We start from the raw sequence: 72,089 nt of genomic DNA on the forward strand, positions 1-72,089 counted from the left end.
CCATCAAACATCATCAAGACATGTTCTGTTTTTACACAGACTCGACTTCAAACTTTAACACGTTCTGACTCCGACATCCCCTGGATTCCAGACTCATACCAAAAGAAAGGTATTTGAGTCTAGTTTCATTTAAAAAAAAGTAGAGTCAGAAACTCCAAGTGGTTTGGGAGATATGACTGTTTTACTACAGTCTACCATATTCGGCAGTTTTGAGCAATCGAAAAGTTTGATTTTTCAAAAATAGTAAACGTTGTCAAACTGCGCTCAAATTTGGTGGATATCTAGCCCATACAGTAAGGTTGATACCATAAAAATTTGGAAATCTAATTCACACAGGAAGTCACTGAAATGAATGACTTTGTCCCCTGTTCTCTGAAATTCCCGGCAGAAATGTGCAGATTTGGTTTTGCATTTTATAAAAATAGTAAATCAAGTCCAAATGACTTGAAATTTTACAGAGGTGCTCAAGACTCATGTAGGGACATTCTGTAAAATTTTCAAAGCTTTTTGACATCGAAAAACCGTCGATCACAGTAGGTCAGTAGCCTACGAAAAATCACCAAAAATTCATTCCCAACTCTTAAATGCTCAAATTAACATTTATACAAAGCAACCACATCAAAACTCATTTTAAGCACTTAAAGCACTTAAAAACATTCAAATACATCAAAATACTCATCATACTCAAATTAACTCTCCTCTTTTACATCTTAACTCAAATCTCAAGGGAAACGTTTCAACAACGTATCAATCAAATTCTCTTTTCAATCTCATGCTCAAAAACACTCAATCATTCATTATTGACTCCATACATCATGTAACTCATTTTACACATATATTTCCCTTTTTATCATGTAAACTAACTCTAGTGAAAAACTCATATATCAACATAAAATTCTCAACAAAAGCATGACATCTTTCACATAATGGTCATAAATCAAAATAGACCACATTTAAACATTCGATGACTTCTCAAATATGAAGACTCAAAAATTCTCATAAACTAACTCAAGTCAAAATTTTACTTAGTTAACAATAGACTTAATCATACATAATAAAACCCTAACATCATGTTCAATTTCATATATCTTAAGCCAAAACACTTATTAAACACATAGACAAGAAAGTCCTAATTTTTATTAAACTAAACCCTTTGAAATTTTATAAACTCACATGGATCTTTAATCTCATCATATATCTATCAATTTTTGTCATTTAATCTCACATCAAAACCATCAATTCACAAATAAGGGCATATATACACATATCCCTAATTCTAGTAAACTAACTCACATCAAAACTCCAATTGACATCATATACTCAAATTACTCCATCAATCATCATCATATACACCTCATAAACTCATTTTCATCATCAATTCATCACCTTGATCATCAACCAAAATTCCCAATTTGGGGTAAACTAAACTCATCGAATCTTTACATCTCAAAACATAGTTTTTCAAAACACACCTCAATCATCACCAAACATCACATAGTTCATTTTTCTCACCTCAATTCAAGGAAAGAAGAAGAAAAATTTTTGAAGGGTAAGATACCCATTTTTTCGAAAATTTGAAGGAAAAAGGGAGGGGGTGATTTCTTGCTCCAATCCTTCAAATAAGCTCATATACACACTCATACAAATTATATCTATGAATATGGAGATCACTTACCCAAGTTTTCACCAATTATCCAAATTTTCTCTCACTATTCTTGAAACCAATCTTCAAGGATTCTCTTGGATTTAAGTTGATAAGAGGTGTTTATGGAGGATTTAAGTAGTGATTTATGTGTTTGGCATACTTGGGTGAAGCTTCGAAGGTTTCATCAATGGCTAACAATGGAGGAAAGTAGAGAGATGAGGGAGGGAGGGAGAGAGAGCTCGAAAATTAGGGAAGAAGGAGAGAGAGGAATTCTTGCAAGATATGAAATGGATTTGGAAATCTTATAAAAGATTTGTGAATCTTTAGAGAATATTTGGCATTAATGCATCTTCTCACTCTAATCTCTTCTTTCTCTCTCAAATCTCTACACTTTCTTAATCTCTACTCTCTAATCTCTACTCTCTCAATTCTATACTTAGCAAAATTTAGGCATATGACATATGGTATGGGTAATTAAATAAAGTGTGTGAAAGGTGATCAAATAAAATCACAAAACTATGGTAATGTCACTCATTAATAAAATACCACATCATAAATATTCATGTGACCAAAATAATAATTATAGCACTCATATTAGTGCACTCATATATATAATATTCCTCTTCGTAGGAAGAAAAATAATTTAAAAAAATATTATGCTCGGAAAAATTTTCATAAACCGGCATCATTCGATTTCTCGATAAAAATAAACTGCACTTGCTTTGTAAACTTAATAAAAATTCCAAGTGCTAAGGTTCAAATAAAAATCAGAATCGTCAAGTGAACAACTAAAATACTTCATCAGTCATGTAAACACAAAATACATCAAAAAGTGGCAGCTTCAATAAGCTAGACTGGATAGCGACCTTATTCGAAGGTTTCTCATCTTTCGTCTCGACTCTATTCCAATCAGTATCTATTTTTTAATAGGACAGTCAGTTTGATACAAAGTATCCGGAGACTCTATTCCGGTAGTGAAGATGGAAATAAAGGGCTCAGCAGTATAGTAATAGCTTGTTTCGGTCTTAATAATCTCTGTCTTTGAGTCAATTTGTACAGCGGTTCACTTATTTAAAAGACAATTTCTTGTTAGACCATATAAAAAGAAGGTGGTTTGAAGGTTTCAGACAAGGAAGTCTCTACGTCGTTCATGGGAGAAGCCCACAGAACATGCTATAGAAAGTAGTCAGAGCTCAACTGGCTGTGGCACATGAGACTCAATCATCTCAACTTCAAGATGATCAACAAGCTTGTTAAACATCATCTGGTAGAAGGTCTGCCTTCTATTGTGTTCCAGAATAAGCAAGAATGTAAAGCATGTCAACGAGGAAAGCAGACGCGAATGTCATTCAAGTCAAAGTCAGGACACTCCTCTGGAAGAATCCTTCAACTACTTCACATGGATCTGTTTGGCCCAATCTCTCCAAAAAGCTACAACGGTAGAAAGTACACCTTAGTAGTTGTGGATGATTATTCACGATATACTTGGGTTATCTTTCTCTTCAAGAAGAAAGAGACACTGGAGGAACTGCCAAAGCTGCTGAAGAGACTGAGCGTGGAAAAGGAAGTCAACATCATCAGCATCAGATCAGATCGTGGGACTGAGTTCCTCAATACTGTCATTCGTGAGTATTGCGATGAACAAGGAATCAGTCATCAAACTTCTGCAGTACGAACTCCTCAACAGAATGGAGTTGCAGAAAGAAGAAACCGGTCTTTAAAGGAAGCAGCAAGGACAATGCTAGCCGAATAAAAACTCCCCTTGAAGTTTTGGGCCGAAGCAGTCAACAACGCATGCTACATGCAGAATCGCTCCTTCCTCACTCAAAGACATGGAAAAACTCCTTACGAGTTATGGAAGAACAGAAAGCCCTCAATTGCCTATTTTCATGATTTTGTGAAAATAGCCCATAGCTGTATTCCCCCCCCATAAACCTATTCGAGATCCCCCGGGATCTAACAATTGGTATCAGAGCAGGTTGTTCGCAAGAACACTCTGTGTCTGATTAGGTTCTAATTGAACTAGATTCTTTTTCTCAAGGGTCTCGAAAAAGTTTTCTCTTTCCTCTTCTGCTTGCTATCTGTTCTATCTGTTGTTATCTGTTCTCTCTTTTTTGATGGAGACTAACCACATCAGATTATCTTCTCTACCTATGTTTAGTATTGAAAAATACGACATATGGAAATTTCGGCTTGAAAGCTTCCTCACCGCCCAACATTGCCGAAAACTGTCAAACGGATTCCTGTTGATCCACATCAGGATCCTTACGATGAGGTCCGACTAAAGCAAAAGGCAGACTTCACCACCGAAGAAAGGAAGCAAGATGAGCTAGACAACCTCGCCAAAAGTATCATCTCCGGCACCGTTCCCGACAAGCATGTCAAGAAGATCATCAAGTGCGGGACAACAAAGGAGATGTGGGACATTCTTGAAAGAATGTGCGTAGGTTCCGAGGAAATCAAGGAGAATAAGCTATCCATAGCTTGCCAGAAGTTCGACTCCTTCCTCGTGCTCAAGAATGAATCTGTCGAAGAAATGGAACTAAGATTCAATCAAATCTTGAATGAAGTTCAATCCATTTCTAAAGACGAATACACTCAACGAGAAATCAACCTGAAGATTCTTCGAGCACTGCCACGAGGAGAATGGCAGATCTACTCAGTCGCTCATCAACATAAGCCAGGATTCAGTCAGCTCCCGATAAACATGCTTTTCTCTGACCTCATGGCAAATGAGTTCGACCTTCAGAGAAATCTTGGAATCAAGAAGGCTGGAGGATCAGACGAAGATGGTCCATCAACCTTAAGAGGAGCAGCACTGAAAGCTTCAGCAAGAGAAGGCAAGAAGCAAATCAAGGAACTAGCGGAACTCAACCCTGAGGACTTCTTCAGTCAATATGCTTTGTTGACTGAAAGATTCAACAAAATGTAGTCCAAGTTCTGGAAGTACAGAAGGTTCCACAAGCAGCACTTCAAAGGAAAAGAAAGAGAAAGCAACTCCAGACATTCCACTGATCGAAGCGGAGAAAGGAAGTCAGCCGCTTACGACATCAAAGATATGGAATACTTTGGATGCAGAAAGAAAGGGCACTTTCGAAATGAATGCCCTAAACTGACTCAAGCTGAGCGCAAAGAGCTGAAAGCTAAGAAAGATCGTAGCTTTTCAAAGAAGAAAGCGATGGTTGCTGACGATGATGATTCTTCCAAAGATACATCAGGATCATCCGACTTCGACAGCTCCAGCTCAGACGATGAGAGCCGAGCCCTGATGGCCAATGAATCTAAAAGCGTGGCTGACAACAGCTACGACAATGGAATGAATGGCTCAGAGGTAATCTCTAATTCAAAAACTCCTTATACTGATAACTTCCTGATGCTTTCAGGAGACCTCTCAGAATCAGGAGAAAGCTCATCCAATGAAACTGACGAGTTTGATCAACTCATGACTGATCACTGTCAGTTGAGGAAAATGTTCGAAGATCTCCTTAAGCTGAATCAGAAAATGGACAAGGAGATCAATGATGAACGAGCTAGGAATCAGACAATCATCTACTTTCCGGATGAAACTTGTCTTGATCAGCTAATCATGGAGAACAGTCGACTGGAAGAAAAGCTCAGAATCTCCAACTCAGAATGTGATAAAGCATCTCATGAGATCAAGAGGCTCAATCACAAGCTGGAAGAAACAGTCAAGAACTGCATGATGCAGTCTCCCTTGATGAGCAACTTTCCATCGAAAGGCCTTGTTAAAAGCATTGGAGGAAAGGTTGCAGCTGACAAAGGAAAGAAGATCATGATCACTTCAAAGGACGATACTTCTGAAGTCACAACATCAGAAGAATCAAGAGATCATGATATGGATGAAGTTCGCAAACGCAGACTGATGGCTAGATCAAATGTTCCACCTCCACGGAGCTACAAACGAGCAAAGGAGGCCCCCAACCAGATCACCCTACTTAGAAGACTGGAAAGCAGATTTCCGTCAAAGATCGGGGAAGGAACATCAAGAATCAAGAAGAATCTTCCTCACCAGTCCAGGGGGAAGAAAGGCCACATCAGTCAGAGACAGACATCGGTTCAGTTTCAGAAAGAACAACATCCATGGAGACAAAATAATGATGAGTCCAGTCGAGTCAAACGACATCCACGACGACAAGCAACTAGACATCAAACGACTCATGTTCGACGACATCAATCAAGTCTCCATCAGTCTGGAAAGACTCAAGTATCTCAAGGAAGATACTTCGCCGAGCAAAGAAGACCTCAACCACTCATCAGACAGAACTCCTACAAGAGTGAGGCCTTCAAAAGGAATTCTCAACTGAAGAATGCTCGTGTGCCAACTGAAGCGCCAACAACGTCAGTCAGACGATCAACAAAGCACAAGAGATCAGCCAGACCAATTCTGAAGCAGATAGGGGTTCTAAAGGGAACTCGAGCTAACATCGAAGGACCCAAATCTTGATTGGGTACCTGAAGTAACTCTTCCTTGCAGGTCAGTGTCACGAAACACAAAAAGAAGGAAGAAGGTAAAGCTTCAATCAGAACATGGTATCTGGATAGCGGCTGCTCGAAGCACATGACGGGCTACAAAGAATATCTATCTCAGTATGTTGAGAAAGCTGGATCCAAAGTTGCATTCGGAGACAACTCAATCGGTGAAACAAAAAGCTATGGTGTGCTCAACATGGCTAACGCCAGTATCAGTAATGTTAGCTTTGTTTCTGGTCTTAAACATAATTTGTTGTCTCTGAGTCAATTTTGTGACAGCGGTTTCACAGTGAAGATCAAAAAGGATGAATTCACTGTTAGACACAATCAAAAGAAGGTGGTTCTGAAAGGTTTCAGACAAGGAAGTCTCTACGTCGTTTCATGGGAAGACAGCCCACCAGAAACATGCCTCATCAGCAAAAGTAGCTCAGAGCTCAACTGGCTGTGGCACATGAGACTCAATCATCTCAACTTCAAGATGATCAACAAGCTTGTTAAACATCATCTGGTAGAAGGTCTGTCTTCTATTGTGTTCCAGAAGAAGCAAGAATGTAAAGCATGTCAAAGAGGAAAGCAGACGCAAATGTCATTCAAGTTATGGAAGAACAGAAAGCCCTCAATTGCCTATTTTCATGCTTTCGATTCTAAGTGTTTCATCCACAACAATGAAAAGAAGAGGTTAAACAAGTTTGATAGCAAGGCTGATCCAGGAGTCTTTCTTGGATACTCTAGAACAGAACGTTCAAGCAAAGCCTATCGAGTGTTTAACTCTCAAACTCTTTGTGTTGAAGAAACACCTCATGTGGTCTTTGATGATTCTACAGATGATTTCAGGGAACAGGAAACTGAAAGCCGTGATCAGAACACTGAAGGTTCCAAAGCTGAAATCCATAACACCGAGCCCTCTACTGTCTTGGTGTGGGGACCAGGAAAAGATGAAGATACTGAAAGGCTTCAGTATCAAAAGATCAGTCAAAGGTCTGAAGTACAGACTGAAGCCAATGAAGATGGCATCAGTCAAGGGGGAACTCCAGTTACTGAAGATCGAGTTGAACGTGCCGAAGCAGCTCCAACTCAACTCACCCCTGCTCCAGAAAGTGCTCAATACTTCAGAACCATTCAAACCGAAGAAGCCCCACCATCTCCAGAAGGGATCAAGAGGTATCGAAGATGGTTTGAACTCCATTCTAAGGAGAACATGATTGGAGAACCATCAGATGGCGTCAAGACTCGAAGATCAATGTGCAACCTCGTCTTTGACATCAATCAGAACTGCATCAACGAAGATAAGATTTTCAGCTGTTTCTTATCATCTACAGAGCCCAAGGATATTGAAGAAGCTTGGAAGTCCACTCAATGGGTCATCGCAATGCAAGAAGAACTCAATGAATTCAACAGGAATTCAGTTTGGGAGCTTGTGGATCGACCAGACGATGCAAAGGTGATTGGTTTGAAATGGATTTTCAAAAACAAGAAAGACGAAGAAGGAAACGTTGTGAGAAACAAAGCAAGGCTTGTAGCAAAAGGATACAGTCAAGAAGAAGGAATCGACTACAACGAGACGTTCGCTCCAGTTGCCAGATTTGAAGCAGTCAGACTCTTCTTAGCCTTCGCAGCTCACAAAGGTTTCAAGGTACACCAAATGGGTGTCAAGTGCGCATTTCTCAATGGAGTGCTCACAGATGAAGTCTATGTGGAACAACCTCCAGGATTTGAGGTTGCAGGTCCAGAAAAGGTGTACAAGCTGAAGAAAGTGCTCTATGGTTTGAAGCAAGCTCCAAGAGCGTGGTATGATACTCTCTCGGAGTATCTTGTTGAATAAGGTTTCAAGAAAGGATCTGTGGATAGAACTTTGTTCACTCTAAAAGAAGAAGAAGATTTTTTACTTGTTCAGATTTATGTCGATGACATAATCTTCGGATCCAAATCCGAATGCATGTGCAAAAAGTTTGTTGACATCATGACCAACAAGTTCCAAATGCCCATGATGGGAGAAATGATTTTTTTTCTCGGATTGCAAGTCAAGCAGACCAACGAAGGAATACTGATCAGTCAGTCAAAGTATGCCAAGGAACTGATAGCCAAGTTCGGTATTCAGCACATGAAATCAGTCAAGATCCCAATGAACACAAACTGGAAAGTTGATCCAGGCTCAGAAGGAAAATTTGTCTCTTCGACGAAGTACAGAGAAATCATTGGATCATTGCTGTATTTGACTGCGAGCAGACCAGACATCGCATTTGCAGTCGGAGTATGTGCAAGATATCAATCAGATCCAAAGGAAGCTCATTTGGATGCAGCAAAGCGAATTCTACGATATCTTAAAGGCACACCCAACTTAGGATTGTGGTACCCAGCAGACGATGACTTCAAGCTCACCGGATACTCAGACTCAGATTTTGCTGGATGCAAAATTGATCGCAAATCAATCTCCAGATTCTTTCAATTCCTAGGCAATAAGCTCATCTCATGGTTTTCAAATAAGCAGACTTCAGTCGCCACCTCCACAACTGAAGCTGAATATGTTGCTGCCGGAAGCTGCTGCTCACAACTCCTGTGGTTAGTCCAACAGTTGAAGGACTATGGGATAGACGAAAAGGAAGTCCCAATCTTTTGCGACAGCTCCAGTGCTATTGCAATCTCCCAGAATCCAGTTCATCACACCAGAGTCAAGCATATTTCTATTCGACATCACTTCATCCGTGATCATGTCGAAAAGAATAATATCTCTGTGGAATGGATTCCCACTGCTGTTCAGAGAGCGGACCTACTGACCAAGGCTCTTCCAGAAGAGAGGTTCAACGATCTGTGTGGAAGGATCGGCCTCATCAACCTTGAAGAGTGATGGTGTGTTTGAAGACTTTCTCAAACAGTCGTACTGACTGGTGGTCACCCTTTTGTTGTTCAACACTCGCTGACGTGGAAAGCAATGAAGTCAGAACGCTCATCTGAAGAAGAAGTCATCCTGATGATTCAACTAGAATCAAGTGGTATCGACTGACTACAATGATCAGTCGATCAGTAAGTATTTTTAATAGCTTACCTTTTAAATCAGTTATTTCAGTTGAGAGCATTGCGTTTTTAAATTCAAAATCCTTCTCTAACTGATCAATTTCTTTCAAAAACTTTAACTGATTGTTGGAAAATGGAATATCCGAGAAGGACAAGTGTTTTAAAAGGGAAAATCTATTTTGATGGAACTTGTCATAAGCTTCTCTAAAAATCTTTCCAACCTTTTGCCTCTGTGATAAAATTTCTTGAGAACCTCATTGACATGACAGAATGCAATGATGTCTCTCACCTTTTTGAAGTTTCAGTCCCCTGCAGTGACGGCGGACGTGAAAATTTCGTCAAAAACATTTTAGGCACAGTCTTCGAAAACCTTTCATCTTCTTACTTGGTACAAAGTTTGTTTATTTAATACCATGATGTCTTCACTATTTTTCCTGCATCAACTAACAACTCTCCACAGCCTTCACTGTGAGAAAATTTTCAAACCTTCAAAGTTGCAGAGAAATTTTGTTCCGACTAAAGGAGAAATCTATGACTGCAAAGTCATGGAGTGGGAGAATGACGCTCACATACTTGGTCTTTACCGGACCCTTCCACTAGATCTCAACGTCTCTCCGACATCAAAGTTTGCTCTACCCTCACTTGTATCCAGCGAACCAAGTGTCTTCCATCCTCATGCCCGGACCATATGGCTTGAAGTGCCTGTCTCAAGCAGATGGACTTCACCTGATTTTTCAGGCAAGCTTTGCACCTTTCGTAAAGCTTCCATGTGGTGCAACAACAATGAGCAGGAGCTCGTTGTCAACCGACGCAATATCGACAGTGCTAGTAGTAACGACTAACACTGATTCGATTTTTCATCCTTCACCAGTTCTTCTTTCTCCCTTCAAGGCAGCCTTCTCCCTCTTCCAAGGCAGCCTTCTCCTCTCGTCTTTCCTTCAATTCTCCGCCTCTCTCATCCCCTCACCTCTCCACTGACGTCTCCTTCCTTCTACAACTCTGGACTCACCCTATTCTCGAATCTTCTCAAGAGCTTCTGAGACTAGGAGTTGGGTACCGTCTGATCATTGTCTTCATCATCAGCTCTCTTTTTGATGTTGCCAAAAAGGGGGAAAAGTTGGAAGACAGAGAAAAACCTTCTCAAAGGTTTTTCCTCATCTTCTTTCTTGATTGAAGAAGTTGTAAGGACGACGTTCCAGTAAAGACCTCAACTCAACGGAAAACAAGTGAGAGTGGAACAAGCTTAGGAACATGAAGACAGAAGATGAAGATCAAGAAGTTCAAAGGCGCAGCCAAGCAGACTGCTGGAGTCCATGGGTTTCCCATGATGTTTTTGTTTTTATTTTGTTTACTCCAATGTAAGTCTCGTGACTTAACCCAAAACACCTAAGGGATTGACTCGCAATCGTACGAGGTCGTCCTAGTGTAATAAGCTAACCCAAGTCGTCTCTCAAGGAAGGCTAAGCAGGGCTCTGTTCATGCTATGCACAGAAAACGGGAAATAAACCTAAACACTCTAATCAGAAGTTTGGGTCTGACATTCACTCTCCGATTAACTAATGCGTAATTAAAATAAAGCATATAAAACTAGCTAGGCCAAAGATAGGAAGCAGATTAAGAACGCAGGAAAACTAATAAACCTAGGGTTCTGAACTAGCAATCTAGAAAGCAATAGTTAATTCAATCAATCATGAACAACGATTATCTAGGCGAGATAAAAGAACAAACAATTCATTAAATGAACTCGAAGAAACAATAAACTACGCAAAGAAAATAAACTAGCATTCAATCTTATAGAAAACATTAACTGAGTTCTTACAACGAGTACGATCCAAAACTTCAATCCAATGTAATGAAAACTAACATGATCTTCAATCCACAAAGCCAAAAGATGTTTGTTGATGTTTTAACTACTCTAAAACTAAGGGAAATCAAGTGAAAATCGCCTAGGAGGCTGCTGGGGTCGAGAGTACCTCCAAAAACCCTAAAAAATGACTTTAAAATGGAAAAACGTAACTGCCGCCCAGTGACGGCGCCCGCCGTGATACGGCGCCGCCTTCTATGCCTTTCGCAGACTACAATGCGCAGCGTTTTTGTTTTGGTCCGTTCTCCCTCGTTTCAAGTCGGATTTTGGATCCGTTTTCGCCTACGAACTTGTATCGAGACGAACTTCGATTCTTCTTGAGACCAATCAACTAAATTCTGACTTTATTGTTTGTCCACATATCAATCAATTAGAGCATAAAATCCTGAGACAACAAAATTAGCACAAAAGCTCAAATCAATCAACTCTTGGGTGAAAGAGACCAAAATAAAAGTCAAAATAAGTCGTAAACACCCACAAATTCATCACAAAATAGGGCTAAACAACCCCCCCACACTTAAATCCTTGCTTGTCCTCAAGCAACAATCACAACATCAAATGGAAATCCACAAGCGATTCTACTCACCAAGCCAAAACACCAACCAATCCAAGTCTTCCAAGATATCAATGTCCCCAATCAGGTGTTCAAATTTAAGGTTTATAATGCAACAACAAGGTGATACAACTCAATCCGATCAGACCCAATTCTCCGCTAGGGGTGAATTTCCTAATGCAATTTCCTTTATAATCATATCTCGTTCATTTTTCACATTCTTTCATTTTTTTTTCACATTTCACTTCTTTTTTTTGGGGTCAAGTTATTTTCGCTCTTAATAGATGGGCCGTAATTCACGAGATTGACACTTTTGGAGGTGATCCAAAATATTCTCGCGTGGTTTCCCATGCTCATAATGATGCCATTAGAGGAGCAGAGACCCAGAGCTATCAAAAACTCAACAACCAACCAAACATTTCAACTCAGAGAAAGATATTAGGAAATTGCAATGAAAACACTCCCCCTAGCCTCTATCGGACAAATCACATCAAGAGTTGCTCATCAGGGTGTTGCATCCAAACATTAAACTACTTACACCAAATTGGGAACAACTCAATCACAAAGAACAAGGACAACAAACCACTCAAAACACAAACCAGAATCGCTAGTGAACCACCATTAACATGCGAGGTGCACTAAAAAACAAACAAGAAATCAAGACAAGGGGACCATTCGCCCCACACAAGAAAGCCCAAGAACACATCAAGAAGACACCCACAGGATTCACAACTACCAACAAACACCCCCCCCCCCACACTTAAACTCTGGCACTGTCCTCAGTGCAAACAAAAAGAGGGGTGAAGGAGGAAACTTCCCTAAATACCGATCCAGTGGTGAGTCTGTAGTGTCCCACGATGTCTGCCTCTCTCTCATCCAAAGAACAAGCAGTCTCCAACGCAACAACCTGCACCAAACAACAGATGCAACAAAACACAACACAAACAAAACGACAGAAAAACGAAACCAGAAAAAACAAGAAAACATGGGTTGCCTCCCATGCAGCGCTAGTTTTTAAGTCGCCAGCTCGACTAAGAAGGTCCCTTAACCAAAATCTGATTGAAGCTCCAGCTGCCTTAACGCCCTTGTAAACTCATCTTCTTGAATTGCTGCTGCGGGTCCTCCAAATGAGTGCTCCATGCTCATATCCTGGGATGGCCCTCTATCCACACATCCAACGAAATTTAGTGACCCAACCTCATCCAGCTTCTCTTCCAGTAGCAAGGCACACAGAAGGCCTTGCTCTTTATCATCTTCCTCTTGTAGCTTATCCAGGAATTCTCTCTCAATCTCACTTTCATCTTGCAAGTTAGCAAGAAATTCTTCCACGATCTCGTCCTCTTCCTGTAGCTTATTAAGGAAGTCCTGCACAATACAATCCTCATCCAAAGCATCAAATGTTTCAACATAAGAGCAGATTTGAATTAAGGGAGTGGGGGTAGTAGGTTTTTTATCAAAAACTAAGAATGTTACCGCTCTACCTGCCCCTACCATACTTACAGTTCCCGTACCCACATCGATGCGAGTATGGGTGGTAGCCATAAAGGGTCGGCCAAGTAGCACTAGATGCCCATTCTCGCCTCTAATCCCTTTTCCCACATCCAGGACAACAAAATCAGCCAAGATCCTAATCCCCCTCACAACCACCTCAACATCCTCAACAAGACCTCGTGGGCTGCTAATGGAGCCGTCAGCTAGCTCTATCTTATCTTAATATTCGTGCATTTCAGCTCTTTATTACCCAATTTCTCAAAAATATCAAGTGGCATCAAATTGACTGCCGCGCCCAGATCAAGCATTCCAAAAACCTTTTCAACCCCACCTAAGCTAATATCAAAAATAAAGCTACCTGGATCTCCTTGCTTGGGTGGTGGTTGGTCTGGTGCAACAGTGACAGGTGGCAGTGGCTCACTGGGGCATTGGGTAGCCTTGATTGCTTCTACTGTTTTGCTTCTCCATTTCCCCATGGTTATTGGGGCATTTTCCTTGACTACCGCTACGGCATGAGCTTGATGCGGTTGTTTGCCCTGGTTTGGGAACTTCCCAGTTGGCTGTTCTTGTTGCAGCTGATTCAAGGCTCCTGTTAGTTGCCCCATTGTAGTCTCGAGGTGCTTGATGGTAGCACTCTGAGCCTCCATCGCCTGTTTGCTAGCTTGCATGAAAGCTTGCATCTGATCCTCAAATAAGGGGCCTGGAGGTTGGTGCTGCTGAGGTGGGTAGAACTGCTACTGGTTCTGATAACCCATAGGCTGCTGGAATTGACAGTATTGAGAACTCTGCCCGTGTCCTTGCATGTGACCCTGGAGTTGCCTACTCGAATACCCTTGTGCAGCAAAGACTTCTACTCCTCTTTCATAAGTACGCTCGCCCATCCTATGACACTCGTTGGCTCCATGGCCATACTCGCCACATATGCCACAACCTTCTGCTGGTGGCGCGTGAGCGGGTGGAGCCTCCACCTGGTTCATCCTAAGGTGATGTACTTGCCTCATCAAGTCCGCTACTTGCTTCTGAAGCTCATTGTTTGGATATGCTGCATTAGCTTCAACCCTCATTCCTCTTACCGACTTTTGTTGGGAACTCGCGGCAAGTGTGTTGAAGATCTCCTTGAGTTCATCAGCTGTCTTCCGGGTAATGTTGCCTCCTGCCGTGCTATCCACCATAAATTGAGAAGTCTGCAGCAACCCGTCATAAAAGAGTTGCATCAACATCACTGGGGTTAACTGATGTTGCGGGCACTGGCGGAGGAGTTCCTGGAATCTCTCCCAAGCCTCATGAAGTGGCTCGTCGGCTCCTTGAACAAAGTTCATGATTTGAGTTCTAATCTCTTGTGTCTTGTGATTTGGGTAGAACTTCAACATAAACTTCTCACAGGCCTCTTCCCAAGTGGTGATAGAACTAGGCGGTAAGGAGAGAAGCCAAGTCCTTGCCCGATCCTTAAGTGCATACTGGAAACATTTAAGCTTCAGCTGATCTTCTGTGATCTCCAACAGTGGAAAAGTTTGCACTTGGGTGCAGAAGTCTCGGATAAACTGTAGGGCATCTTCATTCGGCAGCCCATAGAAGAGGGGGAGCAGACTTGAATCATTGGGCTTCAGGTTGTAATTCCTGACTGCAGTGGGTAGCACAATAGCTGAGTTCGTGGCCTCTATGACAGGCCGGGTAAAATCCCCCATGTACTGCAAATTTCTTCCTACCATTTTCTCAACTCCAATGCTAGACAAAAGAGACTCGGTACCCTCTCCTAGGCTTCAAGCACCTCACGTGCACGGCGAGTGTTGTCAAGTAGAATGCCAAATTCCTGTTAAGACTTTAACTCCCTAGCAACACAACACTCAACAAAACAGATCAAACGCACCGGTGGGAGAAAGAAAATAACCGAGCAAAAATAAAAATAAAATAAACACAGAAAACAAAGTAGCACAACCAAACGCCTAAAGCCTTCCCCGGCAACGGCGCCAAAATTTGACTCAACCCAAAACACCTAAGGGATTGACTCGCAATCGTACGAGGTCGTCCTAGTGTAATAAGCTAACCCAAGTCGTCTCTCAAGGAAGTCTAAGCAGGGCTCTGATCATGCTACGCACAGAAAAACGGGAAATAAACCTAAACACTCTAATCAGAAGTTTGGGTCTGACATTCACTCTCCGATTAACTAATGCATAATTAAAATAAAGCATATAAAACTAGCTAGGCCAAAGATAGGAAGCAGATTAAGAACGCAGGAAAACTAATAAACCTAGGGTTCTAAACTAGCAATCTAGAAAGCAATAGTTAATTCAATCAATCATGAACAACGATTATCTAGGCGAGATAAAAGAACAAACAATTCATTAAATGAACTCGAAGAAACAATAATCTACGCAAAGGAAATAAACTAGCATTCAATCTTATAGAAAACATTAACTGAGTTCTTACAACGAGTACGATCCAAAACTTCAATCCAATGTAATGAAAACTAACATGATCTTCAATCCACAAAGCCAAAAGATGTTTGTTGATGTTTTAACTACTCTAAAACTAAGGGAAATCAAGTGAAAATCGCCTAGGAGGCTGCTGGGGTCGAGAGTACCTCCAAAAACCCTAAAAAATGACTTTAAAATGGAAATACGTAACTGCCGCCCAGTGACGGCGGCCGCCGTACGGACGGCGGCGCCGTGGACGGCGCCCGCCGTCTATGCCTTTCGCAGACTCCAATGCGCAGCGTTTTTGTTTTGGTCCGTTCTCCCTCGTTTCAAGTCGGATTTTGGATCCGTTTTCGCCTACGAACTCGTATCGAGACGAACTTCGATTCTTCTTGAGACCAATCAACTAAATTCTGACTTTAGTTTTTGTCCACATATCAATCAATTAGAGCATAAAATCCATGAGACTAACAAAATTAGCACAAAAGCTCAAATCAATCAACTCTTGAGTGAAAGAGACCAAAATAAAAGTCAAAATAAGTCGTAAACACCCACAAATTCAGCACAAAATAGGGCTAAACATCTCGCTCTGTACCCCGACTGATGGCTTATCAGTCCATTATAAATGAAAAGAACTTCTTTTTGATCTCAACCTGAAGACAATGACTTTTTGTCTAGGCTCTGATTATGTTTTTCTGTCTTCTTCCTGTTCTGTTTTAGAACTGTTTCGTTCTTAATTCTAAGTACAAGTTTTTAGGTTCTATTGTTAAGGGCGAACTGTTTTAACCCCAGTTTTAGAACTTGTGCTGTGAGTTCAGTCTTTTTGTTGTCTAGAACTGCTGTATGGTTTTGGCATCATCAAAAAGGGGGAAATTGTTGGGAACCTTGTGGAATATCCTAATCCTTGTTTTGATGATACCAAAATTCATAGGTCTTAATTGTAATACACTAGAACAGTTTTTGAACTCAAGTGTTAGAGTTCATTTCTAGTATAGTATGCGGCACTGAAGACTGAAGACTGGAGAACGAAGGACTGAAGACTGAAGACTGAAGATACCAACTGAAGTATCAGTTGAAGAATCAGTTTGGAACTGATTACTTAATGCGTGCCACAGACTGATACTAAAGTCAAGTATCAGTTGATCATTCTTCCTCGGACTGATCTTCCAACGTTCAAAGGAAGCCACGTACTCACAAGAGTACAATCGCATTAAATGCAGAGATCTCATGATCTTATCTTTGCAGAGGTCATTCCTATTTGGTGGTTACTTTATCAGAGACGTCACATCGCCTGTCCTTCAAGAGAGCCGTTTCCACCAGACAAGGAACCTCGAAGATTAAAGCCTCAGCCCAAATTCGAATTGCTCTCCAACGGAAGAAATCTTGAAGACGCTCTACGCCAACGGATCTATTCAAGAGTTCTCCTACAAATAGCGCTCGAGGATCAACTTCAATCTTCACCGATTCAACGACATAAGCTGAAGCTCTGCCGAAATTGCTACTCAGCCTAAAGCTTAACCTCCCCAAAGCTTGAATCGAAGAAGAGAATTCTAAAGCCAAAATCAGTCACTGTTGATTACATATATTCTCTTAGACCTTAGGCAAACCTCTGTTTACCCAGAAGCCAAGGTCAAACTTGCTACAAAGAACTTGTTCTTTGCAGTATAGTTGGCACTCAGTTCAAACCTCCTTTCCAAAAGAAAGATTTGAGTGTTTTGAAGTGATTCAGAGGTCAGAAGGGTTTTTTGTATCTGAGAGTCTTAGTGCGGGTTGTGCTAAGCAAGAGAAATCCAACGTGAGTGAAGCGTGGGTACTAAAGAAGGGGTTTTCTTCAGTGGTACGGTTGTGTGCACCCAGCAAGCACACAGTTTGGTTTGCAGTGCACCTGTTAAGCACTTGCGGAGTGGATTGTTGGTCTGATCAACCGACCGTGGATGTAGGAAAGGGTTTTTCCGAACCACGTAAAAGTCTCTGTGTTGTTTACTGTTTTCAGTTTTACATTCCTACTTGTGTTGTTTCAATTGATAAACTGAATACTGATTAACGGAAAAGAGAAACCTAAGACCAACAATGTGCTCTACCGAGGCTATTGCAAAACTAAGTTTAATTTTCGCTGCGTATGATATCAGTCTGACTGATCTATCTTTTGATAGTCAGGAAGAGTGTTATCATCTCTGTTTTAGCAAACTCGACTAAAGCCCATAAGTGCATCAGTTAAGTTACAGAAGCTTAACTGATAACTCCTTACTGAAGAGCGTTCAGTATCAGTCGTCAACCCTGTTTGGTCAAAACTGTTTTCAGTCAACAGGTGTCTTTGTTTGCGTGCAAAGTTTCGTTTAGATCTCTATCTTGAGATCCCTCTGATTGAGGATTTTGTGAAAATAGCCCATAGGTGTATTCTCGCCCCCCATACACCTATTCGAGACCCCCCGGGACCTAACAGCCTAGTATATTTTTGTTCTTTTTGCTGCCGTGTGGAGATATTCATAGTCTTTTATTTTTGGGCCTCTAACTAAATTGATATTCTCAGACATATTCCATAGTTTCTTTGCTTTTTGAATGTTTAGTGCTCCAGTTTGTTTGATTGGTAAGGTGCCTATGAGGAATTCTGCGAAAAGAAGGTAATTTCCATTTTTTCTTGACATTGTGACATGATTTGAACTGACGTGTGTGATTGATGAGTATATTTTGCCTTGACTTTTGACGTTGAACAAGCTTGTAAGGAATTAAGCCTTAACTGCCCATAATTGCAGTTTGTTCTTTATTTTTTAGTGTTGTCATGCGTGTAGTGCACTTGCAGGTTGAGATTGCTTGTTGTGCCTAAAGAGTTTGAGATGATTTTAGGCCATCGTTCATAAGCCACGTTATATCCCAAACACTTTCCTGAAAACATTATTTCCTTGTTAACTGTGTTTGAGCCTTCTTAAGCTTTGATTCTTTAACCGGATGATAGGGGGTGATGGAGTATATGAAGGAATATTAAACTGAATTAACGTTCCGCTTTGCCCGATGATCGTTTCTTGGTTATTATTAATTTATCATACAATGATTAATCCTAACATGCTCCTATGAATTTAACAGCTGCACGTTGTAGTTCAGAAATACCTGAAGAATTCAGAAGAATTCGCAGATTCGTATCTGAACAGACCAGCCAGCTTCAAGCCTTCGTTTGAAGCCACAAACGTCCTCAAATCGTATTTCGCCCAGAAATACGACTTCTTCGTCTTCGAGAGAGCTTTCCGTGGCCGCCTGATTCGTCTGAATCGAAGTTCCGTGGAGGAAGTTATGGCCGTTTTACGGAGACTGCCAGAACTTGGTTTCCTGCGAAAAACTGACTCCAGCTCAGATCTTCTGAACTGTATCCCGCTCAGCTTTCACCGTTGGATGGACAACGATCTATGAAAGTCCCAAGAGAGAATGCTCCACACGTTTTTCCTACGCCTCCCACAGCTCTCAAAACCCTAATTTTTATCAGTCTGTTTTCCTGAGAGCTGACAGCTGTATTTAATAGAATTAGATACGTGTGGGACGCTTGGAATCTATAATAGGCGTTCCTTCTCTCCTTCTAGGGCTAGGAGACTTTGGGCCAGTCCAGGGACCAGATACAAGGAATAAAGATGGGCCTCAAATAAATTAATTTATCTATGGTCAGCCCAGACCATAATTAATTTATAAATATCAGTTCATTCCACTAAAGAACCGATACTGACTTACCCCTTTATTGTCGGTGATGAGTCGGGGGCTTGTATTTAGACTTATTAAATCTCCGTATTTAAAATATCCGACATCCATTAATTAATTAGAGCTCTGACAACTTAAATTAATTAATCTCTTTATAAATCCTTAAGCAGTACCACTCAAACTTTATTATTGCGCCTGAACTTAATCAACCTGCAGGGTTTAGCGCAATAAACCTTATTGAGCTCCTTAAGGGGATGTCATTATCCTATACCGGATACGGGTACTAATACAGATAATCAAATATCATATATTAACCGCTATCACCCAAGATACAGAGTACTCGAGTTAGTATATAACTTTCACCCATAGTAAGTCAAAGTGATATACGAATTAACATATATATCTGAATACTTATTAGTATTAAGATCTTATAAGTCACCGAGATCTTGATTCTTCACTTAAGTCAGATAGAAGAATACATCTCAACTTTGGTCCTATCAATACGTAATGACGTACCAGTATAGGCAAGTAGTCAAGACAAACTACTTCCATCTATACTGCAGCCTAAACCAATAACTTGTCCTAGAGTTATTTCGGCTGTGATCATATTATATCTCTTAAGGTTATTCCAATTATACGATCTTCTGTGATACACCGTATAACCGTATAATCTACTTATATAGAGATAAAGAACATACATATGCAATTATGAACACAATCAGATAGGAGATTAGATAGTGAACTTAGGAAACATTGTATACAAGCATAAAACGTTCTTGCTTTCAGTATACAAATCCAACAATCTCCCACTTATACTAAAGCAAACTTTTAGTATACAATGCGTCTATTTACCAATCACCTAACACTTCTCCCACTTATACTTTAAGTTTCCTAAGTGGGTGGCATCAATCTGGCATCAATCGCATTTCCATCTTTCAATGACCATTTGCGATAAGCCTTTTGTGAAAAGATCAGTAGGTTTCTCCAATATGTGAGAATTTATTCTTTGAGCACATAACCTCGATTTACGAATAATCGTATAACTTGGTACTTACTCTCCATCTGTTTGACCCCTTGTGGTTCTTGGATTCTTTAGAGTTTGCAACTGCACTTGAGGTACCACGAAGGTGATGCTCTCACACAAACTAGGAATCACTCTTAGACCCTGGAGGTAGTGGTCAAACCAAAAGGTTTTACCTCCCAAGGAAAACACATAGCTCGAGGTAATTATTTTTTGTTCCGGTCAGCCTGGAAATCTGAAACCGTATAATCCAAAAAAGGGAACTAAATTGTCTAACTGGTAAACTACCCTTATTCTCTAGTCAAGGACTTGAGAATATAATTTTACCACAGTTCAATCTTAACTAGAACTATACTGATATCTTACAATCATGCTAACTGCATAGCAAATATAAGATCTCGTATATAGCAATCCATACATGAAGCTATCTACTGCGGAAATGTAGAAAACTGCCTTCATTTCCTCAACCTCAATAGGCATCTTAAGACATAGTCTTTAGATCAAGGAACGCCATATCTAAAAGGTAGCAATCCTTTCTTGGCGGTATTCATACTACAACGAGTATTCTCAGTATCAATGTAAGACACTCGAGATAAGCCCAACATCCTTTTCTAGTGATCCCTTATTACTTTGATCACAAAGATGTATACTGTACCTCCTTAGTCTTTCATATGAGACTGTTCGGATAACCATTACTTTATGTCTTGACAATAGATCCATATTGTCGCCAATTAGGAGGATATTATCTACATAAAATTCAAGATAAACCACATCACCGATGACACGAGAGCGATTGACACGAGACGCTTCTCTTCCTCCCTCACGTAACCTTCAGGTTGTTGCACATGGCTGTCCTTACCTTTTTCAAGGTAATATATATGACATCCATTTGCCAGACCTCGATGGTTTAAGTGAACTGCTATGGGTAAAATGATCCGAATGTTCTGAGCATGGCACTGGCGAAAATATCATCATAACCTATACCTTCACACTGGGCATAACCTTTCGCCACCAGTCTAGCTTTAAAAGCTACGACCTTGCTCATTCGGACTTATCATTCTCTTGTATACTCACTTGCAACCTATGGACTTTACGGCATTCTGGTAGCAAGATTTTCTTAGTATACAACCATATTCTTAATGGATTGCTCCTCCATTGAGGCGTGCCAGGAATCTACATTCTCGTCTTCCACAGATTTCAAGTAGATATCTGGGTCGATTCTCTTATATTCACTACCAGAGACTGAATCCAAAGATTCTCCCAAGAATATAAATCGATCGGGTTGTCCCACAACCCTCCCACTACAATGGATCTGTGGTGGCACATGTGTGTCAACAGTGCGTGCAGTGTCTTGTGGTACAAAACTCTTGCACACTTGGCTTGGGTGATGGAATCGCCTGTCTAATGTCTTCAATTTCTTGAAGCACACTATCTGACTTGGATTAGTGATTATTCCCATAGCCCACTTCTAAGAATCGTGTGTCATTGCTAATAACCACCTTCTGATTCTTTAGGACTAATTGCAAAGATGCATAACCCATCATCGAACATATTTTTTTTTTTTCAAGAGTGACCTATTTCTTCTCTCCACCACACCATTTTATATAGGGATTACACGGTGTAGTAAACTGGGTTGGAATCCCAAACACTGACAATGAATCAGAAAAGATCATTCCTAACACATTATTCGCCCTTTATCCCCTTTGCCATGAATGACCTGGTCTCCATCTTTTCCTCTATACAGGATTCGCAGGTTCGAAATAGTACAACCTGGATTGAATCCAATGTACTTATTTAGACACGAGCCTTTGGATCCTGTTAAGATAGATGTGACCTATTTCTAGGGTATCAATATATGTGTAAGATCCTCATGAGAGATTAGCCTTAACTTTTCTCTTTCTTTTGTTCGATGATGTAAATGCAATATAAAGGTATTTTGTAGACAAGTTATAGTATGAAGAGAGATGTTCAAAATACCAGAATAGACAACTTTGTCATTTCTTATGATAGAAACACCACTATCAAAAATGACATAAGATCCATCTATTCAAAATTTTGGAACATGATAAGGAACTCTCAAAAACTAAACTATGTCTTTAGGACTTAAAGACAAATCTTCAATTGCAACAACTGCGACTCTAGTCACGTTGCCTACGAAGACAATCATCTATCACTTCTCAGCTTCCTAGTCAGCTTATAAAAGCCATGCAAGGTGTAACAATCATTATCAGTTTCTCTCGTTATCCACTACTCACAACTGAGTAGAAAATGAGCTGATATGTTTCAGTTACTATAGCAAGTAAAATACCTTAACCTTTGCCTTGAGTATTGAAAGAAAAAATCTTCAATACTCAATCTTATCACGCCACTACTCCCACTATTTCCCTTGTCTTTCTTGCCCCTTGGACCCTTCTTCTTCCCGTCATTCGATGAAGAAGATGGCTCTCCTTTGGCAATAACAAGTGCTTGCACATCTCTTTCCCACAACTTCCTTAGCCGTAACTAGAGCATTCAACAACTCAAAAAAGAGTATCTTTCTTGCTCATAACAGCATTGAGGCGGAAGTTCTTAATTAAAAGACTTGGGAAGAGAGTTCAGGATAATATCGACTTTTGCCTCACCGTCGATACTCCCACTGAGCAAGTCAAGTCCGTCAAGATTTGCATGACATGCTCGTGCACTGAGCTGTACTCACTCATAAAATTAACAAGATTACTCTCATCAAATTTAAATGAGCAGCTCAGTCCGACTCTCCGAACACTTTCTTGAGATTCAACATGATGCTAATAGCATTGTCCATGCCCTGATGTTGGAGCTACAAGGTTTGTGACATTATACTCATAATAAAGCATATAGCCACATTATTCGTCACATGCCACCTTTTTTGCAGTTCCTTTTTCCCATCAGTTGTCTCATTGTTCGAACAAATAGAACGTCGAGTAGTAAGCAACACAAAAAAAAATGTATTTAGTTTGTGATAAAGATAAAAATCCAAAACTGCGTTTCCATTTTATATATGTGGACCGGTTAAAAGACTTTGTGCAAGAATAAATAAACAATAAGAGACATAGACATATCTGAAAGTAACGAACATAAAGCACATAATTCGTAACAATAATATTGTAACCTTTTGATAAAACAATATTAATGAAACCTCCAACTGCCCAAGGAATCTCACGGGTAAGCCACGATCGTGTGGACGTTTACACATGAACCCCTCAACCAGACTATTTACCTAGTCGTTTAATTTCCATCCATGTCAACTTAACCTTTTGACAAAGGAAATTAATAGTTGGACCTTAACTAGACCATATCATATTCAAGAAGGGACTCCGATGGGGAGTTGTACATTGTACTTGAAATGATATCTAAGCAGCGACCACAATTTAACCTCGACAGTTAAATTCTCGAAATTAGCATACTCACGAGGACCATACCGCTTTCAATTTAACCTCTAGGTTATCTTATTTAAAGTCCATCCTCTAAAGTACTTATGAAAATCATGCGAGTAAGCCACGATCGTGTGGACGTTTACCGCATAACTCTCACTGCTTAAATGGATTTAAATATTTTTAATAGAAACCTCAACTTAACAAACTTGTGAAATTGAATATGAAGTAAGCCACGATCGTGTGGACGTTTACTCACATCCTCAATCACTTTGTCTTGAGGCCGCATGTGGAGGTCTATATAAAATTAAAAATAAAAATTTTTAAACAATTACCACAAACTAACTTTGAAATTAAATTCTCGAATCTTGACATACACACGAGGACCATGTCGCATTCAATTTAATTTCTTAGTTATCTTGTTTAATTCCATTTTCTAAAGTACTTGTGAAAAATTATACGAGTAAGCCACGATCGTGTGGACGTTTACTGCATAACTCCCACTACTTCAATGGATTTAGAAATCTCAACTCAACAAACTTGTGAAATCGAATGTGAAGTAAGCCACGATCGTGTGGACGTTTACTCACATCTCAATCACTTTGTCTTGAGATCGTTTGTGGTGGTCTAAATAATTTTTAATCATCTATAAAATTATTAATACAGCTTAGTCTTTTTACATTCAAAAGGTTTGAACATGCTCAACACATAATCCTAAACATGCTCATCTAGAACGCAACATGTAAAACATGCTTACAGAATTCTAAAACATGCTTAAGAAAACGATAAACCTACTATCATGCTTGTCTAAGCGCAGTTAATAAAACATATTAACAAGCAGAGACGAACAAAAGCGGATAAAGAGCATAAGGGATTAACACCACGGCATGCAAAGAACAATAAAAAAAATAAAATTCTTCGTGACCCATTCGTGGAATCCCAACATCTATTCTATTACATTTAAAACAGAAAAGAAAGCCCAAAAATGAAAACTTGGCCCAAAACTTCAAAACAGGCCCGTCTTTGGAAAATAGGGTTTGGGCCCCCTAGGATTGAGAAACAATCGCAGCTAGGGTTTGGAACCCTAGCTGCCGCCGCCTCCTCCCAAAGAAGCCGCCCCCACGCTCGGCAGCAGCCCGGCGCCGCAGCAGCCCGGCACCAGCCTCCAGCGTGAGCAGCCGCCCGGTCGGCAGCGCTCGCCGCCACCACCAGTAGCAGCAGCAGCAGCAGTCCTCGGTGCACGGCGACAGTAGCGGCAGCAGGCCCCTCTGCGTGGACAGCAGCAGCGCAGCAGCGGCAGTGCGCCGCCCGCTGGGCGCGCAGCGCGCAAAGCGCGCAGGCGCGGCCCCGGGCGCGCACAGCCCCTGCCGGCTGCAACCTTCTTCCTCGCCCGACCCGCACAGCAGCAGCTCGCCTCGCCTCGCCTCGCCTGCAGCGCACGTCCAGGACCGAGAGCAGCAGCGGCCGCACGGTGCCTGCCTGGGCGTGCTGCGCACGGCGTGCTTGCACCCGCGCGCGCGCTGCCCAACGGCGCCCGCAGCCCCTCGTGCCCGGTCCCGTGCGTCTCCTCCTTACTCTGTTCATCGTTGTTGATTCGTCGTCGTCCTCGTCTCGTTCTCAATTTTACAGATTTACAACGGAAAAACAAATACAATTTGAAAACCTAATCTAACCACGGATTTTCTCGTGGTGAAAAACGATTACAACGTCAAACGACGTATCCCACGAATCAACGAACCAAGAAGAACAACAGCAGTAAAAACAACGCACATTATTAATCGTACATAAATCGTCTGAATCGAAGTTCCGTGGAGGAAGTTATGATCACAGAAGACCATATAATTGGAATAACCTTAAGAGATATAATATGATCACAGCCGAAATAACTCTAGGACAAGTTATTGGTTTAGGCTGCAGTATAGATGGAAGTAGTTTGTCTTGGCTACTTGTCTATACTGGTACGTCATTACGTATTGATAGGACCACAGTTGAGATGTATTCTTCTATCTGACTTAAGTGAAGAATCAAGATCTCGGTGACTTATAAGATCTTAATACTAATAAGTATTCAGATATATATGTTAATTCGCATATCACTTTGACTTACTATGGGTGAAAGTTATATACTAACTCGAGTACTCTGTATCTTGGGTGATAGCGGTTAATATATGATATTTGATTATCTGTATTAGTACCCGTATCCGGTATAGGATAATGACATCCCCTTAAGGAGCTCAATAAGGTTTATTGCGCTAAACCCTGCAGGTTGATTAAGTTCAGGCGCAATAATAAAGTTTGAGTGGTACTGCTTAAGGATTTATAAAGAGATTAATTAATTTAAGCTGTCAGAGCTCTAATTAATTAATGGATGTCGGATATTTTAAATACGGAGATTTAATAAGTCTAAATACAAGCCCCCGACTCATCACCGGCAATAAAGGGGTAAGTCAGTATCGGTTCTCTAGTGGAATGAACTGATATTTATAAATTAATTATGGTCTGGGCTGACCATAGATAAATTAATTTATTTGAGGCCCATCTTTATTCCTTGTATCTGGTCCCTGGACTGGCCCAAAGTCTCCTACCCTAGAAGAAGAGAAGGAACGCCTATTACAGATTTCTAGGCGCCACACGTATTTAATTTTAATTAAATACAGCTGTCAGCTCTCAGGAAAACAGACTGATAAAATTAGGGTTTTGAGAGCTGTGGGAGGCGCAGGAAAACGTGTGGAGCATTCTCTCTTGGGACTTTCATAGATCGTTGTCCATCCAACGGTGAAAGCTGAGCGGGATACAGTTCAGAAGATCTGAGCTGGAGTCAGTTTTTGCAGGAAACCAAGTTCTGGCAGTCTCCATAAAACGGCCATAACTTCCTCCACAGAACTCCGATTCAAACGAATCAGGCGGCCACGGAAAGCTCTCTCAAAGACGCAGAAGTCGTATTTCTGGGCGAAATACGATTTGAGGACGTTTGAGGCTTCAAACGAAGGCTTGAAGCTGACTGGTCTGTTCAGATACGAATCTGCGAATTCTTCTGAATTCTTCAGGTATTTCTGAACTCCAACGTGCAGCTGTTAAATTCATAGGAGCATGTTAGGATTAATCGTTGTATGATAAATTAATAATAACCAAGAAACGATCATCGGGCAAAGCGGAACGTTAATTCAGTTTAATATTCCTTCAATTGGTATCAGAGCCCAGAATTAATTTCTTGGCTCTATTATTAATTTATGTACGATTAATAATGTGCGTTGTTTTTACTGCTGCTGTTCTTCGTGGTCTGTTGATTCGTGGGATACGTCGTTTTGACTTTGTAATCGTTTTTCACCGCGAGAAAAACCGTGGTTAGATTAGGATTTCAATTGTATTTGTTTTTCCGTTGTAAATCTGTAAAACTGATGAACGAGACGAGCACGACGACGAATCAATGACAATGAACGGTGTAAGGAGGAAACGTACGGAACCGGGCACGAGGGGCTGCGGGCGCTGAAGGGCAGCGCGCGCGCGGGTGCAAGCACGCCGTACGCAGCGCGCCCAGGCCGGCGCCGCGCGGCCGCTGATGCTCCTGGTTCTGTACGTGCGCTGGGCGAGACGGGGCGGGCTGTGGCGGGGTGTGCGACGTGGAAGCAGCCGGCAGGGGCAGTGCGCGCCCGGGGCCACGCCTGCGCGCTGCGCGCCCAGCGGGCGGCGCGCTGCCGCTGCTGCCGCTGCTGTTGCCGTATGCTGCTGCTGCTGCCGAGCGCGCCGGGCCTGCGGCTGCTGCTGCTGGACGCTGCTGTTGCTGCCGTGCTATTGCTGGACGCCGAGGACGCCGAGCCGGCTGCTGCTTTTCGCCGGATGCCGCGCAGAGGCTGCTGCCGCTGAGCTGCCCGCATGTCGGGCTGCTGGTGCGGCGCACGCCAGACTGCTGCTGCGGCGGCGCTATGCGGCGGCTGTGCAATGGAGGCGGCGGCAGCTAGGGTTCCAAACCCTAGCTGCGTGTTTCAAACCCTAGGGGGCCCAAACCCTAATTCCAACGACGGGCCTAAAGTGTTCGGGCCAAGATCAGTTTTTGGGCTTGTTTTTCTATTTTAAATGTAATAGATTAGTTTTTGGGATTCCACGAATGGGTCACGAAGAATTTAATTCTTTTATTCTGTTCTTTGCATGTCGTGGTGTTAATCCTTTATGCTCTTTGCATGCTGTTTTGTCTTTGCTTGTTAATATGTGTTTATTAACTGCGCTTAGACAAGCATGCTAGGTTCATCGTTTTCTTAAGCATGTTTTAGAATTCTGCGAGCATGTTTTACATGTTGCGTTCTAGAAGTGCATGTTTAGGATTATGTGTTGAGCATGATCAAACCTTTTGAAAGAAAAAAAGACTAAGCTGTATTAATAATTTTATAGATGATTAAAAATTATTTAGTTTTCCACATGCGGTCTCTAGACAAAATGATTGACAATGTGAGTAAACGTCCACCCCACGTGGCTTACTTCATGTTTGTTCTTTCATAAGTTTGTCAGATGAGATTTCTATAAAAATATTTAAATCCATTAAAGTAGTGGGAGTTATGCAGTAAACGTCCACCCCACGTGGCTTACTCGTATAATTTTTCACGAGTACTTTAGATGATGGATTTAAATAAGATAACTAAGAAATTAAATTGAATGCGGCATGGTCCGAGTGAGTATGTCAAAATTCGAGAATTTAATTTCAAAGTTAAATTGTGGTTATTTCTAATTAATTTTATTCTTAAAATTATGTAGACCTCCACATGCGGTCTCTAGACAAAGTGATTGACAATGTGAGTAAACGTCCACCCCACGTGGCTTACTTCATATTTGTTTCTCATAAGTTTGTCAGGAGAGGTTTCTATAAAAATATTTAAACCATTTAAGTAGTGGGAGTTATGCAGTAAACGTCCACCCCACGTGGCTTACTTGTGTAATTTTCACAAGTACTTTGGAGAATGGAATTAAATAAGATAACCAAGAAAATTAAATTGAAAGTGGCATGGTCCTAGTGAGTATGTTAATTTCGAGAATTTAATTTTCAAGGTTAAAATGTGGTCATTGCTTAGATATCATATCAAGTACAATGTACAACTTCCCCACGGAGTCCCTTCTTGATGATGATATGGTCTAGTCAAGGTGCCAACTATTAATTTCTTTTGTCAAAAGGTTAAGTTGACATGGAAATTAAATGACTAGGTGAATAGTCTGGTTGAGGAGTTCGTGTGTAAACGTCCACCCCACGTGGCTTGCACATGGGATTCTTTGAGCGGTTGGAGGTTTCATTAATATCGTTTTATCAAAAGGTTACAATATTATTGTTACGAACTATATGCGTTCATGTTCTTACATGTTTAATTGTTTACTTTCAGATATGTCTATGTCTCCTGTTTCTTTATTCTTGCACAAAGTCTTTTAACCGGTCCACATATATAAAATGGAAACGCAGTTTTGGATTTTTATCTTTATCACAAACTAAACAAAATTTTTGTGTTGCTTACTACTCTACGTTCTTATGGTCCGAACAATAGTCAACTGATGAGAAAAAGGAATTACATAAAAGGTGGCGTAAGACGAATAATGTGGCTATATGCTATATTATGAGTATAATGTCACAAACCTTGTAGCTCCAACATCAGGGCATGGACAATGCTATTAGCATCATGCTGAATCTCAAGAAAGTGTTCGGAGAGTCGGACTGAGCTGCTCATTTAAATTTAATGAGAGTAATCTTGTTATTTTTATGAGTGAGCACAGCTCAGTGCACGAGCATGTCATGCAATTTTTGACGGACTTGACTTGCTCAGTAGGAGTATCGACGGTGAGGCAAAAGTCGATATTATCCTGAACCCTCTTCCCAAGTCTTTAATTAAGAACTTCCGCCTTAATGCTGTTATGAGCAAGAAAGATAATACTTCTTTTGAGTTGTTGAATGCTCTAGTTACGGCTAAGGAAGTTGTGGGAAAGAGATGTGCAAGCATTTGTTATTGCCAAAGAGAGCCATCTTCTTCGTCAAATGACGGGAAGAAGAAAGGTCCAAGGGGCAAGAAAGACAAGGAAAATAGTGAGAGTAGTGGTGTGATAAGATTGAGTATTGGAGATTTCTTCTTTCAATATTCAAGGCAAAGGGTTAAGGTACTTCACTTGCTATAGTAATTGAGACATGTCAGCTCGTTTTCTACTCAGTTGTGAGTAGTGGATAACGAGAGAAACTGATAATGATTGTTGCACCTTGCATGGCTTTTAGGCTGACAAGGAAGCTGAGAAGTGATGAGATGATTGTCTTCATAGGCAACGTGACTAGAGTCGCAGTTGTTGCAATTGGAGACTTGTCTTTAAGTTCTAAAGACATAGTTTAGTTTTTGAGAGTTCCTTATCATGTTTCAAAATTTTTGAATAGATGGATCACATGTCATTTTTTATAGTAGTTTTTCTATCATAAGAGATGACAAAGTTGTCTATTCTGGTATTTTTGAACATCTCTCTTCATAACTATAACTTGTCTACAAAATACCTTTATATTGCATTTGCATCATCGAACAAAAGGAAGAGAAAAGTTAAGGCTAATCTCTCATGAGGATCTTACACATATATTGATACCCTAGATTAGGTCACATCTATCTTAACAGGATCCAAAGGCTCGTGTCTAAATAAGTACATTGGATTCAATCCAGGTTGTACTATTTGGAACCTGCGAATCCTGTATAGAGGAAAAGATGGAGACAAGGTCATTCATGGCAAAGGGGATAAAGGGCCAATAATGTGTTAGGAATGATCTTTTCTGATTCATTGTCAGTGTTTGGGATTCCAACCCAGTTTACTACACCGTGTAATCCCTATATAAGATGGTGTGGTGGAGAGAAGAAATAGGTCACTCTTGGAAAAATATGTTCGATGATGAGTTATGCATCTTTGCAATTAGTCCTAAAGAATCAGAAGGTGGTTATTAGCAATGACACACGATTCTTAGTAGTGGACTATGGTAATAATCATTAATCCAAGTCAGATAGTGTGCTTCAAGAAATTGAAGACATTAGACAGGCGATTCCATCACCCAAGCCAAGTGTGCAAGAGTTTTGTACCACAAGACACTGCACGCATTGTTGACACACATGTGCCACCACAGATCCATTGTAATGGGAGGGTTGTGGGACAACCCGATCGATTTATGTTCCTGGGAAGATCTTTGGATTCAGTCCCTGGTAGTGAATATAAGAGAATCGACCCAGATATCTACTTGGAATTAGTGGAAGACGAGAATGTAGATTCCTGGCACGCCTCAATGGAGCAATCCATTAAGAATATGGGTGTATACTAGAAAAAATCTTGCTACCAGGAGGCAGTAAAGCCTTAGGTTGAAAGTGAGTATACAAGATAATGACAGGCCCGAATGAGCAAGGTCGTAGCTTCCGAAGCTAGACTGGTGGCGAAAGGTTATGCCCAGTGTAAGGGTATAGGTTATGATGATATTTTCGTCAGTGCCATGCTCAGAACATTCGGATCATTTTACCCATAGCAGCTCACTTAAACCATCGAGGCCTGGCAAATGGATGTCATATACATTACCTTGGAAAAGGTAAGGACATCCATGTGCAACAACCTGAAGGTTACGTGAGGGAGGGAGAGAAGCATCTCGTGTCAATCGCTCTCGTGTCATCGGTGATGTGGTTTATCTTGCATTTTATGTAGATAATATCCTCCTAATTGGCGACAATATGGAGCTATTGTCAAGACATAAAGTAATGGTTATCCGAACAGCTTCAGATGAAAGACTAAGGAGGTATAGTATACATCTTTGTGATCAAGGTTATAAGGGATCACTAGAAAAAGATGTTGGGCTTATCTCGAGTGTCTTACACTGATACTGAGAATACTCGTTTTAGTATAAATACCGCCAAGAAAGGATTGCTACCTTTTAGATATGGCGTTCCTTGATCTAAAGACTATGTCTTAAGATGCCTATTGAGGTTGAGGAAATGAAGCCAGTTTTCTACATTTCCGCAGTAGATAGCTTCATGTATGGATTGCTATATACGAGATCTTATATTTGCTATGCAGTTAGCATGATTGTAAGATATCAGTATAGTTCTAGTTAAGACTGAACTGTGGTAAAATTATATTCTCAAGTCCTTGACTAGAGAATAAGGGTAGTTTACCAGTTAGACAGTTTAGTTCCCTTTTTGGATTATACGGTTTCGGATTTCCAGGCTGACCGGAACAAAGAATAATTACCTCGAGCTATGTGTTTTCCTTGGGAGGTAAAACCTTTTGGTTTGACCACTACCTCCAGGGTCTAAGAGTGATTCCTAGTTTGCGTGAGAGCATCACCTTCGTGGTACCTCAAGTGCAGTAGCAAACTCTAAGGAATCCTAGAACCACAAGGGGTCAAACACATGGAGAGTAAGTACCAAGTTATACGATTATTCGTAAATCGAGGTTATGTGCTCAAAGAATAAATTCTCACATATTGGAGAAACCTACTGATCTTTTCACAAAAGGCTTATCGCAAATGGTCATTGAAAGATGGGAATGCGATTGATGCCAGATTGATGCCACCCACTTAGGAAACTTTAAGTATAAGTGGGAGAAGTGTTAGGTGATTGGTAAATAGACGCATTGTATACGAAAAGTTTGCTTTAGTATAAGTGGGAGATTGTTGGATTTGTATACTGAAAGTAAGAACGTTTTATGCTTGTATACAATGTTTCCTAAGTTCACTATCTAATCTCCTATCTGATTGTGTTCATGATTGCATATGTATGTTCTTTATCTCTATATAAGTAGATTATATGGTATGTTGTAGATCACAGAAGACCATATAATTGGAATAACCTTAAGAGATATAATATGATCACAGCCGAAATAACTCTAGGACAAGTTATTGGTTTAGGCTGCAGTATAGATGGAAGTAGTTTGTCTTGGCTACTTGTCTATACTGGTACGTCATTACGTATTGATAGGACCACAGTTGAGATGTATTCTTCTATCTGACTTAAGTGAAGAATCAAGATCTCGGTGACTTATAAGATCTTAATACTAATAAGTATTCAGATATATATGTTAATTCGTATATCACTTTGACTTACTATGGGTGAAAGTTATATACTAACTCGAGTACTCTGTATCTTGGGTGATAGCGGTTAATATATGATATTTGATTATCTGTATTAGTACCCGTATCCGGTATAGGATAATGACATCCCCTTAAGGAGCTCAATAAGGTTTATTGAGCTAAACCCTGCAGGTTGATTAAGTTCAGGCGCAATAATAAAGTTTGAGTGGTACTGCTTAAGGATTTATAAAGAGATTAATTAATTTAAGCTGTCAGAGCTCTAATTAATTAATGGATGTCGGATATTTTAAATACGGAGATTTAATAAGTCTAAATACAAGCCCCCGACTCATCACCGGCAATAAAGGGGTAAGTCAGTATCGGTTCTCTAGTGGAATGAACTGATATTTATAAATTAATTATGGTCTGGGCTGACCATAGATAAATTAATTTATTTGAGGCCCATCTTTATTCCTTGTATCTGGTCTCTGGACTGGCCCAAAGTCTCCTAGCCCTAGAAGAAGAGAAGGAACGCCTATTACAGATTTCTAGGCGCCACACGTATTTAATTTTAATTAAATACAGCTGTCAGCTCTCAGGAAAACAGACTGATAAAATTAGGGTTTTGAGAGCTGTGGGAGGCGCAGGAAAACGTGTGGAGCATTCTCTCTTGGGACTTTCATAGATCGTTGTCCATCCAACGGTGAAAGCTGAGCGGGATACAGTTCAGAAGATCTGAGCTGGAGTCAGATTTTCGCAGGAAACCAAGTTCTGGCAGTCTCCGTAAAACGGCCATAACTTCTTCCACAGAACTCCGATTCAAACGAATCAGGCGGCCACGGAAAGCTCTCTCAAAGACGCAGAAGTCGTATTTCTGGGCGAAATACGATTTGAGGACGTTTGAGGCTTCAAACGAAGGCTTGAAGCTGACTGGTCTGTTCAGATACGAATCTGCGAATTCTTCTGAATTCTTCAGGTATTTCTGAACTCCAACGTGCAGCTGTTAAATTCATAGGAGCATGTTAGGATTAATCGTTGTATGATAAATTAATAATAACCAAGAAACGATCATCGGACAAAGCGGAACGTTAATTCAGTTTAATATTCCTTCAGTTACTAGAAAAGTGAGAGCATAAAATAATGTCTAGTTTTGATTTATGATGATTATACCCCTTGGTTTGTGGTGATTATGGAGGTGTTGTTAGGTGGAAGATGGAATTTATTCCATGCTTGAATGGTGAAGTCATAAGGTTGGTGTAATCAATTTAATTTGAGTCACTTAGCCAAATTTCCCCACCTAATCCAATGCCCCTACATTAGAACCCGATATAAAGACCTATTTGATCCTACCCTTGGCACACTTTTAGCGATGGAGACTTGAGACGATTGGCAAGCCTATGGTAAGTAATCTACATTGCATGAGTGTCGATGAGAGATACACGTCATTTTCCATCAATTGTGAGTTGAGTGAAACATTTTTTCTTCAGAGTCAATTGTTGGAATGTCAAGGTTGAATTTGCCATTGATTATTCTTGTTGGTAATTATTGTGTTCATGTGTTGAAGATTTGAGAGAATTCAAAAGTTTTATTTTTCCGAGGCATCGATGATCCAATCATCTTACCCATTCGTGTTTATTGTTTTGTTCTTCTCGTTGTTCGAGGACGAGCAACATCTTAAGTTTTGGGGAGTTGATAAACACTCATTTTGCATGGTTTTTATGGTTTATATTCTGCGGTTTAAGTCGATTTTACGCCCATTTTATTATTATTTGGAGTTCATTGGCTATTATTTCATGATTTTACGGTCGGGTGTAGTTTTGGCTGTTTTGATGCAGAAATGAGTGGTACTGGAGCATGGAGCGTAAGGAATATGTTTAAGAGAAGAGTTTTGAGAGAATCGAGCCCAAAAATCGAGAAAAGACAAAGATTCTGAAGTCGGGGCGAGAAGGAGGAAATTCGGCGGTCAAAGGAGTTGACCGCCGAAATTTGGGCAATTGAGGAACAAATTCGGCGACCAACTCAGCGACCGCCGAGTTGGCCGCCGAAATCCCTGGATTGGATTTATGCTTGATGGAGGAAAAACTGGCGACCGCCGTTTTTCGGCGTGTTTTAAGGGCAGATTCGGCGACCTGTTCGGTGACCGCCGAACGGGCCGCCGTTTTGGCCGCGTATTTTGAAGTTTCCGCATTTTTACGCTTTTCAATGTTATTTTCGATTTTTAAACTCTTTGTTTTACCCTAAGACTATAAATAGGTCCTCTTTTGACCTATCTAGGGTTCCCAACTTTTATTTTAGAGTTTCATAGCTTTAGTTTTCATTGCTTTTCAATTCTTAGAGCACTGGATTTTGATCTCTGCAAGAGTGAAGATTCAAGCTGTTACATTCAATTACTACGGTTTTATATAATTTAGTTTTTGCAATTGTTTTCTTATTTACTATGTTTATGTTTTATTTTACGATGTCTGGCTAGTTCGTTAATCTGAACCTAGGGTTTGTACATAGTTGATTAATTATGTGTTTATGATTTATTGATATCAATTTGCCTTCCAACTTGTGATTCATGATTTCTGGTGCTTAGTTTCTTGTCAATTACCTGATCAATAATTTACATGTTTAGCTGTTCAGTTTGAGTCTTGAATGTGATAATTGTTCAGGCGATTCAGAAATGCATGATATACTGTTAGCCTTGAGTCTTGAATGCGACAGGTGAAGCTATAGGAAGTTATTTTTTGTGTGCTATTTGGAGTTAATTTATTCTTTGGAGTCTTGAATGTGAAAAGGGGTAAATTAATCTACGTTCATAGCTGTTCGTTAGAGAAGCTTGTGAATAATATAGTGATCTTTCATCAGGGTTGGATTAAAGTGATAATTGAATCAATAGATTAAATACATGTAATTGATTAGTAAAAGTACATCCCTAGGGTCAGAGTCTTTTATTATTTGAGTTTTTATCCTATTTTATTTGCTTTGATTTGATTTAAGTTTTATTCTTCATTCTTATTTGAGTTTGCCTGAATATTACTAGAGTTTATTTAGGATTACTTAAAGTGATTCACTGTAATAGTCCTTGTGGATACGATACCCTGCTTGCTATTTTCGTGCTACAATTATACTGTTTAGTTGCAGTTATTGTTGTTAAGAAATTAGCGACCAACCACGATCACAAATATATCTTATAGTTCACATGAAAGTCATTCAAATAATCTCACACAATATAACATAATGGTCAATCAAATATTCCCACTCAAACGTAACATAACAATTAGTCAAAATCTCACGTCAATTTAATCGTCTCACGAATCCGACTCTTTTTCTATAGAAATATTTCTTAGCTCTATTTCTAGTCAGGTATCATATACACTCTAGACCATCTAAAAAAATAATTATGCTTCCTCTATCGGAAACAGAATCTATATCCTCATCTCGGTTCAATCAACATCTCTATCAAAACTCATTTCATCGAAGTAATTCACTCACTAGCTCCATTATCAGAATTCCAGAATACTCATATCTCAGTCTATTGAGAAAACTTAATCCCGGTCTTAAGCTATTGCTAATATCTCAGTGCTCATAATAGCATCTCGATACTATCAATCAAAGGGTAAAAATACGGGGTGTTACAAAGAGAATGCCGAGAAAGAGAGAGGATGATATTTTTTTGAAATTATGTAGTGTTTTTGTGGGTATTTTTTTAATTTTAATCTTAGTGGAAAGTTTGACATTTTACATAAAAACTGGCTATTATTTAAATTTTCAGCCGGTCTCCTGTGCGGCGGTCGCATGGGATACGACGGATTTTATCCAACCCGACCCACATCAACGTTTATATAAAAACTTTCAGTAAACAAAATCATAAATGTCTTGTGGTGCAATGGTAATGCTGCGCCTTCTTCTTCTCTTAAAGGGCAGGTGTTTGAATCCCCCTTGTCCCAATGTTCGTGGTTTATTCTCTTTTGGTTCTTTTTTCTTCCTTTTTCGTTTTTTTTTGGTTTTTTGTTTGTTAATTCTTTAGCTTTTTTTTCAGCTGTTTGCATGTTTCGGTTTTTTTTTTTTCAGTTTCTTATTTTAGGTTTTTTTTGGTTATTTTTTCTTACGACTATAAAGACTTAACAAAATAATTAAAATTATAGATTTTCGTGAGTAAAAATAATAATTTTCCGTGAAAAAAGTAATAATTTTAAAGTGTTACATTTCTTCATATGTATTATTATTTTTTATTAACAAATGTAATAATTTAGAAACATTACATTTTATTGTAATAATAATTACTTTTCATTACGACAATAATTACTTAACCAAATAGCTAAGAATAAAAGTTCTAGCCAATATTCCCTAAAAAAAAAAGTTCTAGCCAATAAAAATAACTTTACTTTTCTTTATATAAACCTAACCATTGAATGCTAAACCCTAGACCTAGAATACTAAACTCTAAATACTAAACACTAAACCCTAAAACTTGATTACTAAATCCTAGACCTACAATACTAAACCATAAACCCTGAATATTGAACCTAAACACTGAATACTAAACCCTAAATCCCGAATACTGAACCCTAACCAGATTATTTACATTTGTGAAGCCTAATATTTACTTTTCTTGTCCGAAATTAATGTATACTTAATTACTCTAATATAGGTATTTGGCTTATGTCAATATAAATACCTCATTTGATGAAATATTTTCTACAACCTAACCACTGAATACTGAACCCTAGACCTAGAATACTAAACCCACTACTAGAAAAACGCTCATAGATAACGGATAAAATCCGTTATCTATGAGCAAAAAAACCGTTGTGTATAGTGGTGTTATCTATGATACGTATCATAGACAACGGTTTAAAAACCGTTATGTATGTGAGAATAGATAACGGTACGAGACGCTCATACATAACGGTATGAAACCGTTATCTATAATGATTATACATAACGGTTTATACCGTTATGTATGAGGATTTTTCCGTTATGTTTTGTATTTTTTTTATTTTTTTTCCTATCATAGTTAACAGTTTTTTTTCTATACATAACGGTATGAAACCGTTATCTATAATGATTATACATAACGGTTTATACCGTTATGTATGAGGATTTTTCCGTTATGTTTTGTATTTTTTTGTTTTTTTTCCTATCATAGTTAACAGTTTTTTTCTATACATAACGGTATGAAACCGTTATCTATAATGCTTATACATAACGATTTATTACCGTTATGTATGAGGATTTTTCCGTTATGTTTTGTATTTTTTTTGTTTTTTTTCTATCATAGTTAACAGTTTTTTTTACTTTTTATAACGGTTTTTACCGTTATCTTTGATAGAAATACATAACGATTTTTTATACTGTTATGTATTTCAACTACAACTAGCATATTTAATATTTTTTCTCGATTTTTATGTTATTTATCTCAAGAAATAAATAAATAACTTTAAAACAACAAAATGATAAAATCACCAATAACAATATTATATATCATCCAAAATATTCATACATTACCATCCAAATGAACCAAGTATCAAGTACATATGATCATTGCATATTTCGATTCAAAATTGAAAGTACCAACTATGTTATAGCTAAAACGAAAATCTATCATACTATATGTTCTAGCACCAAATCCTCAAGAACTAGTTGATCAACCTGCTATGATAAATCTGCAACAACTAACTCAGGAGAGAACCCGACACACAAGCTCAACCTGCCAATAGAAAAATAATCCAAATAAATTATGTGGAATAAAAGAGTAGCTCCAAGAGCTCAATGGTCAAGTCCACCTTCAATCAAGAACATTACAAAGTACAACAAATTAAAAAAAAAAAAAGGTAACGCAGACAAAACCATATAACACATTCTATCATGATAATTCATATAACCTTTGCGACAAAACCATATAACACATTCTATCATGATAATTCATAGATTTTCAAAAAATCAACTTGGACATTTACAGAAATAATTTATGAAAGTAAACATTGTTCAACCTTTAAGAATGGAAAGTAAACATCTCGCACTTTTCACGCAAGTCGCAAGTTATAAAGGTTGAAGTGAAATCCAAGAAATACTTTTATCTAACCAAATGAGTTGAGTAAATTGAAATTTTTCTCACTATAAAACTGGGAATGGTAGAAAATCTCATCATCTGACCTGTGAAGTCTATAGAGGTTACGTACTCTTCTATCAGCATCAGGTGACAGGTATTTGCCATCATCTCTAGAGACTTTAGAGAACACATAACGAAACCAGATTGAGGAAAAGAATAGTATGCACATTTATAATTCCTCAAAACAGATGTAGGCATTTCCTAACCAAATGAGAGAAGTTTACCTGTACTCTGAGCTTTCCTCAATAAGTGGTTTGCATTCCTCCCACGAAGATAGCACATTTAATTCCTGAGATAAAGTAAATAAAATGACAGATTAAGCTAATTTTACAAAAACATACTGGGACAAGAGTAGATCGAACAAAATATAGTATCCTTCCACCCTCAAGCACACCTCACATACCTTAATGGTGCTCAATTTTTCAGTGAAATCTTTGGCTAGACGTTTACGCTTTTTAACCTCTTTCTCTTCTTTCTCTTTAGCACGATCAATAAGATCTTCGAATACTAGCTGCAATCTCACATAGACGCATTTAGAACTCTCAAAGGAAATGCAAAATTGACAGCCTAGCTTTTAATGTCTGAGGGAATTCAAAACATGGCACATGGAGAATATGAGCAAATCTAAACATGAACAAAAAACTAAAATTCTTGAGAAGAATAAGATTTTGACTGTAAAGAATCCCCAATTTAAAATTTTCCGATCTCCAATATCATGAGTAGAATAATGAACCTAGAAGACTGGTAGAGAGACAGACAGGCAGCACACTCACACACAAACACAGAATGGAGGTATTAACTAATATACTGGTAGTGGCCATTGTGGCTAATTCAATTAGAATATGGGTGTTAAAGAATCCAGATCTCACATTCTATAGCAAAAACAATTAGACAGCCAAATTTATCTATTGGTGGCAGAAAATGATTGTGAAATCTTTGTTAGGAAAAATGAGTAGGGACAATTGATACCTGCAAATTTATGTCAGATATGGAGGACAAAACAGTGTCATCTCCAAAAGAGGACTTAAAGTCTTCAAATGTCCTACGTTGAAGCAACTGTTATCTAACAGCAAGAAAATAAGCAATATATTAAGGTTCAAACTATGAACACAACAATAGACTGCAGGGAAGTAATGGAAGTCCAAACATTCTACCTTTTCCTGCTTCAAAACATCCTACAACAGAAAATCACGTCGCAATGTCCTATTTAACACTAGCTCTCGCCTTTAGAGTTTAGACCATACCCACTTCCCAAATCAGCCATACACTGTATGACTGAAGGTATCCAAGAATCAGCTCATGACTTCTCTATTGCCTAGGGGTACTTCCGACTCTACATTATGGTTTTTGACTGAGCTTCACCAAACAAATGATAATTCATCTAAAATACTTTGTCTCAATCATCACCTGATTGAAGCTCACGGGCAAGTACTTGAGCGAGATGTTGCCGCTGACAACGGAAGCGCAGAAAATCAAGCTGAGTAATAAGCAAGACTCACTAAGATTCGAGTAAAATTCATCACACAGCTATACACATTATACAATAACAGAGTAAAATTTGAAACAAATTCAAGCAAATTTGAAATTCTAATTCCAAAAACTTAAGAAAAAGCCTACTGTAATTCTAATTCTGAAAGAGAGGGCTTACCGTGTGTGTGCGGTGTGCGTGAGTTGCCAGTAGACAGACGGACGGCGGTCTGAAAAGGAAGCGGCGCGGCAGATCGTGGAGGCGCGCGAAAACTGGAGTCTGGAAAACCCTAGCCCATCTTTCTGACCCGTTTCTTCTCTTCATCACAGCTAGGGTTTGAAAACCACAAATCCCAAATATGAAAATCCATGAATTAATCCCAAATTTGCAAATTTATAACATATAAAAATTAGAAGAACAATATTAGAGAAGAGAAATGACATAGCGGGATTAAAAGTCAAGCAATAGAAGCCATGGCCACAAATCTAGGATTTGGCGTCAATATTCCAGGAGCAGGCGGTGCAAGTCAGAGCGAGGCCGACCGAGGTGGAGCGAGGCAGAGATTGCTGGCAGGGTGGACGGAGGCTCACAAAGGAGGCGTGAACGGAGGTAGACCGGAGGTACGGCAGACCTGGGGAAAGCAGACGGAGGCTTAGAAGACCAGGGCACGACAGACTGGAGTAGTGGAGTGGCGGACAAGAGAGAAAGAGAGTGTTAGGGTTTGGTTGGGTGGGGAATTATACGCTGATTTTGGGGCAGACGGAGGCAGACCGAGGGCGCGATGGACTGGGGGAGCTGGATGAAGGCGCGGTAGATGGGGGGCGCGGCGCGGCGGACTCGGGGAAGGCGCGGCGGACTCGGATTTGGGGGGAGGCGAACTAGAGAGAGAATTGTTAGGGCTGATAGTATTTTCAAATTTTAGAAACGGAAATCTTTTTCTTTTTTCTTTTGTTTAATTTTTATTATTCAATTTTGGGTATTTAGGTTTCTAATAATATTTTCAGATTTTATTTAAGTGTTATTTAATAAAAAAAATGTTATGAGTTTTTTTTATTTCTCAAAGTCTATATTTAGGAATAAATTCACATTTTAGGATAAACAATTTATTTGTTATTTTTTAATATAATATAATATAATATAATATAATATTATTTTTAAAAAAATTAATAAAAAAAATTATATATAACAGTTTTTAGAGACGCTCATACATAACGGTTCAAAAACCGTTGTAAATGACTCTTATACATAACGGTTCAAAAACCGTTGTAAATTACTGTTATAAAAGATGGTCATAGATAACGGTGGCACAACGGTTTTGTAATACCGTTGTGTATGCAACTTATAGATAACGCAAAAACATAACGCATTTGTTCAAACCGTTATCTATGCATTTAGACAACAGTACATAGATAACGGATTTTTGCAAAACCGTTATCTATTCCTAAAAGTGCGCTCATACATAACGGTTTTTGAAAAAAACCGTTGTCTATTCACTGTTATGTATGTAAACTTTTGTAGTAGTGACCCTAAATACTAAATACTAAACCCTAAAACTTGATTACTAAACCCAAATGAGAATATTTACTTTTGTAAGGCCTGACATTTACTTTTCTTGCCACAAAAGTATACTTACGTTAATATGGATATTTTGCTTATGTTAATATAGGTATTTTGCTTAAAAATTCAAACACTTAATTGATTGAGTTTAGATTCATAATTAAATAATTATTTTCGATTAGTATATGAAGAGGTTTAATATACATATTTAATTATCAAACAGTATTACTTTTTCTAAAAGTAATGTTTACTTTTATTGAAGATAAGACTTACTTTTGCAATTTATAACACTTGAAGATAAAAACAAATCTTAATATTCGAAATAGGAATAGACATTGAATTACTACAAGACATGATGTTTCCATTTTCATTAACTGTAAGTGTTACTTTTTTGAGAAGTAACATTTACTTTTCCTAAACAAAAGTATTACTTGAACAAATATTAAAGCGAAAACTAGAAGTACTGGTACTAATCATCATAGCTGCATATTCAAAAAAATTTCATAATTAGCATAAGAACTCCAATTTATATTTTCTAAACCCTAAATCCTTTTCACTAAATCTTGAACCCTAATAGGATTATTCACTTTTAATAAGAATAAGATATACATTTGTTCGCACAAATGAATACTTATGTTAATATAAGTATTTACATTCATTCAATATAAGTATTATATTTTCTAGACGCAATGTTTACTTTCACTGAAAATAAGTATTACTTTCCCTATTATTAATTAAAAAGTGCAAAATACTAAGAAATTTGAAATTTAATTTTGAAAAAAATCAATTTTACATTTCATAATACAAATATTTACTTTCAATCAGTATAAGATATACATTTGTTGGCACAAATGTATATTCATATTAATATAAGGATTTAATTTCATTTAATATAAATTATTATATTTTCTAAACCCTAAACACTAAATTCTAAACCCTAAACATTAAACACTAAACCCTAAACACTTGATTGATTGAGTTTAGAATATCAGATAAATTACTATTTTCATACATTATAAGTATAATAGTAATTTAGAAGCATTACATTTCATTGTAACAATAATTATTTTTTGTTACGACAATAATTACTTTACTAAATAGTTAAGAATAAAAATACTAGCGAGTGAAAATAATATTACTTTTCTTCATATTAATAATTATTTTTTCTTATCAAAATAATTACTTTAGGAAAGTAATTAAAAATAAAAGTTTTTATCAGTAAAAATAAACATTATTGTTAAGAAATATAATATTTCCAAAATATTACATTTCTTTATAATAATAATTACTTTTTATATAACAACAATTACTTTTTATTACGTTCAAATTTAATTCTCTCTTTTCGAGATGAGTAATCAATCGGAATCATCCTCCTACACATTATCATATCACTCCCAATTTATAACTTTTATTGCACAGCAATATTCATCCATGGTGGAAAAATTAGGCACTAAAAACACACACTAAAATATGAAATTAATGAAAATGGACATAGATAGCAGCAATAAAATATGCTACATTCCTATTTATACAATGTTCACAACTCTACAATTCATCATCAAAGTCAATAAATCATAAGAAAAATCTTAATGAAAAGAAGGCCGACGTGCGCTGGTGAAATCATCCTCATCGACCTTCTCGCTGATCTTGACGGTGACTGGTGTGCGCTGCCGGCTGGGGGAGGCCGACGGCGGGCCAGATCTTGTCGGACCAGATCCAACGGCGGCAGCGATGGGGAGGATCTGGCCGTCCTTTTTTAGGATGAAGGAGACGCAGCAGGCGAGTACCACGGCTTCTTGGAGAGACGGCGAGAGAGAGAGATAGAAGGGAGGGTGTGGCGACGGGGCGGCTGTAGAAGAAGAGGAGAAGAAGGAGATCCGTTAGGGAGAGGAGGAGAAGAGAGGAAGAAAAGAGGAGAGTGGTCAGTAGTCAGGGTTTCAGAATAAAACCCTTTTATATTTTACTATGTTGGGTCGGGCCGGGTCTGTATTCGGGTCCGGCAAACCCGTCGCATACGAAGCGACCGTATGCACGCAATAATTTGCGTTAAATTTTTTATTTGAGTGAATAAATTTTTAATTTATTATAAGAAATAGGCTAATTTGATATATTGACTCTAATATGTATGCATAGATAAATTGTTACAACAATGAACAAGTCATCACATTAGAGTGTAGCTCAAATCCTCAAGCTTCTTATTTTAATTGATATCTGGACTAATTTTTTTTTTTTTTTAATATCTGGACTAATCTAATGTAAACTAATTTTCGGCGACTCTCTCAAATTATCCCATCAAAATCAAAATATCAAGTCCAGAGATGTGACAGTTGTATATATTTCTCCTTGAATGGATTATTTTGAGATCTGATTCGGTCTTTGCACAACAATCCGTCCTTAATGTTGGGCACTTAAATTTGACTATAACCATTATCAAAAATTTAATAGTTACTTGTTAGCCACCAACCATTAATTAAGTATATGATATAAAAATAGTTAGTAATAATTTGCAGGGGACGAAATAAGTGAGTTAGTTGTCATATGTTACAAGCTCAATCTCCTCCTATAAGGATTATCGAGCGTGATTTTTTAGGGGACAAAGGCAGCATGATTTATAGAGTATTACATAAAATCATAATATACCCCAACATATAGACATGAATTATTACATATATATCTTCCTCATACAGTCATACGAAGAATTAAAGAAAAGGAAATGTTATAATATGGTTGTGAAGAAAAGCCATGTAAAAGGACTAAGCTGCAAATAACAGGAGTTGGAGGGCTTATGAGCCATTATGGGAATTCTGTTATAACAGAATTCACAGTTCTATCAGCTCAACCATCGGATCTTTCCAACTCATTCTCAACGGCTGGATTCAAGTGCAGATTTGATTTACTGATTTAGATATGCTCTTTGTAATCTGCAGTTTTAAGGGGAATATTATTTTTCCTTTAGCTATCAAAGAAGAGAGAGTTTTTGAGTGAGAAAGTGAGTGAGTTCTACTGTGATTTTATAGCTCAGTGTTGCTGCTGTTACTGCAGTGTGTTTTGTACTCATCTTCCCTCATTTTGATAGTGAATAAACATCAAGTGTTAACCTTCCCGTGGAGTAGGATCTAAGGATCTGAACCATGTAAACCCTTCTTGTGTTCTTGCTGTTTTGTTTTGATTTCAATCGGTGGAATATCTGTGTTGCTGTTGCTGTTACATTTGTTCACAGGAAACGACAAGGAAAAGAATTGCAATACATTACTAAAGCAATTTATTCCAATGCGCTGCTATATATTGACAGTTTAGAGCTTCAGATGATGCGAAACCAAATTAAAATAATGATGGAAATTCCAATGGCTCCAAATCTCGGAACAAAAAAGAGAAGGAAAATTAAATAATGGCGCCGCGAGTTGCGTCGGTTGAACGCGTTGGCGGGGACGGCAACAACGTTACAAGAATCAAAGTCTAAATTTCTACGTTTGACAAAGGTGGGAATAGTTCTTCTTTCTTTACCTTTTTGCTTTTCTCCTTGTCATATATTTTTTGTGACTTTTAAAAATATGTATATTTTGTCATTTCAGATCATCTATTAAACATATACTCCCTCCGTCTCACAAAAAACATGAACATTTATAAGTGGTACGGGTTTTAAGAAATACTAGATAAAAGTGGATTGCGACTGGAAAATGGATCCCACTTTATGAAAAGTAGAGATAACAAATAAAGGGATTGTGGTGGGGTAGTATACAAAAATAAAAATATTAATCTTTTATAAGACGCCCCAAAAGGAAAAAATATTCATATTTTTGTGAAACGGAGGGAGTGTAATTTTCATTTTCGAACACTACTCGTGATAATTCTATTAGGTCCGAAGGGTCTCGAATAAGTGTATGGGAGGGGGGGGAATACACCTATAGGCTATTTTTCAAAACGAAACTTGAAACACAAACTGACACAACCTTTTCAGTTAAAGGAGTTTAGTAAAGTTTAGGTTGATGACTGATACTTAATACTCTTCAGTAAGGAGTTATCAGTTAAGTCTGAGACTTTAACTGATACACGTAAAGCTTCAGTCAAGTTTGTTGAACAGAGAGATGTTATGAATCTTACTGACTATCCGAAGATTAATCAGTTAGACTAATAACACATGCAGCGAAAAAAAAATTCTTTCGAAATAGCCTGTGAGTTTAATCACGTTGTCAGAGATTAAGTTTCTCTTTGCAGTTGATGAGTTTTCAGTTGGAGAAGGTTTGAACACAAATAAGAAGGTAAAAACTGAAAGCCGTAAACAACACAGAGATTTTTACGTGGTTCGAAAAATATTTCCTACATCCATGGTCAGTCGATCACACTGACAAACTTCACTGGGCATGTGCTTACGGGTGCACAGCAAACCTAGACAACTAAAGATCATATCTTCAGTACCAACACACCTGGTTGGATTTCTCACTCTTAGCGGACACCGGGCACTAAGATCTCTTCGGAGACAGAGCACTGGTCTGAACTCCTTTACAACTCAAACTCTCAATTCGGTAAGTTGAATAGAGGTTCGAAAACTTGCCAACTAGATTACAAAGAACAAGTTCTCTGCAATCAATTATACCTAGGCTTTGGATATACAATATTTGCCTAAGTTCTAAGAGAATGTATGTAATCAGTAGTGACTGATTTTGGACTTTGTGATTCTCTTCTTCAATTCATACTTTGGAATGGCTTTGAATGCTGAGTGACGAATTCGGCAGCGTTTCAGCTTATGTAGTTGAATCGGTGAAGATTGAAGTGATCCTCGAGCTCTATTTATAGGAGACGTCTTAGGTTCAGTCCGAGAAAGAATGTTAACTGATACTTGACTTTAGTAGCAGTTCGCTGAATCCACGTGGCCCTGCATTAAGTGATCAGTCGTAACTGATTCTTGGACTGATCAGTCAAATATCAGTATTTGACTCTGCCTTAATTCGTTACATAAGTCGGCATCTTCAGTCTTCAGTCATCCGGTCTTCTGTCTTCAATCTTCAAAATAGTATCTAAACTAGAAAAAGAACTCTAACACTTGAGTTCGAACAGTTCTAGTCTATTACAAGGAAAATTTAAGGATTTTGGTATCATCAAAACTAGGATTAGGATATTTCATTTATTCTAATCCTTGAGTTTCTTCAGGGTGTTGGCGCATTCAGATTGAATATGACCAAATCCATGGCATTCATAACATTGAATGCTTGACATAGAAGAATTTTTCTCACTCTTCATATGGTTCGAATTTTGAATATTCGAATTATTGAAATCCTTTTGAGTGCCTCCTTTCTTCTTGAACCTATTAAATGCCTTTCCAAATATTTTAGTAAATAAGGCAAACAATTCCACCATATCATCTGTATCAAAATTCGTCATCTCTGATTTACTGCTTCTAGATTTAGCTGCAAACGCAATACACTTCTTCTTACCAGATTTTTCAGATCTGAGGTTCATCTCGAACGTCCTCGGCGATCCTATAAGTTCCTCAAGTTTCATATCGGAGACATCATGAGCTTCATCGATAGCAGTAACTTTATAATCAAACCTTTCAGGCAACGGATTTATGCCTAATTGTTCTTATTCTAGGGGTTTGATTGTGCTAGTCTGAGTTAATTATTCTGGAAATTGGTGCGTTTATGAGTTTGTTTGATGTGTTGTAGGAGATTCTGATAAAATAGGAGGAAAAATACTATGTTGGATATATTTGATCAGAAATTGCTTATTTGGGCTCAAAGTTGTGCCCAGCGCTGATAATCACTCGCCAGCGCTGACAAGGCCGCAGCGCTGACAATCCCTTGCCAGCACTAACAACACTCCCCAGAGCGGTCAAGGCAGCCAGAGCTGACCTAACTCGACAGAGCTGAATTTCATTCGCCAGAGTAGATTTACATAGCCAGAGCTGACCAAACTCGACAGAGCTGAATTTCATTCGCCAGAGTAGATTTCCATAGCCAAAGCTGGCAATCACTCATCTACGTCGCTAGAGCTGGTAATCACTCGCAAGGCCGCCAAAGCTGCCTACGTCTCCGGAGCTGGCAATCACGCGCAAGGTCACCAGCGCTGGTAATCACTCGCAAGGCCGCCAAAGCTGCCTACGTCTCCAGAACTGGCAATCACGCGCAAGGTCGCCAGCGCTGGTAATCACTCGCAAGGCCGCCAGGACTGCTTCAGAGCTGGCAATCACTCGCCAGCGCTGCCGAGACTTGCCGAGCACCTTATCCCTCGCTGCAATCTCCTATGCGCGCACGCATGTCTTGCAGTCTATAAAAGGGTTTAACTGCTCTTAATCATGATTATTTTCCGCCTCTGGCACCAAAAACATTTAGGGTTTCTTTTCTAGTTTTTAGAGTTCTTTGAGTTTTCTGAGATTCTGTTCTAGTTAGCTTTCAATTTTCGTTTTGATTTAATTTTTCGTTTCAAAGTTGTAATCAGTGACAGTGATTCCATTCTCGCAACGTTGTTGGTATTTCTTATTTACTTTAACCAGTTTGAATCTACACGAATTATGTTGCGCTTTCACAATTTCATTTATGTCAAATTAGATTAGAAGTTTTTATTTACAGTTATTTAAATTGTTAGCGTAGTAGCTTTTAATTCCTAGTAGCCTTTACTTTATCATTTAAGTCTGCCTAGGGTTTAATAGTTTATTTTTGCTTCGGTACTTTTGTTTTGTTCTTTTCTGCCTTGTTATTTCTGAGTTTAGTTTTAAGTTGAGCTTTCAATTACAAGCAGTAGTTTAATTATAATAATCAAACTTAAACTTTACTGCTTTCGATGTGATACAATTAGGTGCCCTGTTGAATCTTCCTTGAAAGACGACTTGGGTTAGCTTACACACTACAATAGACCTCGTACGATTGCGAGTCAATCTAGCATAGTGTTTAGGTTGAGTCAAATTTTGGCGCCGTTGCCGGGGAGGATTTTAGGCATTTTAATTGTCACTTTATTTTCTGTGTTTATTTGCTTTGTTTATTTTTCTTTTTCTTGATTCTATCACTCTCTCCCTCCAGTGCGTTTAATCCGTGTGTTAAGTGCTGTGTATGCAGGGATGCCGTAGTCTGAAAAGAAAACTAGTGTCTCCTTTGGACAACACTAACGCGGGTGTTTTCAGAAAGAACTACAGCAAAGAATTATTTGAAGAACGAGAGGAAGGATCTGAGTCTCACTCTGAGGTCAAGGCAGCCAGAGCAGACGCTTTCTACTCTGACACCAGTTTGGAGGATACAGCAGACTCTAATTCTGATCGTTCAGAGCAGTCCTTAGAAAAGGAGAAAGAAGAGATGGCGCAAAATAATCCTCAGTACATGGGAGATTTTGCGCGGCCTATTATTGAGGCTACCAGTTTCGCCATAGTTCTGCCTCCCGCAGTCAGAAACTATATTTTGAAGCCTAATGATGCAAACGTTATTCCTTTATATTATGGGCTGCTTAATGAAGATACGCTTAAGTTTGTCAGAGATTTCTGTACCCAAGTGCAAACGTTCCCGCTCCTCAATATCACAGAAGATCAATTGAAGTTGAAGTGTTTCTACTATGCGTTAAAGGATAGAGCAAGGCCTTGGCTGTTGTCCCTGCCACCAAATTCGATCAATACTTGGGGTGAAGCTTGTGAGAAGTTCATGCTCAAGTTTTATCCAAATCATAAGATGCAGGAAATTCGTACACAGATTATGAATTTCATACAGGGAGCAGATGAGCCTTTTCATGAGGCTTGGGACATATTTCAAGAGCTCCTACGGCAGTGCCCTCAACTTCAACTTCCACATGTGATGTTGAGTCAGTTCTTTTATGATGGATTAATGGATAGTACTGCCGGAGGAAACATAGCCCGAAAGACAGCTGTGGAGCTCAATCAGATTTTTCAGACGTTACCGGAGAGTTCTCAGCAGAAGATAATCCGTGGGAAACGGGTTGAGACAAGCGCAATAGCACCGACTGGCGAGCTGCAAAAATAGGTGGCTACACTTATGAGAGAAGTACAACAGCTCAACATGAGCAAGATGGAAACTCCTCCTGTCCCTGAGCAGAGTGTAGAGCCTTGTGGAATCTGTGGTGATTTTAGCCATGGAGTAAATGAATGCAATAGAATGGGAGATTATATTCCAAAAGGTGAAGCTGAAGTATATGCTGCACAAGGATTTTAAAGCAGACCGCAATTTGGGCAGAATTATAATCAAGACCAACAGAACTTCAATAGCGGGTGGAGAGGTCAGCAAAATTTTGGGTGGAGAACTCAAGCTCCAGGAGGAAGTCAAGGAAATCGATTCCGTAGACCACCTCAATTGGGATATCCAAATCAGCAACAAATTTTTCCACCGCAGCAGAAATTTTCTACGCCGCAGTAAAATTCCTCTGCACCGCAGTAGAATTTTTTCCAACAGTATCCTGATGCGTCTTCAACTTTTGGGCCATTTGGCCCTGTTTTTTCCCTTTGTTTGTGTAAGAAATATGGTCGGAATGGGCATTACCAGCCCAGATTGCAATGTCATGTTCACCAACATGGAGCCTAGGCGCAGTACCTCTCAAGTTTAACTTGGAGTATGGGAACCCAAAGCAACCCACCTGGTCTGAGTCAAACCCGAAGAAGCAACCCGCCTGGTCTGAGTCAAACCCGAAGAAGCAATCCATTTGACCACAACCAACTTAAGCAGACAGCCAGAGCCAAGAAAGGAAAGTAAATCATGAAGATTTGACGGAAGAGTGCAGAAGGATGGAGAAGCTTATAGAAGAATCTGGAAGAAGGGAAGTTTGACTCAAGCTTGCAGCTGGAGAGTATCTTCAATCTGATCAATTGGAGATTGTGCTAAAGAAGAAAGAAAATCTCGATGAAGATATAGAACTGCCGCAGCTAGGGTTAGCCCCATACCATTCTGCAGTATAAAAGGAATGAGAGGCGCAGCGTGAAAGAGCTCTTGGCCCATTGAACTTTTGCTTTTACATAGTTTAGTACTTTTGATTCCTGCCGATTTGTGGCATCTAAACATTTTATATTTTCAGTACTTTATTGCTTTCATTTTCAATTCAAGCAAGGAACAAGATTAAGGCTCGTGGCCTTAGGTACTTTTTTCATTAATTCAAGTATTTCCCTTTTGTTATATGTTGTGCTTATTTCATTTTGCATTTATGTTTACTACTATGTGTGAGTAGCCCTTTTGGTGAGGTTTAAGGGGTTGAAATAATTGTTGTCAATATATAAACATTCGTGAGGCGTTTGTTCTTTCGGTTGAGTCTCGTGGTTCCAGACAGATCTGTGTCAAGCCATGGACAGTAGGGGGCCTAAAGGGTGATCTCCGTTCGGTAAAACACTGTTCGTGTTAAGCAAAGGCCAGGGCATACCAGGGCGTGATAATCGGTATACCCATGACCGAGTAGCTGAGCAGCGTCAACAAAATGCATTGTAGATCCGGAAGGTAAGGAAAGGATTGATGGGATACATGTCCTTCCTCAGTCTTGGGCTTCTCTAGAGACTACCCATCAACTGTGACGAGGCATAAAGCCATGGTTATCAAACGGGGAAAGCAACTACTGCACCGTAGCATGTCTATGACTGGTCGGCTGACTAGCCGAAAATGGTTGTGTCCAGGAGGCATGTGTCACTTAAAGTGCGGATTTGGGGACCTCGGGAGAGAAGGTTGGTGAGCGTCATACTTGGTGAGTAACGGGTATGACTACTACCTAAGGAGGAGTGAAGCACTGCCTTGTGACCGGGGAATGTGTGACCTTCGGACCAAGTGATCGCAATGGAGTCAACCATCCTAAGTGTGAAGTATAGCCTCTTGAAACGCTCCAATGTCTTTGGGCCACACCTTGAGTCTATACGGATCATGGACGGATCATCAGTATGCCTATGACCGAAATAAATATTGACAACAGTTATGACCTAACCGTAAACCTTACCCCTTGTTATTATTGATCTTTGTTTAGTTTCTTGTGCAGAGTATACAGATTGAGACTTGTGACACCTCAGTTTGTCGTTAGAAAACAAAGAGATTCCTCACTCCCTGTGGGATTCGACCCTATACTTGCTACTAAGACTTATTTCTAGTTGCGAGAAGTAGGAGCGTGTACTGTCCGTCTAGGGCATACATAAGTAGTTTGATCGTACCGCACGACGGGTGCATGTCAAAATTGGCGCCGTTGTCGGGAAGTGACGTGCAACAATTTTGTTCTATCCTCATTCCATTTTCCGCTACTGGTGTATGCATGGAACTCGTCGAGCAGCTAGAGCATTGGTGTTTGACCCTAATATTGATCGAACTGAACGTCGACTACGCGCAGGAGCACGGATAGCGAGACGCGAAGCTATGGCAGAAGCCGAGCAGGCGCAGACCCTCAAATAGTTGGCATACCCAACTAATCTCAACCTGAGGCCCAACGGGATTACCCTACCAAACAACCCGTTTGCACCTCGTCGGTATGACCTGAAGCCCTCACTGCTTCAGATTTTTCCAAAGTTCAATGGTTACCCAGGAGATGATCTACACACTCATCTCCAAGATTTTGAGATGACGATCATGCACCAGTCAAATGATGAGCAGCAAGACTATGTTAAATTGATACTCTTCCCTTTTACCTTGGTGGACAATGCGAGAAGATAGCTGTATGACCTACCCGCGGGCAGTGTCACCACTTGAGCACAACTGCAACTAGGTTTTCTTGGAGAAATTATTCCCAGCATCAAGAGTGGAGCGGATGAGATGGGATATCCACAGTATAAGGTAAGATGGGCTAGAATTCTTCTATGAGTACTGGACGCGATTCAAGAGGATGTTGAGCAACTGTCCTCACCATCAAATTTCTCCAAAAGATCAAATGGAAAGCTTCGTAAAGGGCATGCGGAGGAATGATCGCAGTTCGGTCCTGGCAGCCTGTAATGGATCATTGATGAGTAAAACTCCAATGGAAATCTTTCAACTGTTGGGCACCATGGCAGAAGAATCACGCGATGAAGGGCATGAAAGAAATCTGGAAATACCGAGAAAAAGTGAAGAGAAAGAGGAGATATCCAAGCTGGAGAAAACTATGGCAAAAATTATGAATCAAAGAACTTCTTTCGGGTCTGACTATACCGAAGAAGGTTCATCAGTGTGGCCTTTGCGACGCTACAGGGCACCAATCTGAAAACTGTCCTAATTTCGGTGAGGACATTGTTGATGTTAATGCTATTGGTGGACATGATGGGAATCCACGTAAGTATGATCCCTTCTCAAACACTTACAATCCGGGATGGAGGAATCATCCTAATTTCAGGTGGAAGCAAGATGGTTAACCCCAGCAGTAGAACAACATGGGAGCACCAATGCAATGCCCACAGTATAATCAAAACCAACATCAACAACAATACCAGGCAGGACCACCACAACAATACCACAATCAGAATCAACAACAACTTTCTTACCAACCACCACATAGAGAGCACCATGGGAGGAAGCTATAGAGAACATGGCCAAGAAGAGCGAGAAATTTCGCAATGAAATTCGCGCTGGTATGAACCAGACCAACCAGCAGATTAGTCATTTGACTAAAGCAGTGGCCAAACAGGAAGAGAATGCCGGTAAACTCCCAACCATGGGGATCAACCCTAGAGAACATGCTCAGGTCGTTCTAACCAAGTTTGCAGAAGGAGAGGATGATGAAGGAGAGTTGTTGGCCGAAGCTGAACTGATCCAAGGAAATCTAAAAAAAGATGGTGATGGTCCAACCGCGGAACAGGCTGGAGGTAGCAATCTAACCGATGCACCCTATCCAGGACGCCTGAGACAGAAGGCCAAGGAGAAAGAAGCAAGTGAAATGATAAAGATGTTCCAGAAAGTGGAGTTAAGCATACCCCTACTTGATGCCATCAAACAAATTCCAAAGTATGCTAAATTCTTGAAGGACCTTTGTTCGAGAAAGGTGAAGATGGAGGAAGAAGTCTGATATGTGATGGGTGAAAGTGTTTCGGCTGTGATCCAACGGAAGTTACCCACAAAGCGGAAGGATCCGGGAATGTTAACCATTCCGTGCAACATTGGTGGAACAAACATTGATAAAGCGATGATGGACTTGGGAGCTTCCATAAATGTGATGTCATTGGCCATTTACAAGAGGTTGAACATTGGGGCAATGAGAAATACCGGTGTGGTCATACAGTTGGCCGACAGATCCAATGCCTATCCTGAAGGAGTGGTAGAGGACGTACTGATTAAAGTTGGGGATTTGATCTTCCTAGCCGACTTTTATGTTCTGGACACCGGTCCAGAAACTGGAGAGAATGCTATATTATTGGAAAGGCCATTCATGATGACCACTGGAACAAAAATTGATATGAAGACCGGAATCCTTAACATGTGAGTTTGATGGAGTCCAGGAAGAGTTCAACATCTATGAAACCATGAAGAGAAAGCAAGAAATGGAAACGGTGGACATGATCGATGTGTTTGAACCCCTAGTGCAAGAACAAGAATTGGTTTTGGTTCAGGGGATACGACAGAAAAAGTAATTCAGTATGGCCTAACCGATTGAGATGCAGAGCATATGGAGGATGAGGATATGAAAGAAGCCATCATGGAGCTTTACTCTCTCCGAGAAAGCACTTTGGAAGTTGAGATGGAAGTAGATCAGAAAATTAAAGATATGATCCAGGAAGTCTATTCAGTTGGGGGGACAGCAGCAGGCAGACCAGAGTTATTGGTTCAGTATGGGCAGAACGAGAAGCTTCTACCTTCTATAGTACAGGCACCCGTACTGGAACTCAAGAAGTTGCCCAAGCATTTGCAGTATGCTTACTTGGGTCCTGACAAAACACTTCAAGTGTCGCAGCCCGACATCTAGCCAGTGATAGCGTAGATTGGGTATCGATACGACTAATAAAATGATAGGGTAAAAACAAGCGAACTAGAAGACTCATCAAGCGGAAGTTACTAATAATTCAAGTTAAAGCAATAAAATATCATCAAACTTAATAGAAACATGGTCGGCTTCATACATTCAAATGTATCAAGGTTCTAGTCAACGAAAACAAAAGGGAGTATAGTTAAATATTTACAATGATTCATAATGTTCAGGGTAGCACAACATAACGTGATCAGACTATATGTATGAAGACATATAGCTGAGAGTAACAATCCTAATTAAGTTCATAGCTAGTCTTCAACTAATCACACTACCGTATAGGAGTAAAATACGGTACTAAAAAGGTCGTCTATGAACAACAGCCCTCCAGCGATCCCCCAATCTCTCTCTTTGCTCATCCTGCACATTTAGAAATACATGCACGGCTGAGTATAAAATACTCAGTGGACATAAGCCGAAAATAAACAAGCTCACTCTTAGAGCTATACATTTAACTTGCCATTTATACATCACACAGGGGATTTTCCTTAAAAGAACCTGTGTAAGCAATTGATAAATTATAAGCATCATAAAGTAATGAAAAATAGACTGCAGTCATAAATACTTAGCATGTAGTACCACTTCTACAACTTATCATCATCATGGTACTGAGAAGTAGGCCTCCTTCTCAAGCACCGTAACCGGCCGACCTGACAGTCGGCTCACGGTCATTTCTGACCGGCCAACCCGGTATACAGCTCACAGTTACCTCCGTGTACACAATCCCGCCTTTGGCAGGATCCGAAATCGTTTCATCCGTAGAGGGTAACATACAGGCTCGTCGTCATCAAAATTCGGCAAGTTAATTAGTTCAAACATCAATTTATCATCTTAAAACTTATAGACATCATCAAAATCATCATTTAGAAAGCCAGTAATAGGGGTATTAGAAAGTAATGCCCACCTGGAAATTTTAGCTTTGGTCCTCGTACTTCGGAAAAATCCTACTTATGCCCTTGACTCGTGTCTTCAGATATCATCGTTGACATAGACGATTCATGTAATAAAATAAACGTCAATCAGACAAATCCTCACTAGGTTTTCTATTCTCATCTAAGTACTAGTCTTCCCTTCTCATTGTTTCCTTGTAACTAATCACTCTTTGTAACCAAAACACTCTTATAATAATACTTCCTAATTATTCATTGATTCCATTATCAACCACATACCAAAGTTTTGTGCTCTGTTTTTGTGTTTGTTTTAAGTCTAGATCGAGTCTTTTTCCGTGTGTTTGTGTGGTTTGGTCGCCTGGGAGGGCATAGTTCAATGACAGGAATCAACTTGCGTAGAACAAGCCAAAACGCCAGAGAAATGGAGTATCAGAGGATTCACAACGAAGCGCCAGAGAGATCCGTTCCTCTGGACGTAAGAGCAGAGGAATCAGCTTTGTCAGAGAAGTCAAGCTACCAGCGGGGAAACAAGTCCTCTGAACGACAGAGCAGAGATCATTCCTCTGGATCCAGCGGGGAAACAAGTCCTCTGAACGACAGAGCAGAGATCATTCCTCTGGATCCAGTGGGGAAGCAAGTCCTCTGACCGCCAGAGCAGAGAAGTCAAGCTGCCAGAGGAGTCAGCTTCGACCAGAGGGATCCTCCGAACAGAGAAGTCAAGCTGGCAGAGGAGTCGACCAGAGCAGAGAAGCCAAGCTTCGCCAGAGGGGAAGTGAGTCCTCTGGATGCTTCGCCAGAGGGGAAGTGAGTCCTCTGGATGCTTCGCCAGAGGGGAAGTGAGTCCTCTGGATGTTTCGCCAGAAGGGAAGTGATTCCTCTGGAATCTCTGGAAGCTAGCGGAAAAGCGATTCCTCTGACGATAACAGAGTCCTCTGACCAGAGAGATCATCCGAGCAGCAAAATTCTCTGAAGCACTCCAAGGGTCAAAAACGCTGTCACCTCTCGTGAAAGAGGTATGTGCCAGAAGCAAAGGGATTGTGGAAGCAAGATTTTACCTTATGCCCAGAAGTACCGCACGAGAGCTGGCAGGAGAGAGGAGCCAGGAAGGAAAGAAAAGACAGAGGCATGACAGACAGACGAAGAAGAAGAGCAAGTGGGAGTCCGAGAAAGGAGGAAGGCGGTAGCTATCCAAAAGAGATCGATAAGGCCAAACCATAGCCTTATCTAAAAGAAAACATATCTTCACGAAGATTAGGTCTGAAAAAGGATACGCATCTCCATGATTGCATGGATCCGGCCGCAAGTCATGGGCTGGGCCTTAAAACCCTAATGACTCCTATAAATACCCGAAGAGCTTCACAAGCTAGGGGTGCCGAAATTCCGTCCTGTTGTGCATCGTTTTGAGAGATATAGCTAACCCAGGCTGTGGGCAATTTCTTAGTACTTTACTGTTTTATGTTTTGCACGGCACTTTCGGCCGTAGGTACTTTCATTTTCATTTAAGTCATTTCAATTCCAGTTATGTTTTCCTTTACATCTTCTGTTTGTGTTATTTACTTTATGTCTGGCTAAGTTTATATTCTGATTTGGGTAAGATGATCTAAGCATGAATGAATAAACTTGAGAGGTCTAATTTGAACATAACAACTATATGAACATATTCCCGATACACTAGGTTTGATTCCAATAAGACTTGAATAACTTGGTTAATTAATTGATCACTAGTTAACTAGGGAGTTTTGGTCACAAGTAATAATTTGGGTAAAAGGCGAGTTGCCATCGACCTCCAAAATAGTACAACTGGTGTTGGAGCCGTGACTGCTGTGAAATATCGGCGTAAGAGTCAAGTGGGTCTATCTAGTTCTTAAAGCATTCTGGGCAAAGCACAACTAGCGATAGGCCATCGCAGAGAGCGTGGATGTTGTCCGGGGTAGTTGATTTCCATTAGCTGACCCTTCTAAGGAATCATAAACTGAAAGGATAGATTGGGCAGAGGTTTGTTGTGTGCGTGACAAGTGACAATAGGGGCACAACAATTCTTATGCCTATAACCACTGGTATGTGAATATAGTGATTAATCTTTGCACCAATGATCGAGTGTAAATTCATGTTTAATGATTCAAACCCAAGTCAGAATTATTTTGTTATTTGATTTATCTACTTTGTTATTTCAGTTTAAGTTGGAAACCCCGTTCTGCCCAAAACCACGCTTTGGTCAGAACACCACGGAAAACAAAACCTTTTTTAGTGACACCCTTGCAGGAGAAGTTACTGCTCAGTTCCTTGTGGATTCGACTCTGGACTTACCACTAGCTAGTCTAGTTGTGGGCACAGGATTAATTATTTGCACGAAGCTCAAACGACAGCTCCGTCAAATTGGCGCCGTTGCCGGGGAACTGAGAGCGCTAGTAATTTCTTTTGTGATTTTTGTGTGAGTTTTGCCTTCACGTTTGTGTATGCGTCGTACCAGGAGTGCAGGTAACGAAGATCTTTTGTTCCACGAGGATATCGAAAGAATTGCTCGAGAGAACAACGCTGCTAGACGCAGGGCAGAACAAGAGGCACAAGCCAGAGAGAGACAATTAGAAGCAGAGAGACAGAGAGAAGCAGAGAGAGATGGCGGAAAATCCAGAAGGGCAGAATGATAACGCCAACAAAACGCTTCGAGACATGATGTTTCCAAGCAACCTGAACCTCCGGCCCTCAGCCATAGTACTGCCGGAGATCACTGGAAATTGGGAGCTGAAGCATACTCTTATCCAGATCCTACCCAAATACAGTGATATGCCCGGAGAGGATCCTCAAAGGCATTTACAAGATTTTGAGATGGCATGCGGAACGGTGCGCACCGCTAGCCAAGCACTTGGCGAATACATCCGACTCCTCACTTTTCCGTTCTCTCTGTTAGAAGGAGCGAGGGAGTGGTTGTATGATTTACCTGAAGGGAGCATCCGAACATGGCAGGAGCTACAAAGTAAGTTTTTGGAGCGATACTTTCCAGCTGCCCGGATCCAGAATTTGAGGACTCGAATAAGCAATATAAAGATGGGATCAGCAGAAGTTCTATATGAGTATTGGGGAAGGTTTAAGCAGATGCTGGCCAAATGCCCACAACACCAAATACCGGATCATGATCTTATTAGGTATTTCGTGGGAGGACTCCGGAGGCAAGATAGGCAATGGTTACACGCTGCATGTGGAGGATCGATCTTAAACAAATCCGCAGCGGAGGCTTTCAAGCTAATAGCCAACATGGCAGAGGAGTCGAGAGATGAGGAAGGAACTATAGTCAGGAACCCTCTGACGCCAGCCACCTCTGCCCAAGACGAAAAGTTGGATAAGCTGTGCAACATGTTCGAGAAGTTTATGACGAACCAAGGAGCATCCAATCAGGGAACTCCCAACATTCGGAAACCTGTGAGGGCATGCCAACTCTGTATGGCAACTTCACATGCAACCGATGAATGTCCACAACTTTTCGAAGATGAAGAGATTAATGCCATTGGACAACAGCCAGGAGGAAACAATAGAGGGCAGAACCAGAAACCTTTTGAGCCCTACAGACAACAATATAACAATCAAGGATGGAGGCAGCATGAGAACCTTAGGTACGGCAACAACCACTATTTGGGGCCAAACCAAGGGCAAACAAGTAACCCACCACAATACTCACAACAACCTCAACAAGCAAGAGGATCTTCCTTATCAGAGCTAGTGCATCAAATGGCTCAGCAACAAGTGAAATTCCAGAGTGAGACCGAAAAATTCATAATGGAGACAAGAGGAGGAATGCAGAATGTGAACTCCCAACTATCACATCTTGCCCAAGCTGTTGCCAGACTTGAAAGCAGACAAGGGACACTCCCATCCCAAGTGGAGGTAAAGAAGGTGAATGCCATGACGCTCAGAGGAGGAAAGGAACTACCCGAAGTGGTGACAGAGAAAAAACGAGAAGAATCAGAGGTCAGCGAGCAAGTCGGAATGGGATCGGCAGATGCGGAAGAATTTGCAAGAGAGAAAGAGGCAAAGCTGAAGGCGATAGGGAAAGGAAAAGAGAAATCAAACCAGACCGAGCCCATACTCACCTTCCCAGGCAGAGCAGCCAAAGAACAAGAAAAAGAGGAGTTAACCGAGCTGGTAAAAATCTTCAAGAAGGTGGAAGTCAATATGCCCCTGTTAGTCGCATTACGCTCTATGCCCAGATGTGCGAAATTTCTCAAAGAACTCTGCACTAGGAAAGTCAAATACACTGATGATGCGAAATTTCAAGTGGGAGAATCTGTATCTGCGGTATTACAAAGAGATATGCCGATAAAGTGTGGAGATCCTGGGATGTTCTACATCCCTTGTGTGATAGGGACAATGAAAGTGGAGAAGGCGATGCTCGATTTGGGGGCATCCATCAACGTCATGCCCTTATCCATGTACCAGGATCTGGAAATAGGACCGCTGAAGCCCACCCGAGTGGTAATCCAACTGGCAGATCGATCAAGTGTCTACCCAGAGGGGATATTGGAAGACGTGTTGGTCAAAGTGGAGGAACTCATCTTTCCAGCGGATTTTTACATTCTCGACATGGGGAAGTCAAAAGCACGAGATCCAGTATTGCTCTTGGGAAGACCATTTCTAAAGACTGCTAGGACTCGCATAGATTGTGATACAGGAAAGCTGACATGTCAGTTTGAAGGGGAAACGGTGACCTTCGACATATACAATGCCATGAAGCATCCAGCTGATACAGAGATGGTGAGAAGTGTCGACATGATCGAGAAAGTTGTTGAGGAGGTTTTGCCTAAAGCAGCATTCAAAGAGCCATATGACATAATAATCCTGAATGCCATAACAGAGGAGGACTTGCAAGAGAAAGAATTGCAAGAGGCAGTGAAGGTATTTAATACATGGAGCGAAGAGGTCAATTATACGGAAGCTCTGAAAATCCCTACCTTGAAGGAGGAAGACCGACTGGTGCCTTCAATCCAAAGGGCACCCAAGCTCGAGCTGAAGTCTCTGCCCAAACACCTCAAGTATATCTTCTTGGGCGAGGATGACACTTTGCCTGTGATCATCAACTCGGAGTTGACACTTGAAGACGAGAAAAGAGTCAAGATGACTTTGGGAAAGTACAAGGAAGCAATTGGATGGACTTTAGCCGACATTAAGGGCATAAGCCCCACCGTATGCATGCACCACATATTACTAGAGGAAGATGCAATTCCAGTCAGAGATCCCCAGAGGAAACTGAATCCAGCCATGAAGGAGGTAGTGATGAAAGAAATACTCAAGCTATTGGATTTGGGCATAATATACCCAGTATCCGATAGCAGATGGGTAAGTCCAGTGCACGTTGTGCCCAAGAAGTCGGGCATACAAGTGGTGGAGAATGAATTCCGAGAATTAATTGCTACAAGGTTGCAGACCGGCTGGAGGGTGTGTATCGATTACCACAAGCTCAACCAGAAGATAAGGAAGGATCACTTCCCTTTGCCCTTCATCGATGAGATGCTGGAAAGACTTGCGGGGAATCAGTATTTTTGCTTTCTAGATGGATATTCAGGGTACATGCAGATTTGGGTCGCGGAGGAGGACCAAGGAAAAACGACGTTCACTTGCCCGTTTGGGACGTTTGCCTACCGGAGGATGCCATTTGGGCTTTGCAACGCCCCAGGCACATTCCAAAGATGCATGATGAGCATATTCTCGGATCTCCTTGAGAATTGCATCGAAGTCTTCATGGATGATTTCACGGTGTATGGGCAAACCTTCGACTCATGCTTAGCAAATCTAGAGAAGGTGCTGCAAAGGTGTGTGGACAAGAGCTTGGTGTTGAACTATGAGAAGTGCCACTTCATGGTCAGAGAAGGAATTGTGCTCGGACATGTGATATCCGGCAGAGGAATAGAGGTGGACAAAGCAAAAATTGAAATCATTGCCAAGCTACCATATCCAACGAACATTAAACAGCTACGAGGATTCCTTGGGCATGCTGGATTCTACAGAAGGTTCGTGAAGGACTTTGCAAAAATTGCCCAACCTATGACAAGGCTGCTACAAAATGAAGTGGAGTGGAATTTTGATGAGGATTGCAAGGAGGCGTTCCAGTTCTTGAAGAACAATCTAATCTCCGCACCTATAATACAGCCCCCTGACTGGGGAATGCCTTTTGAGGTTATGTGCGACGCCAGTGGATATGCCATAGGGGCAGTGCTTGGGCAGAAGCGGGGAAAGGAGAGTCACGTCATCTATTATGCCTCGAAGACACTGAATGGAGCTCAAGTAAATTATTCCACGACAGAGAAGGAGATGTTGGTAGTGGTGTTCGCCTTTGAAAAATTCAGATCTTACCTGCTTGGAGGAAAGACCACAGTCTACACCGATCATGCGGCTCTGAAGTACCTTCTGGCCAAGAAGGAATCTAAGCCCAGGCTGATTCGATGGGTTCTGCTACTACAAGAGTTCGACGTGGAGATAAAGGACAAAGCTGGAGCACAGAACCAAGTAGCCGATCATCTCAGTAGGATCGTGAGGAAGGAAGAAGGGGAACCAATCAAGGAGACGTTCCCGGATGAACAATTGTTCTATGCCCAGGGAAGAAGAGAAGATCCGTGGTACGCGGATCTGTGCAATTACCTTTGCTCCGGATATATACCCACTGGGTACACTTATGCCCAGAGGAAGAGATTGGCCAGAGACAGCCGAGCATACATCTGGGATGAACCATACATGTGGAAGCAATGTGGGGATCAAATGCTTCGAAGATGTATCCCGCAAGAGGAGCAAGGAAGCATCCTAGAATTCTGCCATTCGAAAGAATGTGGGGGACACTTTGGGCATAAGAGAACCGCAGCCAAGATTCTGGAGTGTGGTTTTTATTGGCCAACAATATTTAAGGATAGCTACACCATCTGCAAGAATTGCCCACAATGCCAGCGAGAAGGGAACATAACACGGAGAAATGAAATGCCCATGATGCCAATCATGCCCGTGGAGATCTTTGACATTTGGGGAATGGATTTCATGGGACCCCTTCCCAGCTCGAGAGGAAACTTGTACATCCTACTTTTGGTGGATTATGTTTCCAAATGGGTGGAGGCAAAAGCATCCCCAACAAATGACTCAAAGGTAGTGGTGAATTTCTTGAAGACTAACATCTTTTGCAGATTTGGTGTGCCCAGAGCAATCATCAGCGACCAAGGATCCCACTTCTGCAATTTCTCAGTCGAAAATTTGTGCAAAAAGTATGGAGTCCAACATCGAGTCTCGACAGCCTATCACCCACAAGCCAATGGACAGGCCGAGCTCTCAAATCGCATAATCAAAACGATTTTACGAAAGACTGTGGGCCCAACAGGGAAGGACTGGAGTCTCAAACTGGAAGATACCTTATGGGCATATCGCACTGCATACAAAACTCCATTCGGGATGTCACCATATCGAATGGTGTTCGGCAAGAGGTGTCATTTACCGGTGGAATTGGAGCACAAGGCGTTCTGGGCAGTGAACAAAGTAAACTATGATTGGGATAAAGTAGGACAAGCGAGGAAGCTAGAGATCCAAGAGCTCGAGGAAATCAGGAGGGAAGCATACGACAATGCTGCCCTCTACAAGGAAAGAATGAAAAAGAGCCATGATGCCTTAATCACAAGCAAGCAATTCAGCTATGGGCAAGAAGTTCTGCTATACCAAACACGGTTCAAGTTTGCACAAGGGAAGCTGAGTACCAAGTGGATCGGCCCATTCGTGGTGAAGACCCAATTCCCAAATGGAGCCGTGGAGATCGGGAACCCAAAATCAGGGAAGGTGTTCAAGGTGAATGGACAAAGGTTGAAAGCCTATTATGGGCATAAACCCGACGCTGGGGAAGAACTGGATCTCGACCCAGCCACAAGCACCTCGGACCAATAAAAAGGTATCACGTCATGCCCAGGACGATAAATAGGGCACTAGCCAGGAGGTAACCTGGTGTTTCCGTTTAGTTTTTCTCTTCTTTTAAGTTTGTTTCGTTTTTTTTTCGTTTTTGTTTGCCCAGAAGCCCGGTTGTGCCCACATCTGTGGGCAAGTTTTAGTTTCCCGCCTTCGCGGAAGTGTGAATGTGTTTTGCAAAAAACAGGGAAGTAGTAATGGGCAAAAAGGGCAGCCGAATGGAGAAGCAATGATTCTAGGGCAAAAGGGGGCTCTCGGGCATAACGCGGCAGAAACCATCAGACGCACGTCACATCAAGTGACAGTTGTCAGCCCTTTATATCCCCCGAAAATCCTAAAAACCCCTACCACGACGTCATTTCCCTGACTTACCAACTTCCCATAATCACCACCACCTTCCCGACCTTTCGAATACCAAAGCCACCATCAGCCACCATGGTAGCCACCAGACCCAAGAATAAACTTCGAGGAATACCCGACGGAACAGAAATCGACCTTACCGGAGAAGACCCCTCACCGGCAAAACCAAAAGCACCAAAGAAAGCCCCACACAAAGAACCACTCCCGATGGAAACCACGCCTACTCCCTCATCCAGAACCCTAGCTCGCACCGAGAGCCCCTCGCCGGTAGACGAACATGAAACCAAGCAACTCACGGCGGAAATCGCCGTCCCTACTCTCAGCGCCGAGAACCAGCATGAGAACGAAGTAGAAGACAAGGCGAAGGAAGAAAAGAGAGAGCCGTCCAAGAAGAAGCGCACCACCACTACCCAGAAGAGGAAGAAATCGGGGACGCCGGTCGAAGAATCATCAACAGAAAGAAACGAACCATCTGATTCGGAGAAGTCCGGCGAGGAACAAGAAGAAACTCCAGCGAAGAGGAGGAAGGAGGTACTAGACCCAACCCCGATCCGTATGATAAAGGGAGAACCGGCTTCTGCACCGAAGAGCAAGAAGAAGGCGGAGAAAGGGATTGCTGTGCCCAAGATACCAGATATGGACGCACTGGAACCCCTGGGCATAGTGGAAAAGGTGAAGGAGTATTTCAACAACATCGGATGGAAAGCATTCTTGGATTGGCCAGGGCACGCTTACGAGGAGGTGGTGAGAGAAGTGTTTGAATCAGTGCAGGTGGACATCAATCAAACCTGCGGGCCTTTGGGAATGAGTTTTTCCATGAATGGGGAGATCAGAGACATGTCAGTAAATGAGCTCAACCAAAATCTGGGGATGATTAAGCTTAAGGATTTGCAGAAGAAGGACTACAAAGAGGCGAAGAGAGGAATCCCCACATTCACTGCACAGGAGTGGGATGAAATGTGGGCAGAGATAGGAGATGGAGGGCAGTTCAGAACTCAGAAGGTGAAAGGGCATAGGATTCGAGACTCAGCTTTGAGGATCTGCCATCACATTCTTTCGTATTCCCTCTTCGGCAAAATCGATAGTGGAAATGCTATGTCCAAGAAGGATCTCTATATCCTTTGGGCAATGCACAGCGGGGTGAGGCTCAACTTTGGGGCCTTTCTGATTGAGCATATCGATTCTATAATCAGCAAACCGAATCAGAGACTTTCCTGCATTCAATTCACCACCGCTTTCACCGAAATGAATGAGATTGAGATTGAGGAGGGGAACACCAGAATCGAGCCAGAGAAGTTAAACATCGAAGCCCTGATCCGCATGAAGGACGTCAAAATGGATCGGGGGATTCCCAGATTTATCAATCCAGATGAAAGAGAATCTTCAGCAGCAGAAGCCCAAGGACCCGTTGAGGAAAAAGGAAAAGAAAAGGTGGAGGAGTCAGAGTCGGAAGAGGAGGAAGGAGATAGGCTGGAAAGGATTGAGAACAGGATAATCGAGACCCAAGAAGCACTGGCGGCAACCCAGAAGGCCCTCCTGGCCTTTTTCAAGTATCAAGGGTTCAGGTATCCACCTGCACCTGCTCCTTGAATTCTACCCTCCCTAGGATGTTTAGTTTTTAGTTTGTTTTGTTTTGTTGCGTCTGCATGATTTGTGTTTGATCGTTTGTGTTGGTGTTTTTGTCTTTTGTTCGTTTTTTTTTTAGTTTGTGTTTTCCTTGACCCCCTCTACACACCCACTTTGCCCAAAGCAAAGTGTGTGTGTGGGGGGCCAAGGCGTCTGTTGTTGCTTTACCGGGTAATCTTTGTTCTCGCACCCTTTGCCTTAAAGCAAAGTGTGTGAGTGGGAGGGAAGACCCGGTATCTTTTTGTGTTTTTAAGTTTGTGTCAAGCATGGTGTACGTTCGAGGTTTCTCAGTTTCTGATGATTTGAAAGTGCAATTGTGTGAGTAAGATTAAGCAAACTCTATGTCGTATGTAGTTGAGGACGATGGATAGGGAATTGGGCATACCTTGTGAGGATTTGAGCTTTTAAATTGTTACTTTATGCCAAAACAATTCTTTCTTTCATTGTGTGATTTTTGACATCTTGATTAAGGGGAATGCTAGAACTTGCCTTGATTCTTGGTCGAACCCTGTGTACACGGTCTAGGTGTATTGAATGATTTAGGCATATTCTTTCTTTAGCCCACTAAGCCAAACTGACAAACCCTGAATCTATCACTTGCGACCCTTTTGAGCTTAATAATTCTTTTGAATTCACTTATAAATTTGCCTAGATTTGAGCCTTCCCGGTCAAAAACTGAACTTAAGGGCAAAACATAAAGAAGGGGAGAATGGTGTAATGGATTCTATGGGCAGGACTAGTGCAAAGAAAATGCAAAATGGGAAATCTAAATCCCAAAACAGAGAAAAGTCCAGAAAGAGAAAAAAAAAAGAAATAAAAAGAAAAGGAAAGAGAAAAAGAAAAAAAGAGATGAAGAATAAAGGGAAGAATGTGCTTAGGCCCGTAAGAATAGGCAAGGATCAAAAGAATTTGGGAAGCCAGTTGCCCAGAATGAAGTTCAGTATGACCTTAGCCTCGTACCAAAAATCCTCACCTTATGCCTTAAGCCACATTACAACCCATGAAAGACCTAATGAGATGCACCTAGGACTTTGACTAAAGGGGAAGATAGTAGAAGATAGGCAAGCTTATGGTCAGAACCCAATCAAGATGTCCGGAGTGTAAACACGAGCCTAAACACTTGAGAGAAAGAGTGAAATGGGAGGAACATCCTTATGCCCACAACCCGATCTTGACTCAACTGATGGCAAATTCTGATTGTTTGATCCAGCTACTTGTTGTTTCTTTTTGATCTTCATTTTACTGTTGGACTGAGAGAGTTTAGCATGCTGTGTGTTTTTATGTTTTGTGTGTCTTTTTCGTTCGTGTCTGTTTCCTGGGCGAATTCATGCATGCACGCTTGAGGACAATCGTGTTTAAAGTGTGTGCGTGTGATGAGCCCAGGTTTGTGCTCTGTTTTTGTGTTTGTTTTAAGTCTAGATCGAGTCTTTTTCCGTGTGTTTGTGTGGTTTGGTCGCCTGGGAGGGCATAGTTCAATGACAGGAACCAACTTGCGTGGAAGAAGCCAAAACGCCAGAGAAATGGAGTATCAGAGGATTCACAACGAAGCGCCAGAGAGATCCGTTCCTCTGGACGTAAGAGCAGAGGAATCAGCTTTGTCAGAGAAGTCAAGCTACCAGCGGGGAAACAAGTCCTCTGAACGACAGAGCAGAGATCATTCCTCTGGATCCAGCGGGGAAACAAGTCCTCTGAACGACAGAGTAGAGATCATTCCTCTGGATCCAGCGGGGAAGCAAGTCCTCTGACCGCCAGAGCAGAGAAGTCAAGCTGCCAGAGGAGTCAGCTTCGACCAGAGGGATCCTCCGAACAGAGAAGTCAAGCTGGCAGAGGAGTCGACCAGAGCAGAGAAGCCAAGCTTCGCCAGAGGGGAAGTGAGTCCTCTGGATGCTTCGCCAGAGGGGAAGTGAGTCCTCTGGATGCTTCGCCAGAGGGGAAGTGAGTCCTCTGGATGTTTCGCCAGAAGGGAAGTGATTCCTCTGGAATCTCTGGAAGCTAGCGGAAAAGCGATTCCTCTGACGATAACAGAGTCCTCTGACCAGAGAGATCATCCGAGCAGCAAAATTCTCTGAAGCACTCCAAGGGTCAAAAACGCTGTCACCTCTCGTGAAAGAGGTATGTGCCAGAAGCAAAGGGATTGTGGAAGAAAGATTTTACCTTATGCCCAGAAGTACCGCACGAGAGCTGGCAGGAGAGAGGAGCCAGGAAGGAAAGAAAAGACAGAGGCATGACAGACAGACGAAGAAGAAGAGCAAGTGGGAGTCCGAGAAAGGAGGAAGGCGGTAGCTATCCAAAAGAGATCGATAAGGCCAATCCATAGCCTTATCTAAAAGGAAACATATCTTCACGAAGATTAGGTCTGAAAAAGGATACGCATCTCCATGATTGCATGGATCCGGCCGCAAGTCATGGGCTGGGCCTTAAAATCCTAATGACTCCTATAAATACCCGAAGAGCTTCACAAGCTAGGGGTGCCGAAATTCCGTCCTGTTGTGCATCGTTTTGAGAGATATAGCTAACCCAGGCTGTGGGCAATTTCTTAGTACTTTACTGTTTTATGTTTTGCACGGCACTTTCGGCCGTAGGTACTTTCATTTTCATTTAAGTCATTTCAATTCCAGTTATGTTTTCCTTTACATCTTCTGTTTGTGTTATTTACTTTATGTCTGGCTAAGTTTATATTCTGATTTGGGTAAGATGATCTAAGCATGAATGAATAAACTTGAGAGGTCTAATTTGAACATAACAACTATATGAACATATTCCCGATACACTAGGTTTGATTCCAATAAGACTTGAATAACTTGGTTAATTAATTGATCACTAGTTAACTAGGGAGTTTTGGTCACAAGTAATAATTTGGGTAAAAGGCGAGTTGCCATCGACCTCCAAAATAGTACAACTGGTGTTGGAGCCGTGACTGCTGTGAAATATCGGCGTAAGAGTCAAGTGGGTCTATCTAGTTCTTAAAGCATTCTGGGCAAAGCACAACTAGCGATAGGCCATCGCAGAGAGCGTGGATGTTGTCCGGGGTAGTTGATTTCCATTAGCTGACCCTTCTAAGGAATCATAAACTGAAAGGATAGATTGGGCAGAGGTTTGTTGTGTGCGTGACAAGTGACAATAGGGGCACAACAATTCTTATGCCTATAACCACTGGTATGTGAATATAGTGATTAATCTTTGCACCAATGATCGAGTGTAAATTCATGTTTAATGATTCAAACCCAAGTCAGAATTATTTTGTTATTTGATTTATCTACTTTGTTATTTCAGTTTAAGTTGGAAACCCCGTTCTGCCCAAAACCACGCTTTGGTCAGAACACCACGGAAAACAAAACCTTTTTTAGTGACACCCTTGCAGGAGAAGTTACTGCTCAGTTCCCTGTGGATTCGACTCTGGACTTACCACTAGCTAGTCTAGTTGTGGGCACAGGATTAATTATTTGCACGAAGCTCAAACGACAGCTCCGTCATCTGCGTAGGACTTTTGACGATCTTGGGCCTCCTTGATTCTCTGACGAATCTGTCGCACGGTAGAAATCATTTCTTCTACTGCTTCAGGTCCAAGTATCTTTCTTTCTCCTACTTCGTCCCAATAGAGCGGAGATCTACACTTCTTCCCATACAAGGCTTCATATGGATCCATGTTAATAGTTGACTGGAAACTATTATTATAAGCAAACTCAATTAAGGGCAAAACTTATTCCCATTGGGTTCCTTTGTCTAGTACAACAGTTCTGATCATATCTTCCAGAACTTGTATAGTCCTTTCAGATTGTCCGTCTGTCTGAGGATGAAAAGCTGTACTAAAATTCCATTTAGTACCCAACTCCTTCTGCATGCTTATCCAAAACCGTGAGGTGAATTTGGAATCTCTGTCGGATGTGATCGTCATCGGTACTCCATGCAATCGTACTATTTCTTGCACATAGATCTGAGCTAGCTTGTCAGATCCATAAGTAATCGATATAGGTATAAAATGGGCACTCTTCGTCAATCTATCAATGACTACCCTAAATGGCTGTGTTTCCTCTTTTCGACTTCGGCAATCTAGTGACAAAGTCCATAGCTATGTGATCCCACTTCCACTCGGGAATCTCTAACGGGTGTAGTTTGCCATAGGGTCTTTGGTGTAGTGCTTTTACTTGTTGACATGCCAAGCATCTTTCTACGAAAGCTGCTATCTCTCTCTTCATTCCTTCCCACCAAAACCTAGTTTTCAGATCTTGGTACATCTTCGTGCTTCCTGGGTGTGCGGTGTAGGGGGTGTCATGAGCTTCGCTCAAAATTTCATTCTTCAACTCATCTTTATTAGGCACACACAATCTTCTTTCGTATAAGATGGCATTGTCTGCCGCTTCTTGATAACCTTCTATTCTCTCAGTTCGAATCCTCATACGCAATTTTTCCATTTTCTCATCTTCTCGTTGCGCCGCGATAATCCTTGATCGCAAATCCGGTGCAATACTCAATGTGGCCAATACGACCTCTGTCGTTTGTGGTGGTAATATAACTTCTATGTTCATCCTCTCGAATTCTTTGATCAAGTCCTTTTCTTGGGTAAGGAGAAATCCCAATTCTACTTGATTACTTCTACTCAAACCGTCAGCTACAACGTTAGCCTTTCCAGGGTGATAATTAATTCCATAATCATAATCTTTTACTAACTCGAGCCATCTTCTCTGTCGCATATTGAGATCCTTTTGCTCGAAGAAATATTTGAGACTCTTGTGATCGGTGTATATCTCGCACCGTACTCCATAAAGATGGTGTCTCCATATCTTCAACGCGTGTACCACTGCTGCTAATTCTAAATCATGCGTCGGGTAATTCATCTCGTGTGGTCTAAGTTGTCGTGATGCATAAGCTATCACTTTTCCGTCCTGCATAAGTACACATCCTAGACCATTCTTTGACGCATATGTGTAGACAGCGTACTCTTTATCTGCCCTTGGAACAGCTAGCACTGGAGCAGTGGTGAGTCTCTTCTTCAATTCTTGGAAACTTCGCTCACACGCGTCAGTCCACTCATACTTGACATCCTTCTTTAGCAGGTGCGTTATTGGCTTAGCAATTTTTGAAAAGCCCTCAATGAACCTTCGGTAATAACCTGCTAACCATAGAAAACTGCGTATTTCATGAGGCGTAGTTGGTGATCTCCATTCTTGTACAGCTTGTACTTTTGTTGGATCTACCTCAATTCCCCTTGCAGAAACGATGTGGCCCAGAAAATTGACTTCCTTAAGCCAAAACTCGCATTTACTAAACTTAGCGTAAAGTTTCTCAGCTCGCAATTTCTCTAACACGATCCTTAGATGTTCTTCATGTTCCTGGTTACTTCTCGAGTAAATAAAGATATCATCGATAAAAACTACCACAAACTTATCTAAGTATTCGTGGAAAACCCGGTTCATGAGGTCCATGAACACAGCAGGGGCATTCGTTAGTCCAAAAGGCATTACTATAAACTCATAGTGTCCATATCTTGTACGAAATGCTATTTTTGGAATATCCACTGACCGTATTTTCAATTGATGGTATCCCGATCTTAAGTCAATCTTCGAAAAAGTATTCGCTCCCTGTAGTTGGTCGAACAGGTCATCTATCCAGGGCAACGGATACTTGTTCTTCAGCGTCACCCTATTCAACTCACGATAATCGATGCATAACCTCAAGCTGCCATCTTTCTTCTTGACGAAAAGAACTGGTGCCCCCCATGGGGAAACACTGGGTCGAATGAAACCCATGTCCAACAATTCCTGCAGTTGGAGCTTCAATTCCTGTAACTCTGCCGGTGCCATTCTATAAGGTGCTTTTGATATTGGTGCGGCTCTGTGCTCAAGGTTGATCGTAAACTCGAGTTGCCGATCGGGTGGTAACCCTGGCAAAGCTTCAGGAAAAACGTCTTGATATTCCCGCACAACTGACACGTCGTCTATGTTTGCTTTTGATTCCTCGTTTTGATTTAAGTATACAACGTACGCAGTTGTATCATTCCTCTCCAAAAGCTTTTTGGCTTGTAGCGCTGAGATGATTGGCGTCTTTTTCCATTTCCTCTCAATGCCAATAAAAGAGGTAGACTCTTGGCCGGGAGGTTGAAATGATATGCGTCTTTCCTTACATTGTATCATCGCGTGGTTTTCCTCGAACCAATCCATTCCTAATATGATGTCCAAATGCCACATAGGCATTACCCTCAGGTTTCTAGCCTTAAGCTGCATTGATCCAAACTTAAATTCTAAGTTAGGACACACACGTGAAACCGTAAAAGTTCTGCCTATGGGAGTGGTTACCCTTAGATGTTGTGGAGCAGGTTCTACGTTCAGTTCTAACGTATCCACGCACGGAATGGAGATAAAAGAATGCTGAAGCTCCAGTATCAAATAATATTACTATGGGTACTCCTTTTAACTCATCCATACCTGCTAAATTTCCTTGATTCCCATCCTTCGCTTTCTGATCAATGGCAAACACTCTCTGATGATGTCGTTGATTCGCCTGCGGGGCTAGAGGTCGCCTTCCCGCCTGAGCTGGTCGGTAAGTTTGTTGTTGGTGCTGTGGCGGCGGTAACGGTAGATATCCTTCCATAGCCCTAAGCTGTGGCTGGAACTGTTTTGGTCGCCCTCCGCCTCCACTTTGCTGACGATTGGGACATTGATTTGAATAATGTCCAGCCCTTCCACAGGTATAGC

General features: G+C 40.8%; 1 protein-coding gene and 2 long non-coding RNA genes across 4 annotated transcripts in view; 1 reads left to right on the forward strand and 2 right to left on the reverse strand.

Annotated features, from left to right (window-relative positions):
• The window catches only part of LOC130992976 (uncharacterized), a 2,977-nt gene extending 1,120 nt beyond the window's left edge, over nt 1-1,857 (reverse strand). The window contains exon 1 of the long non-coding RNA XR_009091535.1: nt 1,676-1,857. This is a non-coding gene — a long non-coding RNA (uncharacterized LOC130992976). The remainder of the gene's footprint in view (nt 1-1,675) is intronic.
• A 36,200-nt stretch (nt 1,858-38,057) lies between these two features.
• LOC130992973 (uncharacterized) lies at nt 38,058-39,765 on the reverse strand. 2 transcript variants are annotated; one of them, XR_009091532.1, is made up of 5 exons: nt 39,670-39,765; nt 39,104-39,211; nt 38,925-38,989; nt 38,745-38,817; nt 38,058-38,298 (listed from the first exon to the last, which is right to left on the reverse strand). It is a non-coding gene; the product is annotated as an uncharacterized LOC130992973 (long non-coding RNA). The 2 variants fall into 2 exon arrangements; XR_009091533.1 differs by lacking the exon at nt 38,745-38,817.
• A 13,888-nt stretch (nt 39,766-53,653) lies between these two features.
• Nucleotides 53,654-54,061, forward strand: LOC130994223 (uncharacterized). Its single transcript, XM_057919259.1, has one exon. The coding sequence runs from the start codon at nt 53,654-53,656 to the stop codon at nt 54,059-54,061; it is 408 nt and encodes a 135-aa protein (XP_057775242.1).
• Nucleotides 54,062-72,089: the final 18,028 nt, after the last annotated feature.

The sequence above is a fragment of the Salvia miltiorrhiza genome, chromosome 7 (genome assembly GCF_028751815.1).
Source record: "Salvia miltiorrhiza cultivar Shanhuang (shh) chromosome 7, IMPLAD_Smil_shh, whole genome shotgun sequence".
Lineage (NCBI taxonomy): Eukaryota > Viridiplantae > Streptophyta > Magnoliopsida > Lamiales > Lamiaceae > Salvia > Salvia miltiorrhiza.

What these genes read in the sequence shown, in the direction of transcription:
- LOC130994223 (XM_057919259.1), top strand. Translation starts at nt 53,654, where the DNA reads ATGGGTGAAAGTGTTTCGGCTGTGATCCAACGGAAGTTACCCACAAAG.